The 72,089-nt window shown below is 34.8% G+C and overlaps 5 protein-coding genes across 6 annotated transcripts; all 5 read left to right on the top strand.

Annotated features, from left to right (window-relative positions):
- Positions 1–7,022: 7,022 nt before the first annotated feature.
- On the top strand, positions 7,023–9,286 carry LOC145559504 (uncharacterized). Its single transcript, XM_081620920.1, has 7 exons — positions 7,023–7,281; positions 8,128–8,320; positions 8,397–8,489; positions 8,576–8,678; positions 8,772–8,876; positions 8,976–9,045; positions 9,157–9,286. Exons 1-7 carry the CDS (start codon positions 7,211–7,213, stop codon positions 9,170–9,172), a joined length of 651 nt encoding a protein of 216 aa, XP_081477046.1. The 5' UTR covers positions 7,023–7,210; the 3' UTR covers positions 9,173–9,286.
- Positions 9,287–11,627: 2,341 nt separating this feature from the next.
- On the top strand, positions 11,628–13,721 carry LOC145557390 (uncharacterized). The gene is made up of 5 exons (XM_081618572.1): positions 11,628–11,701; positions 11,854–12,045; positions 12,831–12,948; positions 13,383–13,601; positions 13,674–13,721. The coding sequence occupies exons 1-5, from the start codon at positions 11,628–11,630 to the stop codon at positions 13,719–13,721; spliced, it is 651 nt and encodes a 216-aa protein (XP_081474698.1).
- Positions 13,722–16,076: 2,355 nt separating this feature from the next.
- LOC145558335 (pre-rRNA-processing protein esf2-like) lies at positions 16,077–25,212 on the top strand. The gene is made up of 8 exons (XM_081619550.1): positions 16,077–16,284; positions 16,486–16,749; positions 19,173–19,236; positions 19,375–19,442; positions 20,073–20,162; positions 20,246–20,376; positions 24,141–24,287; positions 24,373–25,212. Exons 2-8 carry the CDS (start codon positions 16,488–16,490, stop codon positions 24,400–24,402), a joined length of 792 nt encoding a protein of 263 aa, XP_081475676.1. The 5' UTR covers positions 16,077–16,284; positions 16,486–16,487; the 3' UTR covers positions 24,403–25,212.
- A 27,746-nt stretch (positions 25,213–52,958) lies between these two features.
- Positions 52,959–56,250, top strand: LOC145559502 (uncharacterized). Its single transcript, XM_081620919.1, has 10 exons — positions 52,959–53,211; positions 53,361–53,564; positions 54,109–54,146; positions 54,329–54,434; positions 54,526–54,549; positions 54,657–54,725; positions 54,953–54,991; positions 55,103–55,205; positions 55,305–55,362; positions 55,732–56,250. The coding sequence occupies exons 2-10, from the start codon at positions 53,394–53,396 to the stop codon at positions 56,009–56,011; spliced, it is 888 nt and encodes a 295-aa protein (XP_081477045.1). The 5' UTR covers positions 52,959–53,211; positions 53,361–53,393; the 3' UTR covers positions 56,012–56,250.
- Positions 56,251–57,684: 1,434 nt separating this feature from the next.
- On the top strand, positions 57,685–59,176 carry LOC145559501 (uncharacterized). 2 transcript variants are annotated; one of them, XM_081620918.1, is made up of 3 exons: positions 57,685–57,715; positions 57,786–57,845; positions 58,001–59,176. In XM_081620918.1, the coding sequence occupies exons 2-3, from the start codon at positions 57,792–57,794 to the stop codon at positions 58,772–58,774; spliced, it is 828 nt and encodes a 275-aa protein (XP_081477044.1). In that variant the 5' UTR covers positions 57,685–57,715; positions 57,786–57,791; the 3' UTR covers positions 58,775–59,176. The 2 variants fall into 2 exon arrangements, with proteins under 2 accessions (XP_081477044.1, XP_081477043.1); XM_081620917.1 differs by lacking the exon at positions 57,685–57,715 and having other exon boundaries at positions 57,745–57,845.
- The last annotated feature ends 12,913 nt before the right edge of the window (positions 59,177–72,089 follow it).

The following is a 72,089-nucleotide window of genomic DNA, read 5'->3' as shown; positions in this document are numbered from 1 at the left end:
TCAGGACAATAAATTTCTAGACCTGAAGACCGGATCGATTAATTCGGTCCGGTTCATTTTTTTCGATCCGGACCAATGTATAAACGCCCTTACCTGTAAGTGCTGTAACACTAACCCCCAGAAATCACCTCCATGGGGATCTCCCATTCTAAGATCCCCTAATTGTGCTCCTTTTAATTATTCTCCATCGTCCATTCTTATAATTCCTTCGTTTTCTTTTACTTGCAACACTTCCCTAAAAAGGAAATGTCACAATACTTGCAACATTATAAAAGGAAAGTTACTTTATGGAAAAACTATACTATTTCCCTTATTTAAAGCACATGGCCCACTAAATTACACTCCTAACAACCACTCATCCTATTTTAAAGTTTATTATATCATGTAAACTCCACCTTTCTTAATTATCGCGCTAAAAGGTGTGTTGCATCTAAAAGAAAACGGAGGAAGTATCATTTAAGACGTTCTTCTAACAATTTCTTCAAAGTCAACCTCAACGGTTTGGTTCACAACTACTTAGCAACTTCAAGAGTCAACATTAGAGATGCCCTTATCGAGATATCTACATTCAACATCAACAACACCAAAGAATTCATAGTAAAATCTACAACTCATTTTAATAAGAGTATGTCCAACTAGTTCTTCAGTGTAGCATTAAAAAAAATTTATTTAAAAATATATATATATATATATATATATATATATATATATATATATATATATATATATATATATATATATATATATATATATATATATATATATATATATACATTCAAATTGAAGTTAATACCTATTCTTCATCAACTAATTAGTAAAAGACGTTTTGGTAGTCTCCTAGTAGATGGAGTACAAGTTTCACATTTAAAGTATCTAATACATCTATTGAGAGACAAGTCGTGCAATAAATTGGATCGCTAGTGTAGGACACTTAGTTTTTTATAGTATGGATATTAATATTTGTAATTACTCTTAGGTAGTGTTTGGATACTAGCATTTCATTTCAAATTTGTAATTTCAAATCTGAAATTTCAATTTCAGACTTTCAAAGCCAAATACTCTGTTTGGGAAACTTAGAATTTCAATTTAATTATTTGAAATTCACTGTATTTTTTATTTAATTTGAAGCATGAATTTTTCCAACATAACTATCGAAAAACAATTCTTCTTCAACATATTTTCTCTCTCATGATCGATCAAATCGTGATTAGATCATCATCAACAAGACAACAATAGCTACTCGCCGTCAATCGCTTCTCACCGGAACCCTAACTCTATCGCATATTTCTCCCAAGAAATCGTCTTTAAATGTAAGAGAAGTTGCCGGAGTAACGTCGGAAAATCGTCAACGTGCAACTTCAATTTGCAAGAACAATACAGAGCGCAATTTCGCGCTCTAAATTTCCCAAAATCGGAGCCAAAAACCCTAATTTTAGTAGAAGGAAAAAGAGGTTGAAGTTGAAATCGAGGAAATTTAGAAGGTGTGATCAATCGATTACGTTGGAGTTTGAAAGAGAGAGAAAATAGATAGTGAAGAAAACAAAGGAGTAAGGAAGCAGCAGTCATGGCTGACAATGGAGGTGAGAAAAGTTGACGGAGTAACGATAGAAAGCATGGAGGATACAACCTGCTTCAATGGAGGAGAGAGAATTAGGAGCCAAGCCAGAATAGGAAATCGGGCAGTACCGTAGTAGAGAAAAAGTTGGGTCTTTTATTTTTTTTTATTTACTTAATGTTGGAATTTGAAATGATGGGCTTAGAGCTAGAATTTCAAATCTATCAAAATAAACTTGTGTCTTCAAAATCTTGGAATTGGGCCAAATCCAATTCCCAAAGTACAAGCACATCCAAACAAGGCAATTGGGCTAATTCCAGCATTTCAAATGAAATGCCATGCTCCATACCAAACAGGCCATTAGCTAATTTGTAATCCCCTTGTTAGAAACTTTTTCACTACTCCATATTATCTTTTAAAAAAATAAATTTTAATAATCTCACCTTTGATCGGTTTGCAAATAATAATTCCACCTATTGATTATTATTTTATAATCCCACCTTTAGGGTACATCTTCTTTTACTGGTCCTTGACTTGTTGATGACCGGTTAAATAGGTTAACATAACACGTGTCCTTTCGTGATCAAAAAATTAAATTATATTAAAACAAGATAAAAAAAAAATTTAAAAAAAAAAAAAAAAAACCTTAATACTTTTTTTTCCCCTTTTCACTTTCCTATCTTTTCCCCTTCTCCTTCCCCTCCATTAATTCCAACAACCTAGCTACCATAATTAAAAAAAAAAATCCGGCAACCCAAACCCAACCTCCTCCTCCATTGAAACCAAACACCCTCATCCCCACGGCCAACCACCCCTTCCCTAGAAAAACCCCACCCACGAACCAACCACTTTCATCTAATAGAACCCCCGTCCTTCGACCTTCGTTTGATTTTTTGCAGCTTTACGGTCCCCACCCACACAAACAGCCGACGAACCCCCACCCATGAATCCAGCGTCCCCTACCTACGAAAAACCCCACCCACGACCATCAACTTGTACCCCCGAAAATCCCACCTAAGTTCGACCACCCCATCCACGAAACCCCCCACACTCAAAATTGCTTCCCTTATGCTGAAACTAACATCCAATCCAACGTTAGTGCTTGAACCCGACGTCGATAAGGAAAATGAGTGTGTACCTGCCCATGTTGTACGAAGATAGAGAAATTGAGGTGGGAAGGGAAGGGGAGGTGAGAGTATTGGGGCTGACTTGCTATGGAAGACAGTAGACTGATGAGGGATAATTTTTTTTTTATTTATTTATTTTTAAAAAAAATTACCCTTTTTCCAGGTTACTGGTCATAATGGACCAATAAAACAAGATGTACCCTAAAGATGGGATTATTAAATAATAATCAATATGTGGGATTATTATTCGCGAATCGACTAAAGGTGGGATTATTAGAACCATTTTTTTTTTTAAAAAAAAAAAACCTCAGCTATTGGTTGAGGCCCGTTCTCTGTACCTTTTAAAAAAAAATTTAGTAAAAAAAAAAAGGTCAACTTAATAAAAATAAGTTCGCTTGAGTAATAATAAGCTCAATACTATAAAGATAATTTCAGTTCTGTAATAATGAGTAAGTTAAATAAGAAATATAATATATTATCTCTATATCATATTATTTGTAACGATTAAACAATTTTCGATCCAGTTATATGTCAAATCGTTACAAATGATATGAAATGAAGATAGTATAATTATTACAAATTATTTCACTTCAATAAAATTAGGAAATTTTGACTTTTGGTACCTCGAAAACGGCCTTTGTTGACTTTTGATACCCATCTAATTTTTTTTATTTTATTTTGGTACCTATTAAAATACAAATATAGATTTTGGTAGCACTTAATAGAATCCGTTATGGTTTCATTAAGTGGCGGCCCATCATCTAATTAATTAATGATTTACTTCATTTTTAAAAAGAAAAAAAAACTTTCCCCTGGCGCCGGCGACCCCACCCCCTCCCTTTCCATCCTCCCATCTTAGTCGCAACTCGCAATAGTAGCAAACCCCTCACCGAAACCCCTATTTCCCCCCTTCCTCGAAACCCTAGTGCAACCTCCACAAAACCCTTTCCGCAGTCTAATAATTTCGAATTGCGCCTTTCTCCACCCTAGGGTTTTCGATGGCGGGGGATGAGTGTTTGGGGTTTTTGCAGGAGTGGGGGAGGTGAATTAAGGGAGTTTCGAGTGGTGGTGGTGGCAGCTATAGTGTGCAAGAGTTGGTGGTGGTTGTGTGCCCGGTGGCCCTAGTTGTAGAGGTTGGGCTTTGGCCTTGCCGCAGCGGCAGGCTGCTGTGGTGACCGGGTTGCACACTTGGTTGTTGCAACGACAAATCGATAGTGACACCGGCAAACTGTTGTGGTTTTTGGGGTGGTTATCTAAGTTTTCGGGGTGTCTAGAAGGTGGTTTTCAAGGTCGCCGGCTGTTGGCACAGGGAGGAGGGCTAAGGGGTGGCTGGAAGGTGGCAGTATTATGGCTAGCCCCCACTAACGGAAACCGTAATAGAAGTTAGGCGGAGGTAGCAAAAGCTATACTTTAGCTACCACAAGTCAAAATTTCTATAAATTTATTTAGTTTATTAATAAAATTTCCAATTAAGTAAAACTAATTGGTGAAAACAGAACCTTCAAGTTGATTTCTAATAAAATAAAACCTTTTCTCACTAAAATTATTAATCCTCTTCAATCAAGTTTTATTCCGGGTAGAGGCATTGAGGATAATATTATAGTAGTTAAGGAAATTGCTCATGTTTTCAAGAAGGCAAAGAAAGGAAAAAATATTTGTGCTTTAAAGCTTGACCTTACTAAGGCTTATGATGGTTTAGAGTGGTCATTTATCGAAAATACTCTTAATTTTTTTGGCTTCCCTGTTAACTTAAGCAAGCTGATCTTAAATTGCATTTGTTCACCTAGTATTTCTGTTTTGTGGAATGGTGAAATGTGTGATTCCTTTTCCCCCTCTCGTGGCATACGGCAAGGTGATCCACTTTCCTCTTACATTTTTGTTCTGTGCTTAGAGAGATTATCTATTATGATTGAGCAACATGTTAGCAAAGGATTATGGAAACCTATTAGACTCACTTCTTCTATTCACATGTCACATATTTTTTTATGCAGACGATGTTTTCCTTTTTGGAAATTCTTCTAGTGAAAATATTAGTGATATGATGAGTGTCCTAAATTTATTTGGTGATATGTCTAGTTTAAGATTGAATCAAGCTAAATCTTCCATGATTTTTCCCCCAAAAATGAACCACTGATCAATCAGAACTAATACTGCCCATTCTTTTGGTTTCAAGTGTGCAATTTCTTTTGGAAAATACTTGGGGATCGAGATTAGTCCAAATAGACTTAAACCTTCTCACTACTTTGGTCTCCTTGATAAGACTATGGATAGGATTAGAGGATGGCAGGCTAAGCTTTTGAATCTTGCTGGAAGATGTACTTTGATCAAGTCAGTTTTAAACTGTTACCCGGTTTACCACATGCAAACTAACCTCATCCCTGTTACCGTGCTTGACAAATTGGAGCAAAGGTGTAGGAAATTCTTATGGAACAAGGTGGATAATATTCATTACAGCCCTAGACTTGCTTGGAGATATGTTACTATGCCTTTAGCTGCTGGTGGATTAGGTATTAGGTGATTAAGAGAATTGAATATGTGTTTTATGGCTAAGTTAGGATGGACTCTCTTGAATAATCATTCGAAATTATGGGTGAAAATTTTCAATGAAAAAACCTTTAAAAAATCGGCTCTCTTTGATTGTGTTCCAAAACCTTCACACTCACCAACATGGAGAGATCTTCTAAAAGGCAGGCACCTTCTGGCTTCTGGTTTGAGAATTGGAATAGGTAATGGTGCTACCACATCACTTTGGTACCACCACCGGGTGGGTAAAGCTCCTATTTATCATCTCATATCTCATGATATCCCTCCTTATATGGCTCATTGGCTTGTTAGTAACATCATAAAAGATGGAGTATGGTATTTGGATGAAGTTAAGCACTCATTAACTGATTATTACTTGATTTTTGAAATTTTAGCAACACCTATCTCTAGAGTTTCCAATATGGAAGACTTCATTCATTGGCCTCAATCCAAAACAGGTGAGTTTACTATCAAATCTGCCTATCAAGCTCTTATATCAGCATCTTACCATCCTTTTCTTTACTTCTCTTCCTGGAAGTCTCTTTGGAAGGTGACCGTCCCTTCAAAATACAAAATGCTCCTATGGAATGTTGTTCACACTATCCTTCCCGTGGCTGAAAAATTGAGAATTTTTATGCCCTTCATCTCCCCTATTTGTGCTAGATGCAATATGTATAATGAGTCCCACTTACATCTTTTTCGAGATTGCTTTTCATCTGCTATATTATGGAAGGATATTTTTGCAAAAATTCATTTGCCTTCTAACTTTAGCTTCCATAGTTTCTTTTCTTTGAATTGGTATGAGTGGATTAATTTTAATCTAGCTTTTGATAGCCATTGGAAAATGACTTTCACGATTGCTATTTGGCATATATGGAAGCAAAGAAACATAGCTGTTTTTGATCTTAAGATGTTTAATTCTCGAGCTGTGTTTAGTAGATTCATTTTGGACTATCAGTGTACTAATCATATACTGCAGGGCAAAGCATAGGTCACTGGTAACTCAAGCTGTTCAAATGCCCATAATTCTTGGAGTCCACCTCCAAAGGGTTGGGTTAAACTCAATACTGAATCACTGATGGAGCTTGGACTGCCATCAATATAGCAACTGGAGGAGGTGTTGTGAGAAGAGACGATGGAACTTGGATCATGGGTTTCTCGAGCAAGTATAATGCAGTTTCAGCTTTTGCAACAGAATTGCTTGCTGTTAGAGAGGGTGTTGCCATGGTCAAGAGACTTGAAGTGAAGGATGTGGAGTTGGAGGTGGATGCTTTATCTCTAAGTGTCATGCTCAAATTTGCAGGCACTACTCTTCATCATGAGTTAGCTGCTGTGGTGAAGGACATTGAAGAGGATATCTAGTATTTTGATACTTTTGAAATCCTTCATGTGAAAAGGAATAACAATGCTGTTGCTCACGAGTTGGCTCAAATTGGAATGGTTATGAGTGTTGGACATCGTTTGTATCTCACTTGTCCTGAACCTATCCTGCCCATATATAATGTAGAGCTTGCTGCTGTGGCTGCTTTAAATGCTGATGAAGACTCTGACGAGGAGTAGACTGCTGCTTGTTTATATTATTAAAAGTATAGCTGTTATCTTAACTCTTGGTTTAATTGCTTTTCGAAGGGGCACTGTGTTTTTAGGTAGTAAGACCATTAATTTTCAGCTTAGTATATGATCTTCTAATTTTAGCTATTTATCAACCTCTCATTTTGCAGTGCAGAATGAGATTGGGTTTTTATTTGTAAAACTTTAATTAATTAATATAAATCGTCTTTTATGTGTTAAAAAAAAAAAATAAAAAAAAAATTGGTGAAGGCCGAAGAGAACACTCGAACAGGGTTTTATACGAATTACAAAGCTTTCAAAACACACTAGTATAAAGTTGGCGCTCACATCCCCTATTCTTCGCGCTTTCTAAAACCCCCAATTTTTGTCAGTTGCTCTCTGCGACACTCCGAACACAGCAAAAGAGAACTAAAACGAGCCTCTAAATTTGAAGATGGCCACCAAATTCGACGATCTGCTCACTTCCGAATTCGATGATATACCCTTACTTACCGTTAAAAAAAGGTTTTTATTTCGATTTTCAATTTCTTTTTTAGTTTCATTTTATCTCACCGATTACAAACACTTATTATTCATTGTAATGTATTATTTCTCTTAAATTTCGCCGAAATTAGGTTCAATTGTCAAATTATGCGTATGTTTTGCAGATACTAGGGTTTTAATTTCACTGTTCAATTTTTAATTTCTCATGGTCTAAAATAGAAATGTGACGTATTATTTAGAAATGGTAATAAACACTGGAGTTTGGATTTTTCGGGCTTTATGTTACAAAATTTAGTTAATTTCTTTGTAGTTGAAAGTTTTGTTTAGCAATTAAGTATTACTCCTTATTTGGGAAATGTTTTTTTTTTTTTTATTTTTTTATTTTTTTTTAAAGTTCTATTGATGGTGCTTTTGTTATCATAATGTTACAAGGACAATGTCGGTTTTACTGTAAGTTCGTTGTTTGATAGATGGATTGAATATTCAGAAATGCCCCCATTCGACGCCTAGATACAAGCTTCTTGTTGTTGTTGTTCAGTTTATGTCATGGATGTTAGTATGATTAAGGGGTGGTAGCTTGAGTAGTATGTATTGTTAATCCGATTTTGTATGTGTTTGGTAATTTACGAGTATAGTTGTATCATTTTATCGGTTTTTGATAGTGAAGTGCATGTGAAATTTGATTGTTACTATGCCTTAATAACAATGTGTTACTATGTACACAAGCTTTGTCATTATAAATATGGTTTACGCTTACTTTGTTGTGGCATTAGCTTGTACCTTAGCAAGGGTTTTTGGGACCATTGTTTAATCGTACTACTCCAACAGGCTTCGGTTAAATTGTTGTGTGTTCTTGGAAATTTTCAGGAAAAAGGGAATTATTGGCTTGGATGATCTTTTCAATGATCACAAGAAGGAGCAACTGAGAAAAAAGAAGGGAAAGCTTAAGACTTCAAAGACTAGGAAATTTTGTGTCTCAGATGATGAGGATGATGCTGTTGCTGCTGCTAATGAGACTGAAAATAAACTTACTGAAGCTCTTCATGATTTTAAGAAGACGGTATGTTGAGCAGTTTTGTTTGTTTTCGTTTTCTTCCTATAAGTAAACTTACCTGTATTTAAACTGGCTTGTTTAGATATGTGAAGTTGACGGGCATGATGGTGCTTTAAACGATATTGGGCGGGAAGACACTACCTCAAGTTGGGGGCTGCAAGTTTTTGGAACTCAGGTTCTTCTATATTTTACTGAACTCTGTCATGCTACGGGCCTAAGATTGGTTTAGTGTCTGACTAGTAAACTAATACTTTCCTGCAGAGAACTCCGTCACCCTTGGTTGTTCCTCACTTGGAAGGTTGCTTGCTGCTACAGAGCTCTGTGAACAATGTACTCGATGAGTTGTTGGATAGTTCACAGATGGGTACTAATTTGTTACACTCTTCACTGCTACTTTGTAAAGTTGCATTGGATCTGCTTCCAACATGTTCTTATTAATTTTAGATGTACTTTACAGGAGCGACATTTCTTGAAGGATTACTCTTAAATGGCTGGCTTTCAAAATTGATTATAACCCGTGGCTATCTGGAAGAATCAATAGCAAAATGGACCATTAATTTATGTTAGTACAATTTCTGGATTTCTGGTTATGTGTGCCTATTGATTTCAATTTTTCCAGTGATGACATGCTCCTGTTCATTTATATATTTTTTGTCTCCAGTGTTATACTCTTCGGATGAATCACTAATGGCTTCTGCTTGTGACTTTTGGGTACTATTTTTTGCAACAAGGTTAGCTGGTCATAGAGTAGAAACTTAACAATGTATGCTCAATTTTGTCCCATTAAGATACAATCCATTGCTTCGGTTTTAAGATTACTAGTTCTTATGTTTCCATTTTAGGCTGATGCACCTGTAGTTAAGATTGAATGGCTCCCTGGCTTTGTGGAACTCAACAGAGCTCTTGAAACCTTTGGATTTCAGCTGCATTCATCAACAAAAGTCTTGTCTCCTGTAGATTCAACTCTTGACAGTAAGTAATCTAACTCCGAGTATATTTATTAATGCTGAAGCAACCCTATTGGCTACCTTCTTTTTTCTGCTTCTGATACAATATAATTTGGTTATAATGTATGCATGCTTTGTACAATTTGTTATGTTCCACAAAATGTTGCTTTGTCATCCTTTGTTGGATGCTATTTTATACAGTATATATGTATGAAACTACCTATTGTGGGGCTTATCAATTTATTGACCTTGGCTCATAACACCACTATTTTATGATGAAGGTTTCCTCTGAGAGTATTATATAACTGGATGTAAACACTCCTAAAGCCTAGATGGCGCAATTTTTTGCTTATTACAGGGATCTTTCAACAATACGCTATATTTCTTTGCCTGATTTGATGGCTTATTAGGCCTTGTAACATTTATATGCTGTATATTTTTTCATGTAGCTCCATTAACTTTCTTATTCTCTTTAGTTGTTGACTTCTATTTAGCATTGTTTATTTGCTGAATACTATGAACCCTTTTCTCATGCAGAGGATGAAACTCTTTTCTCATGCCTTTCCCTATGTGTGTGTGTGTGGGGCGCCCTTGTTTATTTATTTTTTTCCACTATTCCCTTTGTTTTGTAATAATCACAACCCTTTCCTTTTACATTTGTTTCATAATAATTGCAATACTTCATTATTTGGTAATGATCCCCCCCCCCCCTCTTTTTTTAAAAAATTATTTCTCTTACAAACTTTATATTATAAAAATTCCCCTTAGGCCCCACCTTATAATTCTCCTAAAACTCTGTAATGCTTAGTGTTGCGATTATTACAAAACAGAGGGAATTAAATTTAGTCTCAGCTCTTATTCACACTTTGGTCAACACCCTTGTTTATGATCCTTTCCTCCTATTGATTGCCAAGAGTCCGACTTCATCTCTTCGTCTACAGGGATGAAACTTGGTTGTAGTTGTCTCTGTGTGGGCATGGGATGCATTTTAAGATTTTATTACCTACTGATAATTTTAGAGTCTTTTATGCTTTCTGTCAGGAACTTGAGCATTGAGCTCCCAAAAATTCGTTACAAATAATCAGCATAGACTTGCTTCTAGAAAGAGTAGAATTACTCACTTTATGATATGGTGTTCTTTTGTCTAACAAGATATTGCTTTTTTTAGCAGGTTCCAAACAAAGAGGGCCACCAACAAACATCAGAACATGGATCAAATTTGCAGATGCTTGCTTTCAAGTAAGGTATGCAATTGTATGAATTTCAGAGGTTATTGACTTGTGATATTGACATGGGATGGGGCTTAGTTATCAGCATTAAGACCCTGTATAATTTTGTTTGCATATTAGTTCGATACATAGGCAGAACTATGGGAAAAGGGGATCTTGTAAAGTTTCTTATTATTTGACTAGACAAAGATAGAAATTTGAAGACAGAGTTATTATAGAGGATGAAAAAGCCATGTTCAAGAGAAATCACAGAGGAGACTAATTAGAAGATAAATATTACTTCCTCTGTTTTTTATTTTATTTTATTTTATTTTTTTATTTATTTTGTAGTTGACACCGTTTGACTTTTACACTATTCACACAACACGTTTTGACTCGCTTGTGTGGTTTATAGATACGATAAGACATATTCATGCGGGATCTTGTTTGTATCGTTTCAATGTATATTTTAATAATATCTACTTTTTATAATTTTACAATATTGATAATTAGAGATATTAATCGTTAAAAACATGCGTTAGCAAGCATGATAATAGAAAGGTGTCAACTACAAAAAAAAAATAGAGGAAGTATGTTAGAGGAGAGTTGAGGGATAGAAATTGATGAAAGTACTCCCAATTCCTATCAGATTTATTTTCAAACCAAGGCAGCAAAGCTTTATTGTCTGAAAACGGCTGTCTTTGACTTGGAATTTTACATTATTAAGTGTAAATTTAGTGTGAAGTAGAGGAATGGTTCATGATGTGTTGAACAAATTGTCTATAAGTTTAAGAGTATGATTGGGTGTAAGCAACTCATTATTTGCTACAGTGAGAACTTAGAAGCCTTATTCTGTATGCTATGGTAAATTCCTAGAAGAAAAATGCAATAGATAATATTTTATTTTATTTTTTTTCAAAAAAAAAAGCAGAATACCTTTGATGTTCCAAATTATATGTAGGTGTTTATTGGGAGGAGGGGCGGGGGGTTACCAGTTAGTCAAATTTTCATTTTAGGCTTACTCAGTAGGTCTTGTATTAATAGTGTCCTACTGTCCTGTGTTTTCTGCTGGATAAAAAGTGCTGTTTCCGATCATCCTTCCAGTCAAACTGGGGAGGGGTATTTTGGCACTCCCCTGTGAGAAGTGAGGATTAGGAAATGGTGCTCTTACATAGAGAATTGTATTACGAATATGAGACTACAGAATTCAATTGTCACTATTTGGTGTTTTGGTAATGTTATGCTCACTAGTCATTAGTTGATTTTTTCTGCATTAAAATTTCTAGTCTGCTGAAAACGAAAAAGTGCCGTGTGAACTAAAACTGATTAGATGATACCTTTTGATTATCTGTTTATTAACTATATCCGAACCTTTAACCTGCAGGAGTAGATATTTGGTATTGTCAAGACGAGAAGCAGAAGAACTCACAGGAATACTTATCTGTCTGTTTCTGGAAAGGCAATTACTAGGCTTAAGTGGAGTCTTACATGATTGCTTGCTATCAGCTGTTAACTTTTTTGAGGAGAAAGAATGGGATAGCAGCTGTGAGAAAGTAGCAAAATCGATTGCAGACAGGTAGTGTTATAATTTCTTCATATATATATATATATATATATATATATATATATATATATATATATATATATATATATATATATATATATATAATTCTTAAATTGAGTTTTGGTTTCCATTCACCCCAACCATAGATTAGAGTTTTCTCTTGCTGATATTGCATAGTTGCAGAGCTATACTTTCTCTTTTTATGGAGTAATATTTTTAGTACCATGTAGATTGCATTTCCTGTAAGAATGGGGCATATACATGTTTGTCTATTTTTTGTTTTGTGTAAATCGATAGCCCTACGCAACTAAATTAATCATCTATGAGAGGATAGTTTGTATCTCTGTACTTCATCTATGTTGCTAAATTATGTTTTTGCCTTTTGTTCTTTTTTTTTTGTTGGCGGGGTCAAGAAATTTCATCTATGAACACATATTTCGCTTGAGAAGAATAATTTTAATACTGGATACATGTCTTGATGAATATAAAATTGAAAAGAAAACAAGCCGTACAGGCAAAATTAGAAAGTTCCTAGAGATATGAATTTATTGAGAGAAAGAAGAGAGATGAATTTAGCTTGAAGATTATAGTTTTGGACTTGAGGCTTTGTGAGCAAGGCCTTTCTGTGACGGGCTAGGTCTTTGTGTAAATTTTCTTCCTAGAGATGAGCGTCTCTTTTGAAGCAACCCTTGTAAGTTAGTTTCTTACTTTCTTAGTTGTTTGAATGCTTTATTGAAATGTCTTGTACTCATCTTATAGTGAATTATATCAGCCTCTTTTGTTAAATCTGTATGCAGAATACCTAGAGATTTAAACTGCTTGAGGGCAGTGGATAGTATTTCAGGAGTTCATACTCGCAGCAAGCAACTCAGAAGTGTTGTAGCTTTTCAATTCCTTACAACTTGTTATGCTGAGGTAGGTGATTTGTCATCTGAGGATCAAAATTTTCTTGTGTGGATGGATATTATTCTTATGCTTCATAGTTTTTGTTTAGTTGTCAAAAAACTCAAAAACTCTGTCAAGTTTATATTTTCTGCCTCAATAACTTTGTCCCATGATGAGTGAACAATCATGAACATTAATTTTGAATATTAGGAAATGTAAAATAAATAGTATTTTACAGGAGGTTATGGTTTGCTTCTAGAATACTTCGTATAAGGCAAAACTGAAACATGTATTTCATCGAAATTTCTACTGTAATTTATCAGTACATCGCCTGTGCAAAAATACAAAGGACCCTTTTGTGTGTGTGAAGCTTTGACTACATATATGTGTGTGTGTCCGCTCACTTAGCTTTCACTTGCGTAGTTAATGTGGTATAATTTCACATGCTTGTTGTTCTGTCACAGCTGACAGATGCAAAGGGTCTCCTGAAATTTCTGCTGTCAAGTAATTTGAAAGACAAGAGCTGTAATCTTTTCAAGATATATCTGTGCTTAGTTCTTACTGAAAATTGGCTCCTTTTTGGCACTATATCCGAACCTCGGGTCAATGAGCTGTGGAGCAGCCTCATCCGCAAGTGTTCTATCCAAATTTCCAACACCAATTTTAGGCCTTTTGCTCAAGAGGTTTGTGATTCAGATCTGCAATTCTTACTTTGTCTTTTCTTGGACTAACTTAATACATCTCTCTGTGGGCAGATTCGTAACAGAGCTTCTTATCTTCAACATAGCACAATCAGAGACTGATGGTTTTTGCATTTTATGAAGATAGTTAAAGCTTATATATATTGCACATATTAATATCCGGTAATGGAACCTCCAATCTAACTGCTTTTCAGCCTTTTCTGCTATCCTTGTTTTAGTATTTGTAAGATTCTATATGATGCTATCTTAGGTATTTGCAACTCTTAATAAAGTGTATTTGCTCATCTACCTAGTTAAAATCTCAACTCTAACAACTAATGTCTTGTACTAAGTGGCTGTGTTTACATTATACATTTTCTCCTGTACACTACAGGTCGTTCATACTAGCTTCTTTCCTACCATGTTTGCTGCCTTTTTTCGTTTGGGGTGGGAGATGTTTTGGTCTATTATGAGTTGTCTGTGTGCTCCATTCCTACCCCCTCCCAGGCAATGCCCAATGCTTCATTTGGTGGCGCTTAACTTCTGTTACAATTATTTACTTTATCGTGTGAACAATTTGTTAGTAGTGGTAATTGGGTAGTAAAATATAGTCTGATTCTAATATTCCTTTTTCGCAAAATTTACAGTTTGGACGATGCCTGGACCAATGGTAGGCAAAACTGATGCAAGATATTGACGATCTGAGTCAAGCTTTTGCTCATCAGTGCCTTCAAAATTTTCTTCTTTTATCTTATCGGTTGAAAAGCACTTGAGCTAAATTTTTTGTAGGATAGTCCAGCACCAGGCCAGGCCTAGGCCTTTCTTTACGTGATTTTGAATCCTCTCGTGTACAAATGAATTGAATGCTCTACATGATTTGCTTATTAAGTTATCATCATCATCAGCAGTCTAAATTTTTATTTGGTTTTCTACGTAATGTTCTTGATTTTAGGAATTTTAAGTTGTACTCTTAATTGTAAAACATATTCTTTGTAAAAATGAAGCCATTTAACTTAAAATTTAAGAAATGTACCCAATTGGAAAGTAATTTAGGGATGGAGGGAGTAATGTTATGACAAAAAAATTATTAATGTCCCTCTAAATTACGTTATTTAGCAACAATTCATAGACAAATATGTCAAAATTCAATAAAAATAAAAATAAATAATTAGTGTGGAAAAAAATATTCTAAAAAGTATGTACATTTAACAAATATAAAATCAATAATTAAATATGTAGAGGTGATAATTAGACGGGTCGGGTTTAGGTTGGGCCGAGGACAAAAAAAAACCCACTCCTCGGGCCAGGCTAGGGCTGGATTTTTTGTGCTCAAACCCGCCCAAAAATGGTTGAGCCATGCATTTTTTTTGGTTGGGCCAAAAAACAAAAAATGCATAAAAACGCATTCCCAAGCCCACCAAAAAAGATTTCAGACTGGGCCTAACTCGATTTCGAGCTAACTTTGATCACCTCTACAAATATGAATATGATAATAATATTGAATGCCATCATAATATTGAATGCCTCAAATGTAGGGTCAAATATGCTGAGATGATTATCGGTTGTCCAATATCAAGTATTTAAGCGATCAGAAATAATGTAAGTATATCCTTTAATCATATATATTAAGGAATTACTCACCTGCATAATGACTACATTTGTTATTTATGAACAAGAATTTGGAGACTACTTTTTAGAGGAGTATCTGAGTGAACGTTTTGATGAATACATTCACTTTCATACTATATGTTTTTGAGATAGGAAATGATGATATCATAGTTGCATCTGTTTTACAGTTCAAGTAAGATGGGAGGAAGAATTATACTACCTGAAACGAGAGGTGCGTGGACAATCTAATTGAAGACTTAGATTCATTCAGTATAAAATTTAGATGCGTGGATAATCTAATTGAAGACTTAGATTCATTCAACACAATATTTAAAGACTTTATTTATTTATATATATGAATCCAACACTTTTTTTTTTTTTTTTTGGGTTTTATCAAATACTATATGCATCTATATACTTTGTATTTTTTTTTTTAATCCTATCCTTAATTATAACCCGTGCATTAGCACATACACATTCTAGTAATGAATTAAACTTGTAACAATATAACCAAAAATAAATTGATTAAGGGCCTGTTCTGATACGAATATTTTTAGTTCAGTTCAGTTCAACTCTAATAAGTTCAGTTCAGTTCAGTTCAACTTCTAATTTCCTTCTCTTATAAAATATTTAGTTTAGTTCAGCTCTAATACATTCAGTTCAGCTCATTTCAGTAAATCAGAACAAACCCTATTTTATTTTTTTATTTTGTATGGAGCACTCCGTACCAAATTTTAATTGACATGACAAAATTTTTGATATAAAGATGAAAGTGGAAACTTGAATTAAAAAAAAAATCACATATGTTAATCCAGATTTGAGTTAGTTGAGTATAGTGAGTAGTCATTAGTTTTCTTTGTTTGTAAAGAGAAACTATAAACCCTAACATTAATCATTAAATCATTACAATTATTTTGCTCAAAGTGGAGAGATTAAAAGGATATTAGAGCTTTTTTTAGGTTCATCCTCCCTCACTTTCTCTACTCCATCTCCATTAGAGCGTACTCTCAATCCTCCATTGAAGCGCCTTGTGACTTGTGAGCTTTCTCTCCTCCATTGAAGCAGCTTCTCTTCTGAGGTAAGATGTGTTCTTTGTTTTTAATCATCGAATACAATTTCACAATTTAATGTCAATCGTTAATTTTATTCAATTTAGGGTTCTTCTAAGGTGAATTTTACAATTGAACTGCTGAAGAATTATACCTTGACTTTTCCTTGCTAGAATTTTGCTACTCAAATTTTCAAGAGAATTTAATTTGATTGATAATGTGTTCAACAGGTATGGCAGAGGTAGAAGAATTGGGGGTTCAAAACCTAGAAATTAATGTAATTAAAGCTGCAGGAAAAAATTCAGTTAAAGATGAGGAGAGAGAGAGGAGGAAGAAAGAGAAGAGGAGGAAGAGATTGTTGAAGGAAACTGAGAAGGCTGATAAAAGGGGAGTGTGTTACTTGAGCAGAATTCCTCCAAAAATGGACCCTTTAAAACTCCGTCAAATTCTCTCCGCTTATGGTGAAATTCAACGCATTTATTTGGCTCCCGAAAGTTCGTAATCCTTTTCTTCTTCTTCTTTGTTTTGCTTATCTATGTTAAATTGCTGAGTTTGTGGTTATTTGTTTGATGGGTTGTTCGTTGATTTTGGTTAATATTGAGTGTTGGAATTGTATTGTTGAAGTGTTTATAGCGCGATTCTTCTGGACCTCTGAACGGAACGAAATTTATTTTGGTTGATACACGAGGGAAAAATAAGGTGTCATAATATGACAATATGAATATAGAAAATGGAAGAAAAGAAATAGAGGGGATCATGATACCCTCTACACTGTTTTTAGTCTTTTTACTCTGTATGAGATAGATACCCACACGCTGTAGGTATCGTAGTTAAAATTTTATAGAAATATAAGTTGCTAGAAGAAGATGTTATTCTTGTAGGGTTAGGTACATTTAGTATCTGGGAGGCTCAATGAGCATTGTAGTAAAAGCATCTTCTGCTTTTATCAATTACCCCTTTTCTAGTATCTATATTAGTATGATAAAGTCCTAGTATCAATTATCAAGTTCTTAATTTCTGCGTTCTCCATATGATAACATTGTTTTCAAGGCAAGAGCTCCTGAGACAGTAGTCAGGTAAATACAATTGGCTTGTATCTAATTTATTTATCTGCTTATCATCATGTATTAAGACTTTTATGACATAGGAAGTGTGTAATTTAAGCTATGTGGTGTGCTGATGAAAGTGAATGGGTTTAGTAAAGGCTTAATTGTAGCCACTGTGCTTCAAATATCACACTGCATTAGGGATTTTAGGGTGGGAAAAAAAAAAAGAGAAGTAGCAGCTTGTGAGAAGCAACAAAAAGGAGCTTTTAGCTTGAATCACATCAAATAAGCTTAATTTAAGAATGGAGAGCTATTTGATGATTCAAATTGTTTAGGTGCTTTGGAGTTTATTTGAGCTGCAAATCTACTTATATGTTAGAGTTTAGCGGTTAGTTTGCCACAATAGTAGGCTCTAGACATGTTGTGGGTTCAGGTTATAGTTCAAGTTGTGAAGAAGTTACAAAGTGAAGCCAAAGAGCAATGTCAGATAAAGTGAACCAGACAACCGTGTACATTAAATTACATGACTGTGTATAATATGGTCAAGATGAAGAATCTGACGTTTGATGGTACATTTGTAGATTAGCGTGTGCCTTGTGAAGTCACCTGAGTCTTGAGCGTTCAATTTAATTGTAGTTTAATTATTCTTTGTAATATTTTTAGGAATCTTGGGTAATTTATTCTTAATTAATTGTCAATTGCTTAGGAAGATAGATTACTAATTTCCTATTTCTTGTTGTATTCATCCTAATCCTTGTCATATTTAGGGTGTGTTCTATTCACTTATCTGAACTTAACTGAATTTATTTGAACTTAACTTAACTTAAATTATCTGAACTTATTAAAACTTATTTTAGTTGTAATTTGAATTTCGGCAACCCTTATCATAACTTATTTTTCTTGAACTAAACTTATCTGGACTTATTAAACCTGAAATAAATGAAAATAAGGTGAACAGAGCAGACCCTAAATCTTGTTAGATGCTAGAATTGTTTCCTAAGTCTAATACGTGTCTAAGGTTTCCCAACTTTCCATCCTATATGTAAAGAGGGCTTTGGGTTCTTTGTTTTGTGTGCTTACTTATAAAGATACAAAAGTACCCCGAAATCCGACAATAATTACAACTCATGCTAAAGCGGGATTTGGATTTGTTATACAAAATCTAGTGAGATTGTGTGGGTGAACAAAGAGATCCTTGTTGTTGGTCAAAGTATATGTTGATGATAAGTTTGTGGTTTATTCTTCTTTTTTGTCAAGGTCATGAATTGTGTTTGGGTAAGCATGAGTCTTTGTGGTATAGGTTTGCCTGTTTGCTTAGTTGTGGTACTGCTCTATGGTGTGAGTTTGATGTATGAGATTAAGTTTGAAAAAAGAAAAGAAAAAAGAAAGACAACTACCATACACCAAGTTTCCCATCCAAACAACATTATGACCCCCCCCCCCCCCCCCCCCCCCTCTTCTGCTCAAAGATGTTCTCTAACTTGTATCATTAAAAAAAAATAATTGAAGTATTCACAAACCTAACAAATATTCAGTGGGCATTTGCCTGCTCACTTTCTTACACCGGATGTTTCTTTTCCTTACCTCACTTGAGTCACTTCCATGTATGTTCTCTTGTATCCATGATTGTTTTCGCTTTGAGTCTTAAGTTTTTTGTTTCTTATTTATTTATTTTTGTTAATTAATTTTTTTTTGGCGCGTCATCTTTCTTCCTGTTCTAGTACATTTAAACAGGCTTTTAGTCATTTTGTATTGTTAGGGCTTACATGAGTGATGTTCATTTGCATCTCTCCTTTCTGGAATTTCATATGCATTTTATGTGACTTTTGTTCCCTAAGTTGATTAAAGATTAAATTAAATGTTATTTGCAGATCCTGAAGCTCAAATGCGACGAAAACGGTCTGGAGGTTTTCGTGGGCTAGAATTTTCTGAAGGGTGTGTGTGATCATAATACTGTCATTTGATGTTCAAACTAATTACAGACCTTGAATAAATTATTCAGCAAAGCCCTTTTTGCTATCTCATTAGAAAAGGTCCTCACCTTTATTTTACATATGATTATGGTTTGTGTAGGTGGGTAGAATTTGCAGACAAGCACGTTGCAAAAAAGGTTGCAAATATGTTAAATGGTGAACAAATGGGTATGTTCTGTTGCTCTATTTTATTTTCTTAAAGATGTTTACTATTTTAAACGCTTTAGTGCCTTTGAATTCAAAATGGTCAGAGAGTGGACGTTTGTGCTGGGACAGAGGGGGGTGGGGTGGGAGAGAACCTGAAGAGAGAGAGAGAGAGAGTGGGAGGTAAAGATGGGCTAGTGCCAACTGTTCATCAAGGAAGAAGGGACGTAGAATTGAATAGAGTGGGAGGAGGGGGAAATATTACACCGGTGACGGGGTGATTGATATGTGAGGTTAATCTCCACTCAAGAAAGCTTAAGAGCATCAGAACAATTTACCCCCTTAATTTCCCCCCTCTTATTTTATCTATTTCAGGCAGACCCTTATGTTTATTTGTTGTATACTTGTATGTTCTGATTTAATTCAATTGTTGGAAGGTAGAGAGGGAGAGAACCAAAGCTTTTTTTTTTTTTCGTCACTATATATGGATCATTGAATAGATAATAATGGGATTAATCATTATTTAAGAAAATAAATTCTGTCAGACATTAGGATGTATTACTACTAATTAGCTGTTCTTACCAAATAATTGCAGTTTTCTTGTCAAGTTGTCATTATGACCTTGTTCACTTCTTGACATCTATGTATCAACAGGAGGGAGAAAGAGATCACAATTCTTCTATGATATTTGGAACATCAAGTATTTAAGCAAGTTTAAGTGGGATGATCTTACTGAAGAGACTAGTAAGGATTCATATATATGTATTTCTATAAATCTGGTCGTATTGGGGTTTTAGTTTTAATAGTTTATTTGTATGTCAATGCAGCATACAATAATGCCATTCGAGAGCAGAAGTTGCGTATGGAAATATCTGCTGGAAATAAAGAACGTGACTTTTATCTAAATAAAGTGGATCAGTCTCGTGCTTTGAGTGAGATAGAAAAGCGTATGGTCAAGGTATGTGGACTTTATACTCTTTGTTAAATTGCACCATGTTGAAAAACTTGTAGCTTGTATCAAGTTTATGTAATTATGTTATGTATGGTCTATGGTGGGATTGTTTGGTATGAGTGCATTTAGAGTTAGAGTGATGTGGGTCGAGCTAACAAAACTTTGTAGCTACCTTTTCTTCATTATCCATTTACATTGTGTCCAACACATAACATCTTATACAGATATAGACACTCCACACTCTAGTATGATGAATTTAAAAACACTTGTAACTAAATGAGCTTTATAATATACAAAGTTGACGCTTTTGAAGAGTTTAATTTGAGTACCAAAGATGAGCACCATATGACTTTGGTTGGTTGTTTCTGTCAGTTTCATGAACTAAGACATCCTATACTGCAGAAAAAAAATCATCCCCTTAGAATCTAAGATGATTTCCCTTTTGTTTTAGTTTTATAATGAGAAATTTCGTATGATTATTGATTAAGTATTTTTATGAATAATGCTGTTACATCTAGGTTCATATTTGGTAGAATCTCAATTGTCATGTATTGTGAATCAAATTCGCATTATGTAGGAAAATAGCCCAATGGTGTTTATCATATTCATTTATTCATTTTGTCAACATTAACCTTAATCTTATACTATGTTACTCGGACACGACACATTTGCCGTCATACCCGGGTCGGTACGACCCGACACGGATCTGGGTATGGAATCCGTTCCGGATACATCATCTTGCTCTTGGGTACGGACGTTAATTAAATCTCAGAAATTCAGACTATTAACTTTAAGCTTTGGCGAGTTCATGGCTTCAAGCTCTTTGAGTTTTGTCAACATTAACCTTAATCTTATAACACCTACTTGTTCAGTCATTGAGTTTTGGAAAAAGTTCTGCCTTTCTGTTTAAGAAGACCATACTCAATTTTGACCATTGCAATGTGACTATGTGTCAGTGTAACCTAACTTTTACCACTTACTCTAGTTGATTAATTGGTACTTCCTCTGTTTATTAGTTGCACCATTTTGAATTTTACACTATTCACAAATTCCCCTTTGACCATTTTTTGTTATTTATTTGCAAGAAAAAACAGTCATGTTGATCTTATTATATTCATCATGATCTATACTTCAATAATTCTTCGTACTTGTATTAATTTTTACTAATTTTAATTAATAGATAATCAAAGATATTAATGGACAAAGTTGTGCATTGACAAGCGTGTAACTACAAATGGTACAATAATAATATATAGGAAAAAGTAGAAGATTGTAGTCCATCCATTTTGATTTGCTTCTCTTCGATCTAGAGTAGTTATCATTAGCCAAGTAAAGGTAATGGCTTAAAATGTGGTGCACAAAAGTTAGAAGATATACTCCCTTTTTATCTCTTAGATTTTTATCTCTTCGTGGTGGAATGAAGAGGTGAAAGCAGTAATTAAGCAAAAAAGGGAATGCTATCAAGCCTTAGGAAAATGTAGGAGTGATGAAACCTTTGCAGCGTATAAGGAGGCTAAGAGTAAGGCAAAGGCAGCTGTTCGCCAAGCAAAAGAAAAGGCATATCAGGAGGTTTATGAAAAGCTTGATTCCAAGGAGGGAGAAAGGATCATTTATAAGATGGCAAAGAGAAGACAAGAGGCAAGGAAGGATATTGGCATGGTGAAGTGTGTCAAAGATAAGAACCAAATGGTCCTAGTGCAAGAGGAGGGCATCAAGGACAGGTGGAAGGGGTACTTCGATGAATTATTTAATGGAAGTAATGGAGTTGTGATAGGAGATACCTCTATGAGTGATGAAGAAATCAACATGGAGTATGTGCGAAGGATTAGGAGAGTAGAGGTGGAGATTGCACTGAGGAAGATGAAACCTAAGAAGGCGGTTGGCCCTGATGGGGTACCGATAGAGGTGTGGAGGTGTTTGGGTAAGATTGGTATTGATTGGTTAACAAACCTTTTCAACAAGATATGGACGGCTACAAGGATCCCACAAGATTGGAGGAAGAGCACCTTGGTCCCGGTTTATAAAAACAAAGGAGACGCTCAAGATTGTTCTAACTATCGAGGAATTAAGCTTATGAGCCATACTATGAAGTTGTGGGAAAGGGTGATTGAACAAAGGTTGAGGGCATGCACAAGCATTTCAGATAACCAATTTGGTTTTATGCCTGGGAGATCTACTATGGAGGCAATCCATTTGATAAGACAAATGATGGAGTTTTATAGGGTAAAGAAGAAAGATCTTCATATGGTCTTTATTGATTTAGAGAAGGCATATGACAAGGTGCCAAGAGAGATACTTTGGTGGGCAATGTTGAAGAAAGGTATCCCACGAAGGTATGTAGACCTAGTTAAGGATACGTATCGGGATGTGTCAACAAATGTGAGGACATGCGGAGGGTTGACAAAAGATTTCCCTATTACAATCGGATTGCATCAAGGGTCTGCATTAAGCCCTTTTCTTTTTGCAACGGTTCTAGATGAATTAACTAGACCAATTCAAGATGAGGTTCCATGGTGTATGCTGTTCGCAGATGATATCGTTTTGGTGGATGAGACTAAGGATGGGGTTAATGCCAAGTTGGAGCAATGGAGGCAAAGGTTGGAATCTAGAGGGTTTAAGCTAAGTCGGAGTAAGACTGAATATTTGGTATGTCGTTTTGGCACTCAGAGGGGGACAAGCAATGAAGTGGTGAGTTTGGATGGAAAGGATTTGACCATGAGTGAATGTTTTAAGTACCTAGGGTCGATCATCCAGAAGAATGGTGACATTGATCAAGACGTGACCCACAGGATTAAGTCAGGGTGGCTTAAATGGAGAGCGGCCACGGGAGTGTTATGCGACCGCAGCATTCCCTTAAAGTTGAAGGGAAAATTCTACAGGACTGCCATAAGACCAGTGTTGCTCTATGGTACAGAATGTTGGGCTTCTAAGAAAGAGCATATTAAAAAGATGGAGGTTACGGAAATGCGCATGTTAAGGTGGATGTGTGGAAACACTTTAAGAGATAGAATCAGAAATGAGGTTATTCGCAAGAAAGTAGGTGTGGCGGGCATTGTAGATAAATTAAGGGAAAATCGTCTGCGTTGGTTTGGACATGTAAGACGGAGACCCGAGGGTGCACCGGTGCGAAGAGTGGAAGAGTGGGACCATGGAGGGATTAAACGAGGAAGAGGGAGACCAAAGATGACTTGGTTGGAAGGAGTGAGGAAGGATATGAAGTGCATGGATTTACGTGAGGATGAAGTTTTGGATCGTAAGGGATGGAGGAGAAAGATTTATGTTGATGACTACACGGAATAATCAAATTTGGTTCATGTTAGCCGACCCCACTTTTGGGATTAAGGCTTTGATTGATTGATTGATTGATTGATTTTGTTTCAGCCTTAAACTTATCTATTGTATTTGGTAAGGCTTTAAAGTTTCTTGAGCGCTCAGAACTTGTTCACCATGTGGATCAAGCTGCTCTATTTATCATGTTAGAATATATGTGACGGACCTGTCAGGGCTCTCTTCAGCATTGTAACTTTAGCTTGTACATGGCTTATAAAGAAGAACGTGTTTTGTTTTTTCCTTTTTGGAGAGCTGTATTTTGAAGTACTTTTAGACCACCGGTGCATGCCATATAAGAATCTTGTACTTCCATTTTTATGGCATTGTACCATGCCTCAAGTTGTTGATTGACATGGTTTAGTTGACAAGTGCTTGTAGGAAAATTTTCTATTTGTTTCAGTAGCTATTTAGACCTATACTAAATTAATATCTGTCCTCAGAAGCGGAAACTCCAAAATAGTCTGGACTCAGAAGGCCCAAAGGAGCAGCAAAAGCCCAAAGTAATACGCCCGTTCCCTCAGAAGAAACCTCTTGCAGACACTGCTTTCAAAAAGAGGCCTACACTCTCTAAAGCTGTAATGGCTGAGGCAAGTGTTGTTCAATTTTATGCAATTCTCTTTTTTTTTTCTCTTACTGCAATAAACATTTGCTCATGATAAATATCTTTTCCAGATCTTTAACCCAGGTAATGATGAATCCTGAGTATTATAACAGCCTTTGTGATGCAAGGTCAAGTCTGCCTTGTTTGGGAATGAATGTTCCATTGTTTACTGTAACATTTGTCAGCCATACCACCTGGATCTTCATTGTATATCAGAGGGTATACATGGAAGGAGAAAGAGATGAATCTACATATTATTCCAGGTCCAAAGTTTTGAATAGTGTAGTTTCTTCATTTTATTTTATTCTATTTATTTTGCCTTTTTTAATTTGTCAATGTAGCCGCTTACCACTGTAATTTATATGGATGAGACGTGGGTGCCTGATGGTAGTTCTTTAGGGCAGTTCACTCTTCACTGAACAATTCACATCAATTTTACTGCATCAGAAGATAGATGTTTTTTGACAACATTTGTATTGCTTTCTTTAGACGTCATTTACATATATAGTATGTGCAAGAAAGAAGGCTAATGCAGTTGACTTAGCTCTTTTGACTTCCGAGCTTGAGGTCAGCTATCAAATCTCACAGAGCTCATTATAGAAGGGATTTTCTTAAATCTCCCTTCCTAGGATAGGCCTTCACCCCCCTCCTCCCTCCCCCCAAGCCCCAACACCGCAACAGTTTGGACAGGTTTTCAAGTTTTTTATCAGCTTGTTGCTGCTACAGAAATTGCTTATGCCTCATCGTCCTTCTGATTACTTGTATTACTTAGTATGTAATTAGTACAAAGTATCTGGCTGCGAAATTCCATGGAGTTACCAAACACTTGAAAGACAGATGTATCTAGGATTCTCTACATCAGACGCCTATTTCTTGTACTTGAAGAATTTTGTCGACCAATATTTATTCTATCTTCTACTCATCACATTTTTTTTTTGCTCTTATTCATCTGATGCTAGCTTCTCCATTGTACTCATATTTCCGATTTACCTCTGCAAAGGTTTTTTCTTTTTAATATTCTTTTTAAAAATTATCAGTAATTTTCATGCTAATTCAAGAGGGCTGAATGCAAGTTTCTCAACACCTTGTATGTTCCTCAAGAGGGTAATTTCATCTGTTTGAAGGTTATTTTTGTCAGTTTGACAAAACAGGGGATTAACACCGTTACCTATATTCCCACAGTTCTCGCTTCGGAAATGAAGGTTGATGTTATTTAGATGAAATACTACAAAGAGTTGGGGGGGGGGGTGAATTGTAGTATGAAGATTGCTAGTTACTTTTGCGGAATTAAAAGAAACTTAACGCAATAGAGAAATAGTGCAAGAGAGATTTTACGAGGAAAACTTCCTAGGCCAAATAGGAAGTGAAAAACCTCGACCCAAAGGGATTTGACTCAAAACATTCCACTAAAATAGGCCAACGACTCTGTTACAACCTATGAGGAACTTGAGTCTCTACCTAGTTCCTCAACAAACTCATATCCCCAACAACTATTCCCTCTAATAGTTACAGCTCGAAATCTTCCCTCAAAGACCTCTTCTCACTCAAGACTTCACTCAAAGCCTTATTCTTTCTCTTTCTCTCAAGCTTAACTCAAAGCTTTCTCTTTCTCTCATTACAAATAACTCACTCAAGTTCTCACCCCAATACAAGAGTTCACTCAAACCCTCATAAATTCCCCATTACAAGAGCTCACTCAAACCCTTAAAAAACTCTCAAATATATATAAAAGATATAATGTATAAAACTAATATGTTGGACACTTTGAGATATGTAAGGAACTTGGAACCTGGAGGAACCGACTCGCCAACGTGGAGAGAAAATATATTTCTTTTCTACTGCTCTACCACTTGGGACAAATGATGAGTCTATTATATATATATATATATATATATATATATATATATATATATATATATATATATATATATATATATATATATATATATATATATATATATATATATATATATATATATATATATATATATATATATATATATATATTATTCCCCGTCCCATGGTCATATTTGTGCTTATTTGAGCTCTGCGGAGCTATTTTTATTACTAATATACGTTTTTTTTTTTAGTATTTTTGTAGAGTTGGTATTATTTTGTAGGAATTTGTAGATTTATAATAATTCATGAGCTTATTAAGCCAATATGAAGATATTAGAGTCGAAACTTATTTTATGACTATATATTTTAAGCCCAAGACCGAGTTAGAGAAATTTAATTTGGTGATTAAGGGCTCGATTAAGTGAAGAGGTCCCAAATTAATATCATGATCCTCTCTCAAAGCTTGAGGATCCAATACCAAGGAGAACACTCGAGCCCGCGCGTGAAGAAGCCCATCTCGCTGCCAGACAGACGGGCCCGATCAGGCTGATATGTCCAGCACCACGTTAGGCTGCTACAACAGTTCGACTGTCTTACCTTTTGGGCTAATGCAATTTTGGGCCGGTCACTTGATTTCGTTTGCTGATGATTGTATCGGTTTAGGAGCTAGTTTTAGTGGGTTTAGGAGTAGTAGTTTGACTTTCTATCAAACGCACTTTCCTATTACTTCATTAGATATAAAAGGAGTAGTAGTACCTAGGTTAGGGGGATTAGCTTGGAGATTAGGTAGCTTTTTAATTAATTAATTTTAATTAGTTTTTAAGTTTCAGTTTTCTTTTCTCTTTCTCTCTCTAACTTTTCTCTCTCTCCTCTTAATTAAACTCTTAGATTTTCCCCTCCCTTATTTCTCTCTCTAAACTCTTAATTTATGCAATTTTATATTTCTTTCTTTTGGTACTATATCTTCTCTCCTTTATTACTTATTTTCTTTGCTTTAATCCTTATCATGTCTCCTTTAATTGTTTTGTTTAGTTTATATTTAATTATGTCTGAGTAGTTTTCTTTCTAGGGTTTGTGGGGATCCATAAATAATATGAAGGGGTAATTTATTGTTGTTGATTGTCAATGCTAGATTAATTTCCTTTTAATTGATTTAATGCTCAGTGACTAGATTATGCCTGATCTTTTATGCATGAGTTTGACAATATTGATTCGAGATTCGAGAGATGAGAATTGATGTTTAGGTCTAGTTTCAATAGGCGGGTTAATTTATAAATGGTTAAATCGAGATTCGAGAGATGAGATTTAATACCGGTAAATTAATTATGTAATTGTAATACGTAATTAAAACCCTTTATGATCTGATTAATTTATGCATTGATGATTGATTATTATGCTTTACCCTGGAATGTTATTTATTGGTGAACCTATGCCCTAGGTATTTTATTCATTGATTTTCTCTATTTTTATTCTTCCTTACTTTTACTCTTAATGGTTTAGTTATCCTTCGATTACAATATTTTGGTTACTTAATAATTTAGATTATAATAACTAATTAGGAATAGAAAGACTTGTTTCCCTGTAGATTCGACCCTACTTCCCTATCTGCATTAGTTAGAGGACTTAGGTAATACTTTTGATTAGGTGATACGACTTTAGCCTGTCAACAAACTGCATTATGGAATGACTCAGTTAAGCTGGACAGTTTGAAATGAATGAAAAAATCTCTTTTTTTTAGTGCTTCAAAGATGAACACATTCACCCCATGATCTTCAACCATAATAGCAGTGCTTCCTAAATTCTAGGCATTATCTCCATTAACTTTATGAGCATAAGAAGTAATGAAAGACATGGATTGGAGTAAAAAAACATGTTCTCCATGATCACCTTATTTTTCTCCAGTAAAAAGCTATTTCAAATTAAACGTGAAAAGTAATTTTTATTTTGCCAAAAACTTAATAAATAAAAATAGAAATTACAAGATAACAAAATACTAACCAAATCAGATTTTTATCAATTAAAAATTGATTTGGATTTTATTAATTAAGAATAAATATTTTATAATAATAATTTATCCTAAAATAACTATCCTATTTAATTTGAAATATTAAACCAATTAGAGATTAGATAGGAAACAACCTAAAACATATCCTTAAAATATAGGAGAAAATAAAATATCATTTTGACTAAAAAGAAAATCAGATTTTATTTTAAAAACTTATCTTTTATAAAATATAATCTATTTAAAATAAATTATACCAAGTCAAAACTAATTACCTAGAAAGTAGGCAAAGATAATGCAATGACTACTAACATGGAAAGCTGACTTCAAGTGCTGTGTAAACTCGTGTTTCTCCTATACACGAATTTTAGACTAACCCGTAAGGAACTGGCTAGTCAGCAACACCCAGTTCCTTTCGGACTGTCAATTCCTTTGAGACTGAAGTTCCAATTTAGGTCCATAGGCATGTTCCAAACAATTTCTCGTATCCAACATACTTACATAATTCCTAGAAAAATATACTCTTATTTTTCTATCTTGAAGCTTCTACTCCAAAGCTTGTGTTCCTTCAAAGGAATTTCTCTTTGCTTGTTCCCACTTAGTAACTGCTGCTTATTCCTTGCAAAGAACTGCTTCTCATTCTTCTTAGGAGCTGCATGTAAAGTCTAACAATATGTTTGTACGTTTAGACTTCTTCTCTTTATGTTCCCCTCGGGAACTCAAGCACGATCCATACATTGTATGTTGGGAACCATCTTCAATAATGATCTAACTTGTACTCAATCATCTTCTTGCTTCATGACTTGTTCATGCACATCTCAATACACATATTAGTTAGATAATCATCATTTGATCACAATCATCAAAACCTTACAACAATTTCCCCCTTTTTGATGATGACAAACAAATGATGCTTAGTACAAATTAAACAATAGAAGATGTAAATATATTCCCCCTTAATCATACAAATTAGGAGCTATTGAACAATTCATGCATTTACAATAAGGAACTACTCATAAAAGGAAAATAACATGTTTAAAGTACATTATATGGATGTTCACCAATATGACTTAGCTTGACTACATAAATAAATATTCAATAAGCATCACTCATGAATAAATATTCAAATCACATAATAAGCATCACACACACATATTCTTCCCCCTTTTGTCATTATCGAAAAGAGTATTCTTGCACAAATTTATTAATTCAATTCAATCATTTATGCATACATACATAAGGGCAAATGTCACACATACCACCATAAAAATGGTTAAACACTTGGTATTCCTAAAAGCTTAAGAGACTCAATTTTCAAACTAGGATACTACTACACAAGTTTCCAATTCACAATCCAAAGACCCAACTTCAAAACTAATGAAGGAACTTGATAGATAAGATACAAAATCAAGCAAAGATTGGTTTTGAAAGTTTGTTAGAGAAAAGGATAATGAATCTTTAGCTCAAAAAATATGAAAAAAGATAATGGAAATATTTCGAGTAGAAGGAACTTGAGATAGATGTTGTGCTCTTAGTTTAGAATGTTTGAGATAAGGTTCTTAACAATCATAATAGTTTAATTACCTTCATCTCACACTCTTGAATGTTCAACGAAACTCAACACACATTACCTTGGTATATATGTATTTACCAAGTTCCCTTCACTTCAACCACCAAACTTTTCTTAAGGAGCATGCTCATTAGAATTAAGATTCATAATTAAGTTCTTCCAATATCTCCTTCTGTTCCTTAGCTTTCTCAAGCTTCATGAGTAATATTCTTCATCATCTATAACTTCAATCACCTTTATTTTTTTTTTCTTTCATTCACGTACAGTAATGAAGATGGAACTTACTCATATACTCTTGAGTTCCAACACCAAATATATGAACCACTTTATTCGGTTCCTCCCTTATTTCACCTTAGTTTCTTTTCAATTTTTTTCTTCATATTTTTGTAGAAATTCCACAAGATGATTCTTCCTACAAAACATCAAATGATAAATCACAAGTACTTCACTCCTTCCACAACTTCCCCCTCAACATGTATTCATCCAACTCTTCATGTATCATTGAACCATAAAAAGGGATGAATTTTAACTTAGAGCACATGGGTTGTGTGAAAATAAAGGAGGAGAATATGAATAATGAATACATAATGAGAATAAGGATCTTTGAAGTTATAGGAAATGAAAATGAGAAACACAAACCATAACACAACACGAACACACAACATAATGTTGTTTTCGAAGATAATGGTGTGGATAATTTGAGAGTTGGCAAAAGGATAGGTTTGTTCCCTCTAGAATATATAACCAAATGAGATAAAATAGTTTGGGAATGTACTTGTCTTATTCCATCAAAGTTTCTTCCATTGCTCCTTTGGCAACTTAGGATTTTTGTTTTTGACAACATCCATAATTATCGACGAGTCCTTTAATTTGACACTTTTAAGCAAGTCAATATGTCTTTTACAACACAGTAATTAAGTGTGACACATTACACTTATGTACTTAACTTCATTTATAAGAAATCACACTTGATAATTATAAGAAAGAAATATGTATATATGCTCATGTCATACTTCAACAAATCTTATTCCTTAAAACAGTCCATACCTTACTAATTAGGTGAAACCATAAGAAAGATATTATTTCATATATTCAAACAACATATCGCAAGTTCCTTAATGAATACAACACTCAATTTAAACATCAACTATGTAATATCGTGAATATTAAAGAATGTACCTCAAGTTATATTTCACCATGTATCATAGAAAATTTGCAATGGACCAAAATTTGATGGCTAAGTTACGAGTTCCTTAAGGATTCGTTCCATCCTCTTGATGCCCTCACATCCGATGTGAACAATTACTTTTGACTTGAAACTCATTAAGTGACTTTGATGTCACTGACCATCTTTCTTTGGAAGTTCCTTGTCGTATTTTTGTTGATTAGACCACCATGTCTTTCTCTTATTTTGGATGCATATCCAAAGAGAAATTAAGTTCCCCATCATGCTTTTACACTCACAAGGTTAGAAATCCCTTGCACAAAGATTCATTAGTTACACCAAGGATATGAACAATATAAGTATGTACAACTAATAAATCAATAAGTTCCTCTTGAAAATAAAACAATTAATTTTCTGATTAGTTTCAAGAAAGAACTTGAATAATCTCCTATACCATTATGTATGAACCTGCATGCTTCAACACTTAAATAACTTTGTTAGGATCATAAATATGGCAAAAATATTTAGGATTTTCAAATCCTAAAGGTTGTTCCTCACAGACATCCATAATTAGAATCTTTACAAAATTCATATTAAACATCTTTTAAAAACAACTTGATTCCCATATAAGCAGCAAAATAAATGATATGCAATCAACTCATTATCTAACTACAAAAACACAAACCTGACAAAGTTATACCATTGTGTATTAACATGCATGCTTCAACACTTAAACTTTGTTAGGATCATAAATATGGCAAAAAGATTTAGGATTTTCAAATCCTAAAGGTTGTTCCTCATAGAAATCCATAATTAGAATCTTTACAAAATTCATATTAAACATCTTTTAAAAACAACTTGATTCCCATATAAGCAGCAAAATAAATTATATGCAATCAACTCATTATCTAGCTACAAAAACACAAACCCGACAAAGTTCCTTGATGTAGGAACTATGCTCAAATATATTCATAAAACACTTATCAAATGATTTTTGGTGTTCCTGAATAAGTTCAAGATTCTGCACCTTAGCTTGTTCCTTTGTACCTTGTTGGAAGGATTCATATGTTCCTTGGTCAAGATATGTTCTAAGTTCCTTCAAGGAATCAACACTTTATAATACGTTGGAGCTTCTAAGGAACTATGGGACAATGTAGCTGATTGATGCTGCTTTATATATAGAGTGACATACTTATGTAGAAATTCCACTAGATTCAAAGGAACTATTGAGTTCTACACTAAATTCTCTTAAACCTGAATGCTGGGAATAAACATGTTAGATTCATAAAATTTATAGTCACTCAATGCACATTAATACCTTGTTGTAACATGTACATGTTTCACACGTGGAGGTACACCATAAGAACACCACCTTACTACTTCTGTTATCAAACTTCCCTTTTAAAATAAAGGGTGTCTTGTTTCTCAAAGGTCTAACCATTTCCTTGTATATGATGCAGCAAGTAGCATTGATAACTTTGTAGTGATTTTATTAAGAGCTTGTAATCAACACTTTATTCCTGCACAAATCATTAAACTTTGAAGGAACTTGGTTCCATGGTTAGATCTTTAATATAACATTTGATTACTGCTTAATCACTTAATCCCTCATAGAAAAGATAACAAAAATATATTCTTTGTTACATCTAAGGTAAGTGATTGAATAACAATTATTAAATACAACCAAGACGTATCTCTTTCAATCTCAACTTTAAATACTCAAGGATTCACACAAATCCAATTGAATGAGGTCCAATAGGTTTGTGTTCGTTATCATTATTTAGCTTGAAAGAAGATAAATTATACAAAATCACTGACTTTTTTTTTTTCATACTTCACAAACTTATGGTAAGGAACTTGATATAAGATAAAGTAACAACCAAGTTCCTTGACGTTTATCAAGTATGGAAAACCAGCAAGTCAAATATATGTATGAAACACAGAAGAATTCATTTTCAATAAATCCTTGAAATTTCAGGTTATTGTAAGGAACCAAATCGTGACCCTCAAACATAATATGAGTTTCTTCTTTGATTCCCTTTCAATATGACACTTCTAGTTTTATAGATGATGAACTATTATTGGTAAAACAAATAAAGTTACAAAACTTTGAAAATATCGTAATTTGCTTCATGATCTCGAAAGAATGTTCACAATGGAGAAGGAACTTAACTTACCAACCTTTTAAGTTAATACCAAAAGTTGAATTGAAGTTCCTCCATCGTAGGCCACTAGTGAGAAAACTTTTGTCATGCCTTCTATCACATGCTAAGAGCACCCGCTGTTGAGATACCATGAGTTGTTTCCCCTCACTAGATGTCGTCTTCTTTTCCATGTTCCTCTTAATCTCAAACTAGAACATGTTCCTTTGGTCCTTTTGGACCATTCCCCATTCTCTTGGGATCTTTTACTATACGAGGGATTGAATGTGTTGATTTGATCTTCAATGTTTTAACACTATATCTGTAGGAGTTTATAGGTACTACGTAGCGGAAAAACATGAATCATATTCATACAATACCTAATCCCAAGATCTAATGCATAACACATAAAGAACATATAATCGTACCTTTTGAGCGTGATTCCACGTACGATCGATCAAGAACAATGGGAGATAAAGAACCTCAAGCGTGATTCCTCTACTTGGTCCACGGGCACATATTAAGACCTCCACTAATGCTAGTTAGTTGCAATTGAACCCTTCAATTGACCTTCTACGGAGAAAAGCGAGCAACGACCACCACACGTGCCACCAAGAGTGGCCGGCCGTACGGACGAGGGGAGGAGAGAGATAGCCGTGAGATTGAGAGAGGAATCGGGGTTTTGGGATTGGTTGCCTTGATGTCAAAATACACTGTCACTACTAAAATTCGGCTCAATTGCGACCGTTTTTTTACGACTGTTTTTTATGCGGTCGCAATCTTACGAATGCTTTGACAACGGTCGCAAATTTGCGACCGTTTTGCGACCATTTTTAACCTTTTAGACGGTCACTACGATGTTTGAACAATTAAAAATAATTCTAAATTAAAATAAATCGTTTGCGACCGTCAAAGACGGCCGTAAATGTTATAATCTGTGACCGTCACAGAGACGGTCGTAAATTTCATAATCTGCGACCGTCAAAGGCGGCCGTAAATGTCATAATCTGCGACCGTCAAAGAGACGGTCGTAAATTTCATAATCTGCGACCGTCAAAGGCGGTCGTAATTGTTATAATCTGCGACCGTTAAAGAGACGGTCGTAAATTTCATAATCTGCGACCGTCAAAGGCGGTCGTAAATGTCTTAATCTGCGACCGTCAAAGAGACGGTCGTAAATGTCATTATTTGCGACCGTTAAAGACGGTCGCAAAAAGCTTTTTTTTTTATATAAAAAATTTGGGTATAAAAGTACACCCATCTCACCCCAACCCTAATTAACTAACCTCACGCCGCTCCTCTTTCTCTTTCCTCTCCTCTCTTTTTTTTCTTTCCTCTGAATCTCTAATTTACTTCCTCTTATCTCTCTCCTATCTGTTTCCTCTCTTCTCTTCACCGATTTCTGCCACCATCTTTCCTCCGCCACCATATTTCCTCCACCACAATCTTTACTGGCTCTCCTCCTCCTTAAAGGAGTACGACAACGGGGCGGTTTTATTGGCGAGTTCGGGTTCGATTTTCTCAACAAGTACATTTAATGGTTTTTAAGGTGGAATTCGACCATGAAAAGTCTAGATCTAGACTTTTTATGGTCGAATTTGGCCTTATTAAACCAAATTTGAGGTGAAATTCAAAGTTTGAGGTATGTTTTCATGTTTTTGATTTATTTTTTTGTTTCGTTTTTGGTTATTTTCGTTTAATTTTTGGTTGATTTTCGCTTCGTTTTTGGTTGTTTTGTTTGATTTTTGTTGTTTTTAGTTTTAGTGGGTTTGATTTTGTTTTTGTTGATTTTTGGGTCTGATTTTCGGGTAATTTTAGTTTAGTTTTTGGTTAATTTTTGTTTCGTTTTTGGTTGTTTTGTTTTTGTTTTTTGTTTTTGGCCTAGTTTGTTTTAGTGGGTTTGATTTTGTTTATTTTTTGGTTTGATTTTCGAGTAATTTTGGTTTAATTTCGTGGTTTAATTTTCATTAATTTTTGGGTTTGATATTTAAAGTGAAATTGTTTGATTTTTGTTATTTTTAGATTTGTTTTTCGTTAATTTTAGTTGGTTTAATTGGGTTTTATTTTCATAAATTTTGTTGAGGGTGGCTTTTGTTGTGGCCGATTGGGGTTTTTACGGCAAAGGGTTGGGGTTTTCACGGCAAAGGGATGGAGATTGTGGTGGTTGGGTGATATTTACGAGGTGGCTGGTGGTGTTTTAAGGTGGGTAAAGGTGTTTTAGGGTGGGTAAAGGTGATGAGGCAGGCTGCATTCACAGGAAAGTGGGTGCGGCTTTTTCTTTTTTTTTTTTTGTTTTTTTAAACTCTTTGCGACGGCCTTAAGCGGTCGCTAATTTCCAGATTTGCGATCGCTTCGTATGCCGGTCGCAATTATATATATTTGCGACCGTCGTCCAAGCGGTCGTTGAAAATATAAAAACGGTCGCAAAAAAATTTGCGACCGTCAAATGGCCGTAATTTTTTTTTTTGCGACCATATGAATAACGACCACCACGTTACGACCGTTGATGGTCGCAATTAAGTTCTGCGACCGTTTTTTCTATTTTCAACGACTGTCAGAGGCGGTCGCAATTTGGCTAAATTTTAGTAGTGTGTGTGTGAATTATGGCTGCTTGCTCGCAACCCTAGGCATGAATCTTATTTATGGATCTCATCTCTAAATAAGAGCCCATGTCAAAAGCCCAAAACCTAATTCCAATCTAACTATGCTAGCCCAATCCATTTCATGATTAGTTAATTGCTCATGAGGCCCATTAATGGGCCTCTTACTTGCTTAACCCAATACCCTTGTTATGTGACCTCATAGGATCCATTCTAGCGGGATTTAGACTATTTGACTAGTCCAAAGGTCATCTCTCATAGTCTAACAACCGATGATGACGCCCCAAGAGAACGAACTTATTATCTTCATAATAGTGATCCTTGATATATCTAGTAATTGCACTTATCGAAGACACAACTCGTTCAATATCAACTATGGATCCTCATATCTTTCCCATAAGCATATAACCTGTAAATCAAGAACCCAATTGAATGATTTTGTGCAATCTTCAAGGTTAGTATGTTAGTGAACAAATAAGACATAAAAAGTTCAAATCATAAAGTTCTAAATAAGTATACTCTCTAAAGAATGTCATCCCATATTTAAGTCTAGCAGTAGACTTTTGTACTTCCAATATTTTGCTTAGAAGTCATCATATAGTACGTACCAACATCCTTTGTAGAGAATTGAAAAAGGAATTTACGATTTATATTTAGGAATCAAAATCAGCAGGAACTTGAACCGAAATTAAACTTGTATATAATAAATCGCGACAACTTAATGTAAAGTTGTGTTACTTCCATGTTGTTGGTTCCTTCCTGCATTTTTAGATTCACCAAGTTCCTTCAGATCAACGTCCAAAGTTCCTTGATCCAAAAACTTTCTTTTTGTGCATTTATTCACATCCGGTATCAACCTACAAGACAATCATTATTAATCTGCACAAAACTTAAAGAGAAGTTAGTTTCCATCATGAAAACGATGTAATAAGGTCAACTTCTCTTATATAATATTTTACAATTAAGCATTTATGATAATGAATATTGGTTAGTGTAGACACCCGTTTGTGTCTCCCCAAAACCAAACCCAGTGATGAGTGCCTTTCACGTCGAATCATAATCGAATGAAACGAAAGTGTGGAAAGGTCTAGTGTTGCGGAAAGTTTTATTTCTTTTCTTTTCTCCCTGTTTTGGAAAACTTTATTTTAAGAAAACAGCTAATCCAGTTTGGTTGGTCCATGATATGGGTCCAATAGTAGTGTAGTTGGATGGGGCTTGAAAAGACCTTTCCAACGATATATTATAAGCCCAATTCCGATGAATATTGAGGAAGTTATGGCCAATTTACTAAACTGGGCCCGATTTGAGCTTTATGTACGGCCCAATGATCTAGGGGAGGGCCTAATATGATTTATCATTCCTAATGCAATTAGGAATGGTTTTAGTTTTCTAGAATCTTCTAGAAGGTTCTTTTCATTCCTAATTCAATTAGGACTTTTCAGAGTTTTAATCAAGATCAAATAGCATTTTCGGAGAAATTATATTATTTTATCTTCCAGTACGGTAAACTTATCAGATTTTCGAAAACGCGTTGGAATTAAGACTGGCGTCCAACCCCAGGCCTTGGCGCCTGGAACCAGGCTTGGCGCCAGACGCTAGCCATTGGCGCCTGGCGCTAGCCACTGGTGCCTGGCGCCAGCTAGCCAGGGTTGGCGCCAATACTGTTTTGCGATCTTCAGACTCTGTTTTGTTAAATTATCTTTTTTGGCTGATTTTATCTATAAATAACGTATCAAAAACTCCGTTTTCATTCGCCAACATTCACCAATTCTCCTCATTCTTAAGTTTTCACCAACTCTCATCAAGATTTTCTTGATTATTCTCTCTCTTTTCTAAACTTTGTTTTCAAATACAAAATTCCGCATTCGCAAGATCTAGAAACACCTAGCCATATTCGAAGTTGCCTTCGCCCTAGACGTGAAAGGTTTTAATTTCTGAGGGTTTGGTCCAAATCTCTCTTTCAATTATTTAATTTAATTGCTTTGATTATTATTTTCCTTGAAGTTACTAACGCGTGTATTTTGTTATTAGAAAGAGGTACGAGGCATCCAAGTAAGTACTTTAATTGATTTTATTGATGTTATAATATAGAAATCATGTTTATATTGTTATTATGATATTCCTAGTATCATGTCTAGGTTAATTTTAATATTAAATATGATTGCTATGATGCCTTTTATTCTCTTCCTAATATTTATGGTTGTTAGTATCATGTTAGGGCTAAACATTTGATTTTTATTGCTTAGTGACATGCTAGGGTTTGTTATTAATCTTGTTAGTATCATGCCTAGGATCTTGCTATTTTTATTATGCTTTAATATTAACATGAATATGATTATGATTATAATTGTTATAATTTATGATGATTATGAATATTATTATGATTATTTTATTTATGATTATTATTGTTTTGATTTTATCTATGATAATTATTATTCATGATAATTATTATTATTGTGTTGCTTGATTATTTATTGTTATTGCTTGATCACGCCTTTTATGCATGTTTAAAGGGAATTGGTACTTGTAATCACGCTTAATAAGATAATTAATAATCTTGTTAGGGTTAATATGATTATAATTCAAGTGATCGCCAATAATAGTTTATTTGTGCATTAAATTCAACCAACATAGATTAAACAAGTTTAGGGTTAATCCTATTGATTGCATGTTAATCAGAAAGCGCACATGAATACGATCAGAATAAAGTAGAGGCCTATTATTAGGGCAGGTTCAATCTCTTTTAGGTTGGATTTGTACCATCATCCCCGAACCCTTATTTGGTTCATGACCTTATGGAGTTTACGATCTCTTGGATCGTTAAGGGGTGTAACCTTCACCTCGTGATGGTTTACAAGTTCCTTAAAAACTTGTTGGCGACTCTTTTGCTCTATCTTCTTCCCTTTTGGACGCCACCGTACTTTAGTGTATGATCACAGTGGGGTTCAAGCTAGTGGGATTTTAAAGGCTTGAAATTATTCCCTACAGTTAGCACAATTAAGTAAAAGATAAAATAAATAAAAATGTAAACAAATGCAGATCTAGACTTATAAGAAGACATAAGAGCAACTTACCAAATACCACCTACAAAAAGTTTCATCTTCACATATTTCTTATGAAGAACTATAGTGAGAGGAACTTGTACATGTGTCCTAATATACAAGAAGCCAGATCAGCTATCATCTCAATAATTATAGGCTTCTTCCTCTCATATACATTTTGCAAATAAGATTACCTCTAGGTCTTTGGAACCCAAAATAAATTTAAGTTCCTTCTTGTTAGTAATAGTAGTCAAATTCAATATAACTACTTCTACAACCAAGAAACAACATGTATCTATACAATATATATTCAAATCATTAAAGATACATGGAAAAACTATTTTTTCTGACATATAATCAAAATCATTGTATACTACCAAGTCAGAAAAATAAAGTTCCTCCGGCTAGGAATCCAAGAATGTTGTTGCACATGATATGTTCCTTGAACTACTTCGAATCAATCAATTCTTTATGAATAAAAAATCAAATATGAAATCTAACATACTGTGGGGAATATTTCAAGCGTTAATCCCCTAGCTTGAACCCCAGTGTGATCATACACTAAAGTACGGTGTCGTCCAAAGGGAAAGAAGATAGAGCAAAAGAGTCGCCAACAAGTTTTAGGAACTTGTAAACCGTTCACAGGGTGAAGGTTACACCCCTTAACGATCCAAGAGATCGCCAACTCCATAAGGTCTTGAACCAAATAGGGTTCGGGGATGAAGGTACAAATCCAACCTAAAAGAGATTGAACCTGCCCTAATAATAGGCCTCTAATTTATTCTAATCGTATTCATGTGCGCTTTCTGACTAACATACCATCAATTGGATTAACCCTAAACCTGTTTATCTATGTTGGTTGAATTTAATGCACAAATAAATCTATTATTGGCGATCACTAAACAAGATTATTAATTATCTTATATAAGCGTGATTACAAGTACCAAATTCCCTTTAACATGCATAAAAGGTGTGATCAAGCAATAACAATAAATATATCATCATAATCAAAATCATAATAATAATCATAACAATAATAATAATAATAATAATAATAATAATAATAATAATAATAATAATAATAATAATAATAATAATAATAATAATAATAATAATAATAATAATAATAATAATAATAATAATAATAATCATAATAATCATAATCATCATAAATCATGTTAAAGCATAATAAAAATAGCAAGATCCTAGGCATGATACTAACAAGATTAATACCAAACCCTAGCATGTCACTAAACAATAAAAATCAAAGCTTTATCCCTAACATGATACTAACAATCATAAATATTAGGAAGAAAATAGGAAGCATCATAACAATCATACTTGATATTAAAGTTACCCTAGACACGATACTAGGAATATCATAATAACAATCTAAGCATGATTTCTATATCATAATATCAATAAAAACCATTAAAATACTTACTTTGATGCCTCGTACCTCTTTCTAATAACAAAATATACACATTATTAACTTCAAGGAAAATAATAAACAAACAATTAAATTAAATAATTGAAAGAAAGATTTGGGACCAAACCCTCAGAAATTAAACCTTTCACGTCTAGGGCGAAGGCAACTTCGAATATGGCTAGATGTTTCTAGATCTAATGAATGCGGAATTTTTATATTTGAGAGAAGCTAGTTTAGAAAAGAGAGAGAGAGAGAGTAATCAAGAAAATCTTGATGAGAGTTGGTAGATTGTAGATGAAAACTGGTTATTTGATGAAGACTGGTTATCGAAAACGGAGTTTATAGCACGTTATTTATAGAGAAAATCAGCCAAAAAGATAAAATATCAAAACAGAGTTCTGGCGTACATCAAACCGAACCAGCGCCAAGCTGGCTATTGGCGCCAGGCGCCAACATTAGCTCCAGGCGCCAATGCTAGCGCTAGGCGCTACAGCTGGCGTTTGGCGCTGAATCAGAAAATCACGTGTTTTCTTAAAATCTGATAAAAATTGCCGCACAGGAGGATAAAATCGTATCTTTCCTCAAAAAATGTTCTTTGATTTTAATTAAAACTCTGAAAAGTCAACAAAAGTCAATTTATCAATGCTAATTGAATTAGGAATGAAAAGAACCTTCTAGAAGAATCTAGAAGACTAAAACCATTCCTAATTGCATTAGGAATGATAAATCATATCAGGCCCTCCCCTAGATCATTGGGCCGCATATAAGGCTCAAACCGGGCCCAGTTTAGTAAATTGGCCATAACTTCCTCAATATTCATCGGAATTGGGCTTATAATATATCGTTGGAAAGCTCTTGTCAAGCCCCATAACACTACACTACTAATGGACCCATATCATGGACCAACCAAACTGGATTGGCTGTTTTCTTAAAATAAGTTTTTAAAACAGAGAGAAGAGAAAAGAATTAAAACTATCCGCAATACTAAACTTTCCATACTTTCACTTCATTCGATTATGGTTCGACGTGAAAGGTACTCATCACCGGGTTTGTTTTTGGGGAGACACAAATGGGTGTCTACACATACTGACTTTAAAACATAATAAATATCAAATTAGACATTATCCAAATTTGATGAAAAAATTCATAAGAATTAAAATCATATTAACAAAAATACTACAAGGAACAAGCTTAAACTAATGTATACATAAATGAAGAACTCAAAGACAGAATACTTACTTTAAATGTATGAGTCTTTGAATACCTTTCACTTCTCCAGCAAAAGTTAATCTTCGGGTGCTTCTAGGAACAACGTAGAGTTGAGTTCCTTCCTTGAATTTTCTTGTACGTACTCATCTTAGCCAAGAACTTGCTCGTAAGGGTTTCCTACTTCATTAAGAGCTCCGGCTCTGATACCAATTGTTATTTAAATGAAATACTATAAGAGGGGGGGTGAATTGTAGTATGGAGATTGCTAGTTACTTTTTGCGGAATTAAAAGAAACTTAACGCAATAGAGAAGTAGTGCAAGAGAAATTTTACGAGGAAAACTTCCTATGCCAAATAGGAAGTGAAAAACCTCGACCCAAAGGGATTTTGACTCAAAACATTCCACTGAAATAGGCCAACGAATCTGTTATAACTTATGAGGAACTTGAGTCTCTACCTAGTTCCTTAACAAACTCATATCCCCAACAACTATTCCCTCTAATAGTTGCAGCTCGAAATCTTCCCTCAAAGACCTCTCTTCTCACTCAAGACTTCACTCAAAGCCTTATTCTTTCTCTTTCTCTCAAGCTTCACTCCAACCTTTCTCTTTCTCTCATTACAAATAACTCACTCAAGTTCTCACCCTAATACAAGAGTTCACTCAAACCCTCATAAATTCCCCATTACAAGAGCTCATTCAAACCCTTAAACAACTCTCAAATACATATAAAAGATATAATGTATAAAACTAATATCTTGGACACTTTGATATATGTAAGGAACTTGGAACCTGGAGGAACTAGCTCACCAGTGTGGAGAGAAAATATATTTCTTTTCTACTGCTGTACCACTTGGGACAAACTGCATTATGGAATGACTCACTTAAGCCTGACAGTTTGAAATGAATGAAAACATCTCTTTTTATAGTGCTTCAAAGATGAACACATTCACCCCATGATCTTTAACCATAATAATAGTGTTTCCTAAATTCTAGGCATTATCTCCATTAACTTCATGAACATAAGAAGTAATGGAAGACATGGATTGGAGTCAAAAACATGTTCACCATGATCACCTTATTTTTCTCCAGTAAAAAGTTATTTCAAATTAAACGTGAAAAGTAATTTTTATTTTGCCAAAAACTTAATAAATAAAAATAGAAATTACAAGATAATAAAATACTAACCAAATCAGATTTTTATCAATTAAAAACTGATTTGGATTTTATTCATTAAGAATAAATATTTTATAATAATATTTTATCCTAAAATAACTATCCTATTTAATTTGAAATATTAAACAAATTAGAGATTAGATAGGAAACAACCTAAAACATATCCCTAAAATATAGGAGAAAATAAAGAGAATAAAATATCATTTTGACTAAAAAAAAAAAAAGATATTATTTTAAAAACTTATCTTTTATAAAATAAAATCTATTTAAAATAAATTATACCAATTCAAAACTTATTACCTAGAAAGTAGGCAAAGATAATGCAATGACTATTAACATGGAAAACTGACTTCAAGTGCTGTGTAAACTCTTGTTTCTCCTATACACGAATTTTAGACTAACCCGTAAGGAACTGGCTAGTCAGCAATACCTAGTTCCTTCCAGACTGTCAGTTCCTTTGAGACTGAAGTTCCAATTTAGTTCCATAGGCATGTTCCAAACAATTTCTCGTATCCGACATTCTTACATGATTCCTAGAAAAATGTACTCTTATTTTTCTTTCTTAAAGCTTCTACTCCAAAGCTTGTGTTCGTTCAAAGGAACTTCTCTATGCTTGTTCCCACTTAGTAACTGCTGCTTATTCCTTGCAAAGAACTGCTTCTCATTCTTCTTAGGAGCTGCATGTAAAGTCTAACAATATGTTTGTATGTTTAGATTTATGTTCTCCTCGGGAACTCAAGCACGATCCATACATTGTACGTTGGGAACCACCTTAAATAATGATCTAACTTGTACTCAATCATTTTCTTGCTTCATGAGTTGTTCATGCACATCTCAATACACATATTAGGGGTTTTTTTTTTTTTTTTTTGAGGGGACAATACACATATTAGTTAGATAATCATCATTTGTTCACAATCATCAAAACCTTACAACAGTCGAGAAATTCTTTAGTGATGGAGGAAAGCTCACAAACAATGACGTACAAACACTTACCATGCATTTTGGGTTAATCAATAACTATACTCTTAAATTATACTACCTTCGATTTTTTTTTTGTTAACACCTTTCTATTATCATACTTGCTCAGCTCTATTTTAACGATTAATATCTTTTTTAATAATTGATATTAATAAAGGCAAATTTGTCAAAAAAAAAACCTTTTTAAATACATCATTTTGCGAAAAAAATACCTTTTAAAAGCTTTATGGTAAAAAAAAAAAAAAAACCCAAAGTTGATAATTTTTTGTTGATAGAAACCTAGTACCACTAATTCACTTGATTAACCTCTAATTACTCTTTAATGCTTACTTAAGTATTCAATAATTAATTAATTTACAATAAAAAAAACCCACCACTCTCACCCACCAGCCAGCCATCGCCCTCCATTTCTATTTCCCCCTCCCTCTGCAGCAGCTCCCACCCCAACTGTGCCGCCGATTTGAACCACTCACCGTCGGATGACCTCCTCCTTTTCCCCCTTAACTCCGGCACAGTGGCGGGGCTGGGCCGGTGCAGGGTGGGCGACAGCTCAGGGCCCGCAAAAAACAAGTGCCCCAAAATTTAGTATGTATACAATTTGTTTCACAAATAATCACAAAAAATACTAGTTGGATCAGTGGTTAGCTTATATTTATAATAAACTCAAGACCAGAAACCCATTGGGGTCTATTTTTTGCTTTTAACTTTTAAACCTATTAATTATGGGCCCAATATTAAAAAAAACTTGAAACTTGAATAGGGCCCCAAAATTGTGGGGAATTTCTAGCCCCGCCCCTGCTCCTCCGATAGTGTGGAACACCAATCCCATTTCATTCTCTCTCTTTTTTCTTATCAATATCTCTCTCTCATTTTCTCTCTCTAAAGATGGGTTTCCAAGGAAACCGTTCATCCGACACCAAACCCTCCAACTTCCTCATCTACGGTCGAACCTGTTGGATCGGCGATTTAATTTACTCGACAAACTCTACGATTCCCAAGGAATTACCTACATTTTCGGTCCAGGCCATTTGGAGGTGGTTTTTGTGGCTAAGGTGGTGGGTAAGTAAATTGTCAGGGTTTATGGAGGGTTGCAACGGGGGTAAGGGAAGGGAGTCGGCCGGCGATGAAGTTGGATCTTCGGGGGAGGGATCGGAGCTACTGCGTGCGTGCTACCATGGGAGGGGGAAAGGGAGGGTGGTGGCTTGCTGGTGGTGTGGAGATGGTAGTTTTTTTTTTAATTTAAAAATTAAGTTAATTATTAAATAGTTAAGTGAAAGTTAGAGATTAATTAGACGAAATTAAATGTTAATCAAGTGAATTAGTGATACTAGGTTTCTATCAACAAAAAATTATTAACTTCGGGTTATTTTAACGATAAAGCTTTTAAAAGATTTTTTTTTCGCAAAATGATGTATTTAAAAGTTTTTTTTTTTTGACAAATTTTCCTTTAATAAAATATACATTTAGATGATTCAAATAAGATTTCACATGATTATATATTATCATAGTGATGATATCACAAAAGCTAGTCAAAGAGTAGTTTGTAAATAGTGCAAAAGTAAAAGGAGGAAGTATATTTCTTTGAGGGTTTTTCGTTAAATTTGGCCGTCAAAATGGTGGTGAGGTTAGGGTTTGTTGTGATGCTTATGGTGTTGAGTATGGTGTATATTATGGAACTGAGGCTCCATCCACCATTGATGATGAGAAAGGTTGGAGATGATAATTAAGGTTGAAGAAGAGATGATGAAGAAAGTTGAAGCAATGGAAGGATACAGAAGGGGACGAAGGAAGAGTTCGCAAGAGGGTGGGTCAGCTAACAAACAACAATTGCACAAAAGTTTAAAAAAGGCAGTTTAAAATAAGTTATTGAATGGCGGTGGTTGTGGGCGGGCCCTTGTGGCCCAATATACACATGTGAAAGTTTAAAATTTGTTACCTCTCTTATTTTTTTCACTCTCCTCCTGCTCTAGTTTTTTTTTATTTATGTTTTTTCTCTCTCCTCTGCTCTTCATTATCCCTCTTTCTATCTCCTTTGTTCTTCAATCTCTCGTTTCTCTTTCCTCTATATTTCTCACCCAATTTTCTCTCTCTTCTGCTCTCAATTTCTCTTTTTTCTGCTCCTAATTTCTCTCTCTTTTGGGCTCAATTTTTTACCATTACAAATTCGAATTCTCAATTTTCTAGGCTTTACTCTACTATTCGATTTCTAGTTTTAATTTTTTGCATTTTTGTTTTGATTATTGAAGTTTGTTGAAGTTCCAAACGTATCAATGAAGAAGATTAGTACAAATCCACCACATGCAAACATGTTTTTTCTTTTTTAAATTGCTTTACAATATATCAGTATAATTTTTGTGATTTTGCTATTGTTGAACTTTGATTTTAATTTTTAATTGCGTTTCTTTCGTCGTTTTCCAGTACGTTTTTACTTGTAAATTGTGGAATGAAGAAGACTAGTAATCTAGCTTCAAATAAATGATGGAGATCTATTGTGTATTAGGTTTTGTGAAAATAAAGGGTCACTTTTAAAGGGTCACTTTTGTGAAATAAAAGAGTCACTTTTGTAAAAATATGGGTCACTTTTGTTAAAAAAAAAAGGGTCACTTTTGTAAAATATGGGTTACTTTTGTAAAAAAAAAAAAAGGGTCACTTTTGTAAAAAATAAAAATAAAAATAGGGTCACTTTTGTGATAATATGGATCACTTTTTTTTAAAAAAAAACTATGTAATATTACTATTCACACGCGCAAAATGTTCAATGTACAATAAAATTATTGTAAACCGGAGGCATGCAATTTTTTTTGAAAATATTGATAAAGTTGCAAATATTTACAATACCACTTTTGCCATTTGAGAATCAACCCATGTTTCCGAATTGAGAAACTGGGGCTCCCTCATTCAAAAGTGAAATATTATTTTTTTGAAAATGAAACTATTAGTCATACACCATGCAACTATTACAAATTCGTGTTGCAGTGCACAAGATAGTTCACCGCAATTTACTTGATTTAAGCCTTGTTCACTTCACTTTGAAAAATTATTCATTAAAGATAATTTCAATTCAATAAAAAATTTTCAATCAAATCAAAATAATCTCAATTCCGCAAAAATAATAATAGTTTTGTAAAAATAAGTTTAGTTCTATAAAAATAGTATTAGTCCAGTAATACTAAATTTATTTCAGTAAAAATTCAATAAATATAAATATAAGAAAAATTTGTAAATTACCACCCAAAAAGGGGTGCTGTTTTGAAATTACCACTCATTAAAAACAAAATTCTTTCAGATTACCACCTTTTTTTGTTTTCCGGTGGAAAATCTGTTTGAGGACCCCACATAACGGCTATAAACGACTACTTTGACTCTCTCTCCCCGATTTCTGTTGTTTATAAATTGTCAAACTTCAATTGAAAAAATTTTGCCCCAAATTTCATTCAAAATTCCTCAAATTTCAACTTCTATAGTTAGAAGAAGGTATCTACTGAATTTCATACTCTGATTTTGCAGCTAAGGTATGATTCCAGTACTTCGTAATTTAGGGTTTTTTCCCCTAATTTAGGAATTAGGGTTCCTGAGGCAATAAAATTTGGGGCTTTTTGCAATTAGGGTATTTGTTTGCAATTAATTGTGCGATTTAGTTTGAATTCTGCTAATTGAAGTTGATGTTGTCCAAATTTGTTCTTCAATTGTTTATTATTCTGAATAATTGTATCTTATGTGTTGTGTTTTGCGATTGGATGATTTGAATGATTCATTGATGCATGAAGTTGTAAGCTAGTTCTTTTTGTTTGTTTTTGGATTATGTCTTGCAGAAATGGAGGAGAATAAGTACATTTTCAGATTTAAGTATATGAGTGTTGTTGTTGACCTTGAATATGAAGCAGGCAAAAGTAACCTACAGGATACAGCCATAGCTTTTGAAGATCAACTTCGTGACATGGAAGATCCAATAGAAGGATCAATTGACCTTCTGTACCCCATATTTCAGTATATCTATAAAGGAAAGTATAGGACTTTAGAAGATGATGGTGATGTGTTCAAGATGATTAGGAGGTTGGGAAAAAAGGATATGTACATCATACATGTTGGGAGCACAGATGACCCTGGTTTCTTGGCTGATTGCATAATTGAGTATAGGATGAAATAGAATGGGACTTGGCCACCCCCTGGTTATCCTCATTATGGTGGCCAACCACCACAGTGACTAGGTGTGCTTGACTTAGAAGTGTGTAATTGCTTGTGTTGCATAGACTGACTAGTTGTTTTGTAATTGCAGGTTGGAATATGTCTTGGAATAACACATCTCCCACAGATAGACCAGAAGAAATGCAATTGTGGATTGCCTTTTGCTAGCTTGACATCTTGGACCAGAGAGAACCTAGGGAGGAAATTCAGGGCTTGCAAATTCTATGACCCTAACACTGAAACTAGGGGGTGCAAGTGCTTTGAATGGATTAACACAGAAGATGGAGCTGAGTGGCAGAGAGATGTGATCAATCAACTATTGCTTGACAAAAAGTTGATGAAAGCTGAAGTGAACTCTCTCAAAAGGGATGTTGATGACTTAACAGGGCAGAGAAGATGTCTTCTTAATGAGGTGGATACATTGAAAATGAAATGCAAGGCTTTGAGTGGGGACAGGAAGAAGATGATCAATGGTAGTGGCAATCCTGACGGCAAGCTGATGATTGTTGTAGTTGTTGTTTGGTCCTTCATTTTAGTTTTAGGTTGTGTTGTAGTTAATAAACTGGTTTAAGGGAGGTGTACTTATTGTAGTAGTAGTTGATTGTAATGTTAAACTTGGTGTTTTGGTAATGCAATGAACAAGTAGTTATGGTTTATATATAGTGTGTTTATTGTTTTTACGTCCTTTTATGTATTGGTGTCTTTTTGTTTATGAACAAGTAGTTATGCAATGAACATGACAATTAACATAAGTGCAACTCAAACAAACTAAGAGTGAAGCAAACTATTTTCAACCAACTGTCTATGGCATTGAGATAAGGTGAAAAACATCCAAGTTTATACAAGTCACAAAATACTAGCCACTTGTAAATAAAGTTAAATACATGACAGTTGGTGTTCCCAAAATTAAAATTGTTGGTGTTCACAAAATACATCACAATTGGATAGTGAGCAAAATATCACAGCCTAACACTACCACCTTCTAATTGCTACCACCATGGATGTTGTACTTCATAAAAGTTGGAACAGGGTTAGCATCAGTAGTTGTTGAGGCTTGGCTTGGTTGGGTAAATGGTTGCTGCTGCTCACTCTGCTGACTCCACTGAAGTTGATGCTCCTGTTGTTGCTGTTGCTTCTGCTGATGTGCCTTCCTGTACTGCTCTTGAGGGAATCTCTTGTTCCCAATGCTGTTAGGACCAGCAGTAGCACCAAGTGCACTCTGCTGTATTTGGCACATAACATAACAATAGGAGTTATTGATTTTGAACTGAAGATAAAAAAAAATAAAAAAATAAAAAAAAAAAGCTTATCATATACCTTCTGCAATGCCCTTTGCTCTTTCACCCACTCACTGTCTGACTGGGGTCTGCCTCCATCTTTTTTTGGCGAAGACACAACAATAGGTGTTACTGTAGGGTTCTTGCAAGTTTTTGCATAGTGACCTAGCTACCCACAGTTTCTGCAGGTGCTTCTTCTCTTCACATGCTGCTGCACAACTTGGCTTCGGGAACCCTCTTCTCCCTGTTCCAGCTTTCTTTTATTAGATTTAGGTCTTCCAGGCTGGACTCTGATGGCTGGTGGCATAGGTGCTCTGAGTTTCACCTTCTACCAATGGTGTGGGCCAAGCATAGGTTGCACTTCATACCTATATGCCAACATATAGGTATCCACAGAGTATGCACTGTCTACATAGTCTTCAGGACCTGCCCTTTTGTCCATGATGCATGCAAATGCATGGACACAAGGGATACCTGTAAGCTCCCAGTGATAGCAGGTGCATGTACCTTTACTAAGGTCAACTGTAACTACATCAGAGTTCAGCTCAACCTCATATGCATTATCCCTAGACACTTGCACAATACAATGCCTTGCAACAGGCTCCATTCTTTTGAATGTTTTCTTCACATAAGGAGTTACTTTGCCTTCCATTTTTTGGTAACACTCCCATTTGTCATGGTTCCTTTTCATCATATACCTCCTAAGCCACTCCATTTGAGTCAAAATAGGCTTATCCCTAGCTTCTTTGATAACAACATTAAAGGTCTCACATACATTATTGAGAAGCATATTTGACTTTGGGAAAGAGCTAAAGGCATGCCTAGACCAGTGCTCTGGAGGGATGTCAGCAAGGTACTCATATGCCTCCTAAGAAAGAAACTTAATTGACTCCATGGAAACCTCAAAATCAAACTAAAAAACAGAAAAAATAACTAGTAAATACCTTACATATAACCTAGTTTCTGCATAGTTCAAGAAAATAACAAGATATGAACACATTGTAGAAGTAGATATAACTTAGTTTTGTAGCTTACCAAGGTAGTTGTTCTGGCAGCTGACCAAAATAACTCCTTAAATGTTGAGCCACTAAATTGCAGCGTGAAGTTAGCCCATATGTGCTTGACACAGTACCTTGTGTCTGCATTTGGCACAACTTGAGTCAAAGCTTCTAGCAGGCCCTGTTTCATAAATTACAATTGAGCAACATAATTCATTTTAGTAACCCAAGTTCAGTTTGAAAATGAAACTAAAATATACATTAACAAAATAGGATTACCTTTTGTCTATCAGACATAAAAGTATATCCAAGGCCTCCATCTTCATCTTTTAGTGTATCCATCAGCCTCTCAAGAAAGAAAATCCATGTTTCTTTGTTCTCAATCTCAACTGTATCCCAAGCAATAGGGTAAATGTTGTTATTATCATCCTTACCAACTGCTACTAGGATCTGTCCTGGGTATGAACCCTTGAGATGAGTGCCATCAAGCCCAATCAGTGGTCTACAGCCAGATAAAAACCCTTTGGCTAAAGGTGCAAGACACATGTACATTCTCAAAAATAATGGTGGTTCAGGCTTCTCTATTCCATCAACTACTACTACACAACCAGAACCAGGGCTATGCTTAATAATAGCCTTACCATAGTCCCAAACTCTAGCATACTGTTCTGATGCTGAGCCATAAATAATGAGTTTAGCTCTTGCCCTTGCCATCCAAGCCTTACTGTAAGTTATTTCTATCCCAAGGTCCCCTAAAACTTTCCTTCTGAAAGCTTTAATTATCAACCCAGAATCTGATCTGAAATCCTCAATGTACTTCTCAGCTAAGTACTCAGCAGTTAAGTTATGATTGCTTCTAACCCTAAGACAGTTATGCTTCACATTCAATCTCTTAATTTGCCAAAAATCTTGGTTCACAGACCTTCTAACCACCACCCTAAAGTGACATCTCCTACCCCCAACACATGTACAACTAGGAAGTCTACATTTTTTAGCATTCCATTTACACTGACACCTCTTCCTACACTGTATAGTGATCTTACTACTGTCATTATGCAAATACCAATATTCATACCTATTTTCAATGGCATGAACCCTGAGAGCTTTCCTCACCACTTTGTTGTTAATGAACTTCTGGTATTTCACCAATTGGATTGGTTTCTTGAAGTCTGTTGAAGCATGGAACCAAGGACTATTAAATTATCATGCTCATCATCAGAAGCTCTAGGACTGTCCAATTCTTCAGAATCAGAAGTGTACTCCCTCTGAACAGTTACCTCTTTATGTAGCAGTTCACTTTGCAAAAACACTTGCTCTTCATGTTTGTCTTGCACATCCTTCAAACTTGCATTCACCTCTTGTAGAATTTGCCTCCCACTGTCCTCCAATAGTCTGGCCTCTTCTGGTCCCTCATCTTCACCCTCCTCTTCCCCAACATCCCAATCTAAGTCAGTATTATCAGAACCACAAGAATCAGATCCAGATTTTGATTCAAGCTCAAGCTTTCTCTTTGTCTTCTTCTTGCACTCCCCCTTTGCTCTCCTTTTCCCCTGAGTTTTTCCCTTCAATTTCTTCCCCCTAACAGTAGAAGGACCTTCCTGCTCACCTTGCTTCCCCTTCCCTTTTACACTCTCTGAAATAGGCTTATCTACAACCTTATCAGCTTCTTTATCACCCTTTTCCACCCCTTGTCTTTTTGCTATTTTACCCTAGGGCTTCTTCTAATCTCACTGGGCTTTGCAACTGTGTTTTGAGTACTTTGGGTAGGCTGAACAGTAATGGGTTCTACACTAACAGCCCTACACTCTTATTGGCTAGTACAGTAAAGTACAACAAAGCCATCCTTACTTTTTGTCTCTAAAAAGCCCTTCACTTCCTCATCATTCACAATTTCCCTTTTGCCATTTGACCAAAGCTTTCCCTTTTTTTTTATACCATATATTCCACACACTAGGCACATGCAAATCTAGCTTAACAAACCCCCAAATGCAACACTCTCTGAGCAAGTGCACTGACATTTCACTCACTTTACAGCCACTTCTCCAAAACTCCCATCCTCCATCATACACAACCAGATTCCTTCCCTTTATTTTTCTTTTCACAAACCCACCACCTAATCTAACCTTAACATCCACATCTCATTATTAGGGACCTGTTCATATAATAAAGGCATTACACACTAATTCCAGATTAAAGTCAAGAGTTTAGCAAACCCAACACAATTGTTTATTCAATTCAACACATGTGACATAATTAAACAATTCCCCCAATTAAACAGCAATTACATTACCAATTGCAATAATAAACAAACATAAAGTTAATCCATTAAACAATGAACCCTAAGTATGCACATAATTGCAAATATACCATCAACAACAAACAATTACAAAATTAAATTGTAAAGGGTCCCAATTGCTTACCTCAGGTGTCGCCATTGACACCACCAACTGACAGAAGCTTGACCAACGCGCTTTTGGTCCCCAGAAAACACACGAAGATGGCGATTTGAACAGCAAAATCAAGTACAAAAAGGGTCCCAATTTGCAGAAAAAAAAAATTAGGGTTCTGATTCAGGGTAGTTGCAATGTTGACAGAGAATTAATGGAAGAAAGAGAGGAAAGATTGATGTTTTAAGCTGAATTAATTGAAGAAATTGGTGAGGGAAGATGTTTTTTTTTTTAGTTTAATTTTGAGTCAGAAGGTTAGGTCGAAGGAAATGAAAAAAAAGGAGGGAAATTAATAAGGTGGGGCCCTCAACCGGATTTTCTACCGGAAAACAAAAAAAGGTGGTAATCTGAAATGTTTTTTAATTTAATGGGTGGTTTTTTAAAATAAAATTTTTAATGAATGATAATTTCAAAATACAACCTTTTTTTGGGTGGTAATTTACAAATTTTTCTAAATATAATAGAGAATCCACAAAAAATATACTACGTATTAAGGTGAAGTGAACCGGTCAACAATCGCCCAACCAACCAAACCCGGCTATTTGTCGTGGTTGCTGAAAATCATGAAATTTCAAAATGTGGTTCGGGTGCCAATGAAATTTCAAAATGTGGGTTCGTAATTCAGCTTCGGATCACCGTTGTAACACCAAACCTCTTTAAGCTTCTTCCTCTTCCTTCTCCCCACCACACTTCTTTGAATCTCCTTTGTTTTTCCTTCGGTTCTCAAACTTTATTCTCATTGTCCCTCAAAAACCCATTTCTTAAAATCACATATTTTTCCCTCTTTTGCTCGATTTTTGGTCAATCAATCTTCACTGATTTTGCGTTCTTTAATTTGAACTTCAGATTCTGGGTATTTTTCTTCTTTACCCTACTCAATTTCTTGCCGCTTTACTTTGTTTTTAATTTCTCTATAAATTTCTTCATTATAATTAAGTTTTTTTGCAGCAAAAAACAAAAAAAACCCTTGATTTTTATTTTCTGAAGTTTAATTTCAAACAGCTTCAATCTAATTTGCGGAAGTTGTTGTTATCGATGAAGGGTGATAAATCGATTAAGAGCTCAACATTTAGTAAAATGAGGAAAAGATTGTCTGATATTAGCAATTTGCATTCTCAACACAAATCGCCTTTCAAGAATCAGGAGAATGTTTTACCTGCTCCCGATAATTCTTCCAGTAAAATTTACATGGAAAAAATTCTTCAGGTGAAACCCTTTTTCTGCTATTCTCTTACAATTTCTTCGTATTTTTTTGTGTGAATATTTCCCCTTTTATGGTTGATTTGAGTTCAATTTGCAATTTTAAATTGTATGTTTTGAATTTGTGACTTAGGGAATTGGGTTTAGTTTATAATTTGATGAATTTTGCAAAATTGTGAAATTGGGAAATGGGGTTTAGTATACAATTTGATGGAATTTTTATGTTACGCATTTGTGATTTAGGGAATTAGGTTTACTTTACAATTTGTGTCTTTTTTAGGAATAGGGTTTAGTTTATAGTGATGAACATTATAAAATTTGTGATTTTGAGAAATGGGCTTTGAAATTCTGATTTAGGGAATTAAGTTTAGTTTACAATTCGTGATTTTTTAGGGTTTGAAATTAGTTTATTGATGGACATTATACAACTTGAATATGTTAATTGGGAGAAATGGGTTTGGTTTACTATCCAAGGAGCATTATGATTTAGTGCAGTGGGTTTAATTTATACAACCTAATGAGCATTCTATGTTTTAAATTTGTGATTCAGGAAAATGCTGTGATGAAGAAACTTTTAGAAGAGAAAGAGTATCCTTCATTTTCAATTCTTGCTTTATGGATTATGTTATGCTGTTCTTATTTAATGAATTGTTAGAGTGAATCTCAGAAAATAATGTCAGAAGGATAATGTTAAGAGTAAATTATACTTGGAATGCCAAGTCGGACATTAAATCATCTTCAGAATTTCCTTAACGAATGTTGTAAAGTAAAATTATTGAATCGAATGGAGTTGAGCTGCAGAAGCTGAGAGTTATTCTTCAGAGAACACAGCTGCAGAATTGGCATCTTGCTCAAAGCAATACTCAGATGTTAGCGGTTGGTGCATCCTTTTCATGCAGACAGTGGTTGTTTAAAGTTATTTTTTTAGCTGAGTGGAGTGTTGATTTTCTTTTATTTATGTGTGCAGGAACTTAACATGGGTAAAGATAGGGTAAGTAAGAATATGTAACTGCTTATATAGAGATTGGTGAATGAATCCCGTCTCCTTGACAATTTAGAGAATTTTTTTGATGAACCGATAATCTGATTGATATCCAGTTGAAAACCCTACAACATGAGCTTCTCAGCAAGGATGCCTTGTCTAAAGCAATGGCTCTTGAACTAAAGGTGCGTAGTATTAGATTGCATGAAAACCTTAAGAGAAAACTAAGCCTCATGCATTTAGTATAATAATTCTTTGATTCAAACTTTTGTTAATGGTTGAAATGCACTGGGAAAATAAATTGTTTGTGCTTTGAGACGTTAAAGTTAATTCATCTGAGCTTTAATCCTTCTACAAATTTCAGAAATACCAGATAGCTGAGGGTCCTCTTTCTATTTGCTTTAAATTGCAGGAAAAAACAAAGGTGCGCTGTAAAACAAATGGCTTGCAGGTATCTTGGAAATTGGCAGTGAACTTGTGTGCTAGTAGCCGGTATTGTGAATGTGTGAACTTTTTTGCTATTTGTGATCTTTTTCTAATTGATAATGGTTTGTTGGTGAAGAAAGGAGAGCCTAAACCAGAAGAAGCAGCTGTGGAGCAACCACTGAAGGACAATGAGAACAAAGTATCCAAAACGAAAAGAGAACGCCCTGCAAGAAGTCAATGTAATTTGCTTCTTCTGATTTATATGTGTTTGTAATTTTGATCCTGAGCACCAATACATGTTTTCTGTGTGTTAACACATTCATATCTCACTCTTGCAGCCATGGGACCTACAACGTCTCAGCAAGCTGTTGATAAGGAGACGGTGGAAAACAAAAGGTCAGATGTGTAGTCTGGTTGATTTTAGTATTCTCTGTAGTTTATATCCCATTTTCTTCTCTTCATATTACTCGTATAAAAGAGTGAGTATGATATGTATTATGTTGGAGGATATATGCTGTCTTGATGCCCTTTTATTTATCCGTTTTGTAAAGTGGCCAGGCAATATTACTCGCATAACCGTGTCTCATCCTTTTCCTATAAATGAGTTAGATTGGTTCTTGATTATGTAGAGAAAGAATGAATAAATTACAAGCAATAATATTTATGAATAAATAGTCCTGAAATCATGCTTGCTAGCACGTCTTAAAGTAGTTTATGTGATGGAGTTATTGGAGAATTCTGAGATCTTGTATATTATGTGTTCAGGCGTTGTTTGAGGAGGCAATCAGCGAGGTTGAAGCCCTCAGGGAAACAAGATGACTTGTTTGAGATTGAAGTGGGAAAAGATGCTGCCAACCAGACTACACATTTCTCATGTCGTAAATCAACCTCTGATAAAGCTGATGATGAAGAGTGTCTCTCAGAGTCATCAAATAGTACAACAGCACAACGATTATCAATTGGAAGGCCACAGCGCAGGGTTACAGAAAAAGTTCAGTCATACAAGGATCCTCCGCTTAATAAAAAGATGAGGAGACCAGCTTAGTAACCCTGCATCTTTATCAGCCCGTGTGGATTCGATTGGAAAGGCCAACTAGGCATTTCTCACGTCGTAAATCAACCTCTGATAATGCATAGCCTCTGTTGTCCATGGCTTTGGAAATTATGGCTTGTTGTAGATTTGTGATAGCTATCCTTTCTAATACTGAAGTAGTTAGGATATTTTTGTCTGATCTTATTGTAACATATTTGAGCTTCTGACTTTACTATGCAGGGTTTATGCAATATCAGCTTCTGAAATGTTGCAACCATTATTACAGTGTAGAATTGTTAATTGCAGTAGGTCAGTACTGTTAGCTTCCTATAGTAGGCTGGATAAGTCATCCAGCAATTCATGCTAGTACTTAGAAGGTTTATTGCTAGAAGCTAAGCATTAAAATAATTGATTCTAGTTAAATTAAAGTGAATCCTAACCTAATTTTAACTACTCCAATTTAAGTTACTTCTCTTTCATTTGTTTTTTGCATGTCAAAATTGCTTTATTTTAAGTCATTCTCTGTTGATTTGGTCCTATTAATATGTTGCAAAGAGGTTTCTGTTAGGATGTTTTTGGGAGATTATCTATTCTCAATGGCTAATAACATAACCTAGGTCTTATATTAAGAGGCAAAATTTGAACCGTCGACTTTATGTATGGACTAATGATGTACATATACCATTAACGTTCTCAACAGTAATGTTGTACAAGTATTATTAATGTCGTCTCAAGTATATTTAGAACCTATTCTATACACCTTATATCGCAAGGGGTGTAACAATTACTCTTAATATCATTTCATAATGCCTATCCTTACATGTATAACTATAATTTGACCATATTTTTACACGTGGGGAAATATCAATTTAGATATTTTATAGATTTTCCCAATATGTAATTTCAAATTTCGTAATATTCATAATTCCAGTTTACACACAACTAAAGATAGTTTGATAATAAGTAAACGAAGATTAAAAATTTTGATCTTTATCAACAATATGCAATAATTTTCCGAAATAAGTTGAGGATAGATAACAAGTTATCAATCAAAAGAATCGTTGAATACACTTCCTCTTGAATAGACCATTGCAGACTTTGGATGACTAGACCCAAAAGAAGCAACACAGCTCACAATCCAAGACTCCAAGCAAGAGTGGAAGACATGCTAGAATCATGTTAGTTTACTCCGTAAAACGCAAGTTCGGCTACAGCTGCTCAAGTCTTTGGTTGACAGTTGACACCACTATTAATACATCTATATTTATACTCCATCTGTCCCTTAAAGATTGTTTCAAATTCCAATTCTACTTATTTTGTGTACATGAATGGATACAATTATTGACGAAAAAAGAGATAGAAAGAACAATTGGGTTGTACGTAGGAAAATTTACCAAGTCGGATAGGACCTTTTTAAGTTTTTAAGGATATTCATCTTTTATATAGTACGAAATACTACGTATAGAATATGAGATTATCTTGAAGTAACTGTCTTCCAAACATATATGGAGCATGGAATGTAGGACTAGCCGTCTAGCCCTTATATTTTTTCCAGCTATATTTTGGCTTCTTTTGGGTTTGTCTAAACCAACTCCACCTTACTTGTTTTACAAATTTCTTCCTCCCACTTTATACTGCAGAAAAAATTAAAATAAACTGCCCCATTTTCTACCCACAAACAGTACCTAAACTACCATTTTGTCACCCTTATAAGAGGTAGGTACCACTAAAACTACTCTTAAGTCTTAACCCCCAACACTTTATTCCATTTTCTTCTCATTTGCAGGAAATTATGGAAACACTGAGAACTCCTCTTCTCAATTGGCCTTACTACTATCAAGGCAAGGTAAACACCTTACTAATACTACTACTCTTACTTCGTCCAAATTTAGCTGTCACATTACTAGTTCAAATTATAGTTAGAACGAGCATTGGCAAGTTTATTCATCTACTAGTATATTGTTTTTGTACTAAAAATTTTTGTGTAATTTTTGTATGCAGAGTATAGAAGAGCTAAAGCATTCATTGATATGCACAACACTGGAGCTAGAAACAACAAAATTAGCAGCTCAAGAAGAGATTAGGAAGAGGGAAGAACAATTAACCCATCTTCAAGAATTGCTTAACAAAGCAATTACTGAAAAGAATGAAGCTCAAGAAAATTGCAAAACCCTTCTCCTTGAAAAACTCTACATCCAACAACAACATCAACAACAACAACAAACGGTTCCGCCTCAAGTACACTCAGGATCATCTTCAAGCATTGAAGATGAGCCTACAACAGCAACAACAACAACAACAACAACAAAAAGAGTGTTTTCCAACAACAACAACAACAACAACAACAATGGAGGTAATTTCTCGTCTTCAGATGGTGAAGAGAGCATAATCTCTTCACCATCATCGCCATTGCCATTGCCATTGCCACTGCAACCTTCACCATCTGCTTTGTCGGAAACTGCCCTGACTCTGTTAACACCCAAGAAGCCGTTACCCGAAAAGGGGAAACTCTTACAGGCTGTGATAAAAGCAGGACCATTACTTCAGACTCTGCTCTTAGCAGGACCATTGCCTCAGTGGAGACACCCGCCACCGCCTTTGGAGAATTTCGACATTCCTCCGGTGTCGATACCGGCTGCTGCAGTCCCTCAGCCAGAGGTGGTTCATCAACAAGAGTTTCTTCCTAATGTTTGTGGCAATGTTAACAGAAAAAGAGGATTTTCTGATGGTTTTTCTTCTGAGGCTAGTAAGTACCAAAGGGTACTTCTTCATTAGTACTAAATCTACTAATTATGATTTTTATGACAGTAATTTTTTAGCAACAAATGCAGCTACTAAGAGCTAGATTTGTGGGGTTTTTTACTTTTTAGTATATTTTTTGCCAATTATTTGGTGAAGGAAGAAGTGGTTAATCACAATCACACTCCTTAATTTAGTAAATTATTAGGAAAAACACTTGTTTACTAAGAGTAGTTTCAGTGCTAAGTTTGATCAGTTTTTTCTTGAAGCTTGTTAGAGATATGAGATATAATCAATATTGGAATGTATGATACTATCTTTAGTGTGTTTCAAAGATTTCAGTTGAATTTGGTCCCTTATTGCTGAGCTGTAGTATGAACAGTTGAAGCTGTAAATGATGAGCAAATTAGTGGTTTAGCTGTCTTTAAGATTTGGTACTGGTGAAGTCAGAAATGCAATGATAGGGAGTATTATTTTGTCAAAGGAATTCTTGGACTACTTTTTTAGTTGTGATTTTTCATCAAGGATAAAGTTCTTTAAGAAAGTGTCCTAAAATAATTTATAAATTTATAAAATTAACAAATTGGGTATCCAGTTAAAATTTTAATAATTGGACTCGGAATTGGTTGGGATCAGTTCCTAAAACATATGGAGTATATTAATATATGTCGGGTAATTGGGTACCCAACCGGTTTCGATTTAAAAAAAATAAGAATTGATATCTAAATTGGTTGCAACTAATTCTTAATTTTATTACCCGAAATTGAAACCAGTAGGTCCAATTTCAAATATTTGCACATCTCTAACTACGAGTACAATATAAGTATATAGTAACACTTTAACTAAACAATCATTTTCACATTTGATTTCATGTTGATTTCAAATCGTAATCCCGCGAAATGTATCAAGAATCATAAAGACATGATAGTTACTAAGTTATATAATACACATTATCTATATGAAAAGTAACTTACGAAGCACAATATTAAACAAATAAATTCGTGTTATAGCTAGTCCGTTTTTCTGTTTACAAATTGATGCGTTCACATTGCTGTAAACAACGTTATGTCTGATTTGAGTCATGTCCACAAAACTCAACCTGGGTGTGTTTAACTTTCATCTAATCAAATCAAATGCTCAAAAAAATCCAAAATTAATTTTGTCTTTTATATTTTTTGATATAGGAAAAAAGAAAAGTAGGGGTAAAATGGTTGAAAAAAAAAATGGGAAAGGGAGAAAAAGATGGAGTCTACAATAGAAATGGTGTAGTTTTAGGTGTGGACTGAAAATAAAAGATTAGAAATAAATTTGTTTGGATTTGAGTATTGGCTACCAACTAGGGAGGCTAACGGGCTAATCTGTCGGGTAAAGTGGGTTCCACGGATCACCACCGAAATCTGGAGCCCAACCATAACAGTACTCTATTACTAAACTATAAACCTAATTATGTTATTAGTCTTGTCAACATGAATCTCCATTACTTTTTAATTTTTAAAATTTATATGGAATATTTTTTATTTGTAACAATATATTGCTTGGTTGATTCTATCTGCTCCCACTATCTCATTATTAATGAAAAAAAAAAAAAAAACACCGCACTTTAAAGGTATGTCCACTTCAGCTTAATTTCATTTCAGCTTCAATCAGCTCAGTTTATTTCAGTTCAGCTCTTAATTTCCTTCTTCTCTTAAAATATTCATTTCAGCTCTATTCAGTTCAGTTCAGCTCCAATCAGTTCAATTCATCTTAATTTAGTAAATATGAATAGGCCCTAAATCTCATTAATATGATCACATTTCTTACCATTTTAGGCAATAGTAATTGATAGAATATAAAACATATTCATTGGTCTTAACCATCATCTTAAACTTTTGGTTAAACTCTAGGAATATGTTTTATACTCTATCAGTATTTATGTCATCTACCTACACGTAAATATATCATTATATCTTTAACGCTTTGTTTGGATAGCAAAGAAGGAAGGAAAAGAAGGGGAGGGAAAATGGAGGAAGGGAAGGGAAAAGAAAGGGAGGGGGAGGTGAGCTCCATTTTCCCTCCAAATCTCTCCAATTTTGGAGAGATTATGATTATTATAGAGAAAGGGAAAATGGATCTCTCCCTCTCCTTCCCCTTCCTTCCCCCAATCTTTTACCCAAACAAGAGATTTTGTCCCCCTCCATTTCTCCTCTTCTTTTCCTTCCATTTCTTCCTATCCAAACAAAGCGTAAGTAAGTACCAAAAAAGGATAAAAAATAATTATGTAGCTAGAAATTATGAATAAAGTGGGATAGCCTCAACAATTCCAAAACAATGAATAATTATTCTTTTAACTCCTCTTTTTTTTTTTAAACTAATATTATGTTTCAAAGTAACAACTTGGTGCAACACCCGAGCCACACACGAGTTATAAAATTAAATCGAAACAAATTAACACTTATTTTTATCAATGGTAAAATCATTTCAACTAATTGTTCCTTACCTAATATACTATCTTTCAGAAAATGTGTGCCAAAATAGTGTGTTGAAAATAAATAAAATGAAGATAATAAACACATTCTCTCAAACAAGTTCCATGGTATCTGATCACTATTACGGATATAAAGTGGGGAGCGATGCTACTACTCCACCACCTCAATCTCAAACTGATATACCCCTCCTATTAGGTTGTGTCGAACAACATAAAATAGTGGGTCGTGTACTCATGTTATGTAATTATTTTGACTTGTAATGTATATGTCATATACTCATATAAAAAATCAAGTTGATGAGTTAATATAGAGTTACTTTTTTATTTGAACAAAAAAAAAATAAAATAAAAAATAAACTCAAGATTGATAGAAAGATAAATATTTTCCTAAATTACCTCGTACCTATATATATATATATATATATATATATATATATATATATATATATATATATATATATATATATAATTTTTGCATGCCCCCGGTTTACAATAATTTTATTGTACATCGAACATTTTGCGAAAAGTGACCTTTTTTTCTTACAAAAGTGACCCTTTTTTTTTTTTTTTTTTACAAAAGTGACCCTTTTTTCTTACAAAAGTGACCCCTTTTTTTTTATACAAAAGTGACCTATATTTTCACAAAAATGACCCATTTTTTCCACAAAAGTGACCCTTTTTTTTCACAAAAGTGATTTTTTTCCCATAAACAGAGTATCAAAATCAACAAAAATTGTGTTTAACGAACAATTAGCTTAGCTTGTTTCTGAAATTGGGGCTTGAATAGGGAGCTCCTCCTTCTTTTTACTTGCTGGGTAAATATTGGTCAACTTTCAATTTAATTAAATCACCAACGACACCAAACCATTGTTGAAAAATCAATTTTCAGATTGGAATCCCACCCACCCAGCCAACCCAAAACCCCATTAAACCTAGCCAACCTCAAGACTATTCGAAAACCCACCCAACCCGACATTGGGTTCGACACGAAATCGGGGTAGGGATTAGAGTTCGACGCGAATCTAGGGGATGAAGGAGGTCGCGACGCCGGAATCGGGCGATGGGGGTGGTCAACAAGGTCGAAATCGAGGGGGGAGGGACGCCAGATTCTTGGGAGAAGCTAAGGAAGTTCGACGGTCGGCAGCTGAGAGTGGTGACAGGTTGGTGGTTTGGCGGTGGGTATTTTTCTATGCGGTGGTGCGGCTGATTTCGGGGTGACTCCATTGCTTAGAGTTGATGAAGTTGCATGCTCAGCCCGATTTACACTAATTTAGTGTAAATCGGATGTTATTAAATATTTGTGAATATAAATATATATATTTTGTGAAATCGTTACATACATTATTGGTATTTCCAAATAAGATCATATTTAGATATGTTAAGAAAAAACAGGTTTTTTTCAAAAAAAAAAAAAAGAAAAAACAAGTTTAAAAATTTCTATTAAGTTCTTATGAGTTGTTTTAAAAAAGAAAAAAAAAATGATCTTATGAGTTAAAACAAAAGAAAATAAGATAAAAATACACCTTAATTTCCTAAATCCTCAAAATTTTGAAAGATTATAGAGAAGTGTTTTTCTATAATATGCCCTCGTGGTTGTTGAGTTTTTACAGTGTTTCCATACTTTTTTAAAATTGCAAAATGTGCCCTCCAATTTAAGATATTTATTCAATCGTACCCTCTATCGTTAACCAAACGCTAGTTTCAGTGTTAATTGTTAATTACCCCACTTTAGAGAAAAATTCCACTCCCAAATTAGGTTAGAGTTATGTAAGGAGATTAACATTAAGCATTTTTTCCACACTTTATTAATCTACTTTTTCTTCAGCTTTCTAAAAGCAACTAGTGCTATAGTTTCCTTGTGCATTTCTTCTTCTTTTTTCTCATCCACTTCTTATTAGAGCAACTCCAATGGTTGCTTTTAGGGACTAGCGTGCAATTTTAATAATTTTCAAGCTAATAGCCAAACCATTGGAGGATAGTTTAATAATTAGCTTGGCCAAGCTAATGCCAATCAAATTAGCTTAGCTAAGCTAATTAGCTTAAAAATTAATTGTCTCTAATAAAATACTAATTATTTAAAAAATAAAGCTGAAAAATCTAAATGTTAATTAGCTTAACCATTGTGGCATAAATTAGCTAGAAGGAAGAATAGCTTTGCAATCCTATGTGGCATGGCAAGCTAATTTGGCAATTAGCTTGCTGTTGGAGGTGCTCTTACTTCTCATTTTTCACAATTACAAACATCCAACTAGCGGTAGAGAATATGGTTGATTAAACAACTTAAATTGGAAGGAACAACTTGTAATTTTGAAAAAGCAGGACACACCTTAAAAATTCAATAACGTCAAGATATAGTTTTTTTTTTTAAAAAAAAAAATAGAGAAGTCACTGAATATTAGCGTAAAAAAAAAAAATTCAAAAATCAACCGAAAAGGCATGTCAATGTCAATTAGTTATAGTGCATTTTCAACACCCTCTTTTCTTGTCTGATCATTTTTTTTATTTTTTATTTATTATTATTTTTTTTATGATTTATATTACTCATTTAGGTTTGGCCTTTTCCCCCGCTATAAGGGCTGTGTGACAATGTGAAATATGGCTTTTGTATTCCAAAGTCTAAAAGAATGGAATGCAACAATGAGCAAACAGATTTTCAAGAAATTTGACTAAGTTCCTACTCATTCAACAACGGTATACCATAAAGTTGTACGGCAATCCATTTTTGAAGATTAGTTTTGTTCTTTAACAACTTCCATTTATAGGTCTTTGCCTCTTTGGGACTTTGTATCATTGTTACATTTTGCAAGGCCTAAAGGTCTGTTCACTTCAGCTTAATTTCACTTCAGTTTAGTTTAGTTCAGTTCCAATCCGTTCAGTTTAGTTCAGCTCCAATCCGTTCAGTTCAGTAATATTCATTTAAGCTCTATTCATTTCAGTTCAATTCAGCTCCAATCAAATCAGTTCAGTTCAGTTCAACTCAGTTCTATTAATGTGAACAGACCCTAAGTTTGGAAGGTGGCACTTCACCTTGTGTTATGCCACATTTTCTCTTTTTAACATATAAACCTTATGGTGAGAAACTTTTTAGGCAGTTACTACTAGACAAGTTTCATACTTTCATGTGATTTTGAGACACCTCTTTAAAATTTGACACAAAACTTACAAGGTTATAGTGGCCTAGTGAAAACAGGCATTTAGTTGGTATGTATTATTGAATATTAACGTCGTTTAGAATGGGTTATAACTCCGTCATTATTTTCTTTCTTAAAAGGGTCACATAAAAAAATGATTGTATCAATAGAAATAGTTTGAATGTTTAGCTCATCAGCTCACCCTCTTTGTGAACCAGTGCTCAACCTAATTAAGCCGGATTGGATAGGTAAACCCAATTGGTAGATGGGTCATAGGTAAACTTGGGCATGGCATCAGACACGAAACGAAAATGGGTTGACATGCCATGGACTCATCGATACAAGCCTGACGACTGACATGGTCACATAGGCATGCTAATGAACCCCCGATTGTGCATGGTAATAGTATGACGGGTCGACTAACTTATTTAATTTTTACCAATATACAAAACATACTTTGTATTAAATTTATTATGGGTTTACGTCGACATAGCTGACACAACACGTGATTCAAGTTGTGCATCAACTTCTTTTCTGGAATATTGACATAAGTTTTTTTTTAAAAAACTTATTTTAAATAGGCCGATTTGAGCACGTAACTCGCTAGTATAACATATAAACTTGTATGCACGACTTGACCCGTTCCCACTCTAGTTAAGATAGAGCTATCAACCTAACTCAATGGCTAGATTGTCCACCTCTATTTGTACTTTTAAAGGTTATGTTTTAGAGGCAAGTTCTTTTTAAAATGATTATATTGTAGTAAAAAAAAAAAAAAAAAAAAAAAACCTTTTCACATACGGTGTGATTGTTAAAATTAACTTTTTGTAATTTGTTTAAGTAACTACCGAATTCTAAAGTTTATATATATATTTTTACTAGCCATATCATTAACAAAATTCATTCACTTTTTGTATCAATACAGAAGTGTATTGATGCTATGTTTATATTTCACTGCCCACTAACAAAGTCCATTCACTTTCAGTATCACTAACGAAATCCGTTCACTTTCCTTGCATACTACATACTCGAACTCAAACTCAAACTAGTACGATGTATATTATTAAGTTGTTCCTATTATTGTCTACCAAACGCATAATTAAATGTTTTTTTGTATTGGATCTATAGAAGTAGACATATCAAGGTTGATTGACATACATATGACAAATTAAATACATACACTAGACAATAAAATCAAATATTCCACAATAATGGTATAGAAAAATAGAAGGATGATAGGTAGTGCCTAATTAACAAAGTGGATGATAGTATGTTTGATGTCAATGTACAAGGATGTCCAAGTCTATACGGAATTAAGCCAAAGTGACAAATCACATTGGCGTAGAAAAGTATTACCTTGCTCTACGGCTGCCCAATACTTCTTATTAGGTTTCTTACGACTAGACTTCATTACTTCAATGCGGCAATTATGACACATGACTTTAGTAAGGGCACCACTTTCTCCAAACATGCATGTTACTATTTTGAAAGCTCTACCTCCCTCTAAATTCTATCTAGAAAATTACATATCACTATTAATGTACCTTGGGTCTTGACAAATGAATCCGTCAAACCATTCAATAGGTTCGATTTCAAGTCTATGTGTCGCAATTAGAATGTTTAAATCAGATGTGATTCCATTTAGAATGTTTAAATCAGAATTGAATCCAATTGGATGATGAGTCAATCGGTTTGGTTTCAATTCTTTGTGTGCCAATCATAATGTTTGGATTGATCAAGATAGGTTTATTTAACTTATGTTCGTTACTTTATAGAATAGTTGGATAGATGGTGAGTCATTTGATTTGGTTTCATTTATGTGTGGCAATTAAAGTTGTTTATGTCTGGATCCGATTACCCGAAAGCCCAAACCCGAGATCCTGATACTCCTATCGGCAAGCTGAGAACCTACACAATGAGCAGAAGTTAGCTAACCCCGGGGTGATCCGGAGATAACCACTCCGATGATAAAGTTAGAATGTGTTCAAGCTACCACCGCCACGTATTAAGTACCGACAAGCCGATATGTCTACTTTATGAATCATATCAGCCCATCTATCAGTTATGTTGGATTCATATCCATATTTATGAGGATGTCGGTCCGTTTTACATATCAACCCATACAAAAGTCATATTAGTTAGATTATATTTGGGTGATGAGTCATTATGTTCAGTTTTCAGTCGAGACATATTTGGATCTATTGTCAATAGTATTCTATCTAGCTCTAATAATTTAAAAGTAAAGATATAAGTAAAGGACGGGGCTTTTTAGCATATTTGGTACAAAAGAAATATGAGTCAATGGATTTAGAGAGCTTTCCCATTGCTATAGCTATTAATAGAAGTCTTCCAAAATCCACATCACACCTTCTCCTTTGAGTCTTTAAGTCTTCATATAACTGCCTACTACAATGTTCCCATTAGTAGAACATGAGTATATCATTTAAGTCTCATCCCCTTTACTAGGGAGTTACTTTTAAGGGAACAAACAATTAACAATTAGATATCTCTTTATCAATTATTGCTTACATATGAAAATATCTTTAAGCTAACCACTAGCATTATTATTACTAATGCAGTGAGAAATTGACAAATATGCCAAGCATCCCACGTTATCTGTTAGTTCGATAGTTAAGAAGTGTTAAGTGTCCTTGCCCAAAAAAAAAAAACTAAAAAGAAAAAATGTGTAAAGTGTGACATAGCTTAACACAAAGTCTTTACATACTTCATAAGTAAATAAACTATCACAAAATAATCATGAATTCTCATCCCTAACTAAAAAATAATAATCTAAATTATCCCGACCTAGCTTATTTTCAATTAAAGTCTCATAGCTAATTTCAAAATTGTCCATAAAAGTCTTTATGTACTTCATAACAATCTTACACTATATAAAAAGATCTCAACAATACTCTCTTTTTTATTATTTACGTGTTCTTCTCGTGAAAGGGTCTCCTAATATATATATATATATATATATATATATATATATATATATATATATATATATATATATATATATATATATATACTAGTTTAGTGCCCCGTGCGATGCCTGGGTTGTTTATTGAATTTTAGAATAAATTTTTAATCTTTATAAGATTTGCTAGATTGTGAAGTATATTATTTTAACCGATTAGTATATATTATCAGGGCTGTAGAAGAGAGTGTGCAAGGTGCCCTCTTGCACACGGCCTCTAATTTTAAGAGGGCCCATTTTTTTTAATCCTTTTATTTTTATTTTTATTTTTATTTTTAACTATTGATTGTATACAGAGTATTTGTTAGTCTTCTTGTTTATAACGCCGTCAAGTTTTAATGTAGCAAAACACGCAATTATTTTCATCAAAAACATTTTCCTCCCTTTATTCATACAAATTCTTAAATGGACCTGGTTCACACTAATTTATTGTGGACCACTAACATTAGAGAAAGTATGGTTGTTTTATTAATAAAAAAAAAGGGTCACTATAATTAAAAAAAAAAGTTCATTATGTTGAAATAAAAATCATTTTGGTAATGTATAGGCCTAAGTGGTTATTTTTGTAATGAAATATTTTATATATTGATCAATATGAATAATAAAGGTCACTATGTTAAAATTAGGGTAATAGCGTCGTATTTCAAGTTCACAATATTATTAAACGTTGTAGTAGTTTTAATAAAGATTACTATGTTATAAATAAGGTTACTATGTTAAAAATAATGGTCACTATGTTCAATATAATGTCAGTTGCGTGTGTATAGACCTCGGGTCCACAATAATATTATTGTGAACCAGGTCCACGCAAGTCTTTTTGCTTTATTCAAGCTTCATATTAATTTCTACAACTTTCCAAATTCCTTCATCAATTTAAATTAGTATCGTAGTATCTTAATTAAATCAATTCAATTCCATGGAAAATAATTTCTCCATTCAAGGATTTTTAATGGAAAATTACATATACTCAGTCAAATTCAAACGTTTTTTCTTCTATCACATTGGCAATGAACAATTAATTATATTTGATTTTCCATGATTATTTCATCTAATTCTCAATTGATACACAATCAAACAAAAACAAAAACCAATTGAAACTTCACTTGGGGGTATTGTTTTGATAGCTTTTTGAATGACTGATTTCATTGATTCCTACTTTGTCTATTGGTTAAAGGTAAAATTTTGATGTTTATTTTATTTCAATTTTTTTTAATGTTTTTGGTTTGATAATATCAATTGAAGCAATTTTAATTGATTTTTTTTATACGGTCCTAGACTCCTGGCTTCTAATTTTTCTATAGGCATGTATAAATTGTATGAACGCAATTATGCAGTATCTTAATCATTACTATTATTTCACAGTTGGATGAATTTTTTATTTTTAATTTTTAATTTTGCAATTTGTATGTTAAAGATTAGAATCGTAATTGGTTGTTTCTAGTTTTCTACGGACCTATAATTGTATATGTGACATTATTATTATAATTATGATGTTATATTTAGTTGATATATTAACATGAATAAAATATTTGAATTAATTTTGCATAATTGAATATATCATTGTTATACAAAAGCATTTTCATTTTGTAATGTATATATAGGAAAATTGTGCATTATCTAAATTATAGATAAAAGGTACTTCGTTTCATAGTATAATTTTTACATTATTAAGGGCCCCTTTTTCGATTTAGAACAGGGCCCCCAAAATCAATGCTACGACCCTGTATATTATTAATCTATGTTTTATGCTTTTAACTCTTTCTTTGTTCAAAAAAATATTATGATATAAAAAAATAATTTATTTGATAATTTTTTAGAATTATAATCTAATAATTTTGTTAATAGAATTATAATTGAATTTGTACATTTGAAATATTGGTATTTTATCGAAAATAAAACTAATATTATCCTAAAATTCTATCCAAATAGAATTCTAAATTAACTTTTTTTTATTTTATGAGGTCTATTTAAATCTATCCAACGTGGCACGACACTTGGCGAAAAGTTAGAACGCCAAGTGCCGCTGTCTCGTGACCTGGCTAAAAGTTTAGCTTTATATATTAGTTATATGATATATATATATATATATATATATATATATATATATAAAATTTATTTTCGTTCATAAGAAAGAAAAAAAAATGCTCTCCTTTAACCGTACTTATTGTTCATGTCAGGTTTTTTTTTTGTTCACGTTAGATGCTTTGTTATTCTTCTCAAAATATATTTTTCATTATTTTTTTAATTTTTACACGAATAAATAAGAAGTTTTATACGGAGTGTTTGGGTCCAATTGAGCTAATTGGGCCTATTCATTAAATGATCCAATATTCCAAGGTCCAGGCCCAAGCCTCCAATCAAGCCAAGTCAGCCATAGGTCAATTGGTCCAATTCGCAATGGTCAGTCCATGAATATTTGGGGCCCAATTGTTCTCCTCTCTTCATATGCAAAGGTATAAAAGCCTTCAATTAATTCATTTATGACATACACATTAAAGCCTCAAGCATTAAATCTCTTGCATAGCTTCCTCTCTAAGAACACTGTTTGACTTCGGCATCGGAGGGGTCTTCCTCGGATCCACCCCCGAGGCCAGTTTATGTGTGCTTGCTGTGCAGGAAACCTTCGGCCCAGCATCCTTTGGACCGGACAAGTCTTCATCCACTTCATTGGACCTTCGGCAAGGTCCTATTGTTTTCATCCGAAACAATTTGGCGCCGTCTGTGGGGAAGACTTTCAAAAAATCTTTAAGCCAATCAAAATCATCTTGCAATCATCTTAGTAGCAATGGCTAAGAACCGCAAGAACAAAAGACTAAGTCAAGGAACGGGCGAAAGGCCTAAAACTCCTACACCATCACCTTCGCCGGACCGGAACTCTTCTAAGGGTGCTAGTTCGGGGGGAGGATCATACCGGGAGGATTCCCTTTCTCCCGTAATTCACAACTCTCGTCATAGACCGAGTCCCCCTCGGTCTAACAGAAGTCAGTCCGAGCATAGGACTCAATCAGTGCCCCAAAGCCAACCTCTGACCATCCGCTCTCACTCTCACACTCAGCCGAGGACCCCTTTAACGGGGCCCAGCTCGGAAGAAGTGGCAAGAGCGTTGGCGGTGCTCAAGGAGGCAATGAGGGCACAAAATATGCCTCCACCTCGTGATCGAACTCCTCCGCATACCAGGCATCAGCGGAGGAAGCTCGACCAAGATGGAGGGAAGCCTCCCTCCTTTCGGGAGCTGGAAGAGTGGGAAGAGGATACCTGGAGGACTGAAAGAGAGAGGAAAAAGAACCCTCAATTTTTCAAAGGATCCTCAACCTCTCGGCCAGAAACGCATAAGAGCAGCAGCTTAGCCTCTCGGCCGGAATCTGCCCACCGAGAGCGACCTGAGACTGTTCGCCGAAGCGTACTCGACCGACTCGGCGGTAGGGAGCCGAGCGTGCACAGCCGCCTCTCGTTCCCTGTAGCCGAGGCCCAAACTTCCCAGCCAGGGACGAAAACCACTCCTACCTCTCTGAGAGGGCGGAGCGCGGTCCCTTCGGCCAGGAACAAAGGCAAGGCCGTTATGCTACCCACTAGTTCTCCATTCGAGCGATGGATTCTGGAAGAGCATGTGCTCACGGTTAAAATACCGTCGCACATTACATATGATGGGACTTCAGATCCGAAGGACCATATCGCCTCCTACGAGGGGCACATGCATCTTTGCCCAAGGTCCGAAGCGACCTGGTGCAAATATTTTCCCACCACTCTCAAGGGGGTCGCGTAAGCGTGGATCTCCAAGGGAGTAAAGGAAGGCTCTATAACGGGGTGGGACGACCTGTCCACCAAGTTTAAGAGCAAATTCTCCACGGCAAACCGCCGAGAGAAGACCACTGCTGAGCTCATGAGCCTGCAGCAAGGGGAGACCGAGAGTCTCCGAGACTACTTGACCCGTTTCAGCAACGAGTCATCCAGCGTTTCTCAGCTGGACCAAGGGCTGGTAGTTTTTGCAATGCAGAACGGCCTTCAGCCTGGAAAGTTCCTAGACTTCATGGTCATGCACACCCCGCAGACCTTGGAGGAAGCTCTGAATGCCTCGGATAAATTCATCCGAGCCGAGGAGTGGAACAAAACAAAGTCCCAACCCCAATCCGGGAGTGGGAAGCAAAAACAATCGTCTGAAGGTCAAGGCCAAAAGACGAAAGGAAAGGCGAAAGCCTCGGAACAATCTTCGGCCAGCGAGCCGAAGAAGGAAAAATCTGCCCCGTTCACAGGCAGATATGAGTCTTATACTCCGCTAGCCCTTCCGAGCGCTAAGATCTACAGCGTAACAAAGGAAGAGCAGAGTTATAGGAAGCCGAGACCACTCCCCGAGTGGTATCAGCGCAAAAATAAAAATCAGTGGTGTGAGTTCCACGAATCACCGGGACACAACACTGAAGAGTGTATTCAGCTGAAGGACCAGATCGAAGATATGTTCCGGAAGGGGTACTTGAAAAAATACATCGCGGATCAACGCGAGAAAAAAGAGGCTGAGAAATCCGAAAAGGACTCTCGGCAAGAGCTTGACTTCCCCCGGAAAAACAGCAAAAACGCAGAGGGAAAATTCCCTCCAATTAATGTTATCTCGGGAGGAATATGTTCTCGGAGGGAACACAAACGACACCTTAGGGCCCTGACCCACCAGGTGAACAATGCTAGCATTCAGCCTCCTCAGTCGCCGGTGCCGAACATGACGTTCACAGCCGCCGACTGCCGGGGGGTAACGTTCCCTCACGAGGATCCGTTGGTGATCAT

Source organism: Chenopodium album, chromosome 9 (assembly GCF_948465745.1).
Source record: "Chenopodium album chromosome 9, dcCheAlbu1.1, whole genome shotgun sequence".
Classification (NCBI taxonomy): domain Eukaryota; kingdom Viridiplantae; phylum Streptophyta; class Magnoliopsida; order Caryophyllales; family Amaranthaceae; genus Chenopodium; species Chenopodium album.
This window is presented reverse-complemented; position numbering and strand designations above follow the sequence as displayed.

Bases quoted from the DNA above. Each gene is read 5' to 3' on its own strand.
- LOC145559504 (XM_081620920.1), top strand. From the start codon at position 7,211: ATGGCCACCAAATTCGACGATCTGCTCACTTCCGAATTCGATGATATA. The intron at 8,321-8,396 runs GTATGTTGAGCA...TGGCTTGTTTAG, and splicing joins TTCATGATTTTAAGAAGACG to ATATGTGAAGTTGACGGGCA. The intron at 8,679-8,771 runs GTACTAATTTGT...TGTACTTTACAG, and splicing joins GTTGGATAGTTCACAGATGG to GAGCGACATTTCTTGAAGGA.
- LOC145557390 (XM_081618572.1), top strand. From the start codon at position 11,628: ATGGTGCTCTTACATAGAGAATTGTATTACGAATATGAGACTACAGAA. The intron at 12,046-12,830 runs GTAGTGTTATAA...ATCTGTATGCAG, and splicing joins GCAAAATCGATTGCAGACAG to AATACCTAGAGATTTAAACT. The intron at 12,949-13,382 runs GTAGGTGATTTG...GTTCTGTCACAG, and splicing joins TTACAACTTGTTATGCTGAG to CTGACAGATGCAAAGGGTCT.
- LOC145558335 (XM_081619550.1), top strand. From the start codon at position 16,488: ATGGCAGAGGTAGAAGAATTGGGGGTTCAAAACCTAGAAATTAATGTA. The intron at 20,163-20,245 runs GTAAGGATTCAT...ATGTCAATGCAG, and splicing joins TGATCTTACTGAAGAGACTA to CATACAATAATGCCATTCGA. The intron at 20,377-24,140 runs GTATGTGGACTT...ATCTGTCCTCAG, and splicing joins TAGAAAAGCGTATGGTCAAG to AAGCGGAAACTCCAAAATAG.
- LOC145559502 (XM_081620919.1), top strand. From the start codon at position 53,394: ATGAAGGGTGATAAATCGATTAAGAGCTCAACATTTAGTAAAATGAGG. The intron at 54,435-54,525 runs GTTGGTGCATCC...TTATGTGTGCAG, and splicing joins GCAATACTCAGATGTTAGCG to GAACTTAACATGGGTAAAGA. The intron at 54,550-54,656 runs GTAAGTAAGAAT...ATTGATATCCAG, and splicing joins TTAACATGGGTAAAGATAGG to TTGAAAACCCTACAACATGA.
- LOC145559501 (XM_081620918.1), top strand. From the start codon at position 57,792: ATGGAAACACTGAGAACTCCTCTTCTCAATTGGCCTTACTACTATCAA. The intron at 57,846-58,000 runs GTAAACACCTTA...TTTTGTATGCAG, and splicing joins CTTACTACTATCAAGGCAAG to AGTATAGAAGAGCTAAAGCA.